This window comes from Quercus suber, unplaced genomic scaffold, assembly GCF_002906115.3.
Source record: "Quercus suber isolate HL8 unplaced genomic scaffold, Cork oak 2.0 scaffold_895, whole genome shotgun sequence".
Lineage (NCBI taxonomy): Eukaryota > Viridiplantae > Streptophyta > Magnoliopsida > Fagales > Fagaceae > Quercus > Quercus suber.
Genome location: NW_027070321.1, coordinates 116,835 through 188,923, shown reverse-complemented (window position 1 = coordinate 188,923; position 72,089 = coordinate 116,835). Strand labels below are relative to the sequence as shown.

Sequence of the window (72,089 nt, the reverse complement as noted above, 5' to 3'; positions counted from 1 at the left end):
AGGTAATTATTGCACAAACCCTTTGGCAAAGGCCATAATATAGTTGTATGGATTTTTCTTTTTTCTTTTTTTAAATTTATTCAGGCCCTCCTATTCTTATTGTAAGCAACTATTTGCAAATTGATGGAGGTGTTAACTACTCTATAGCATTCGCAGCAAATGAGGTATAATTGCTACAATGCTATTTTAACAACTAAAACACTAAAATACAAGCTACAACAAAAGTGCTATACTTAAAATAATAATAATAATAATAATAATAATAATAATGGCAATGGAGCTACAGTTACAAACTTATAATGAAAACTAATATTTTATTTTTCTCTCTCTTGCTTTTCTTAAAAACATATTTTTCTTTTCTCTCTCTCTCTCTCTCTCTCTCTTTTTTTTTCTTTCTTCTTCTCCTCTCTTGTGAGCTCTCTCTCTCTCTCTTTTCTGAGCCGTTTCTTTCTCTCTTTTTTTTTTAATTATTTTTACTCTCTCTCTCTCTCTCTCTCTCTCTCTCTCTCTCTCTCTCTCTCTCTCTCTCTCTCTCTCTCTCTCTCTCTCTCTCTCTCTCTCTCTCTCTCTCTCTCTCTCTCTCTCTCTCTCTGAGGTGGGTGGGTTTTAGTTTCTGTTGTGTGTGGTGGCTTGTGTTTTGGCATGTGCAGTTGGTGGGTTTCAGTTTGTGCCATGTGTGGTGGCTATGGTGGGTGGTGGCAGAGTTTGATAGGTGGTTGTGATGTAGGAGTTGTGGCTTGTGGGTGGTAGTGGTAGTATGGTGATGGTGGTTGGCAGTGGCCTTGAGTGGTGAGTAGTGGGTTTGTTCGTTGTTTTTGCTTTTGCTTTTGCTTGGGAGAAGAGAGACATAAAGCAAGAGAGAATAAAATAATTTAAAAAAAAAAAAGAATGAAAAAGAATATTTTAATGAAGTGGTAAAAAAATAAAAATAAAAATAAAAATCTTTAATGCTAGGTGTATTGTGGAGTAAGGTATTAAAATAGATAAAGTAGTTTTTTGAGTTGTTAAAAACTAAAAATTTAAAACCTTTGATGTGAATGCTCTATGGTAAAAACTAAAAAGCACTTCCCTTGGTGAAAGTTGACAAAACAAAGTATAATTGTACCTATAAAAAAGTGAGATTAAGCTGTATTTTTTTTTTAGTGAATTAGTTTTAAACCACACTTTTTAAAATACAGCTTTTTTAAACTTTAATTTTTTAAGTATATTTTTTTTCAAACCATATTTTCATAAAGTTGAAAAATTAGTTAAACTAAATGTGCACATTATTTCTAAAAAAATTGGGCACATTAATAAGCTAAAATATTGTTTTTAAAATCTCAAATAAATAATCAAAAATTAAACCAATCCAAATACACCAACATTTTTCAGTAAAACATAAAACCAAATATAGAATGCTTTGTTAATTAGTAATTGTAATTAGAAGATTGCCTTTTGTGGTAAGGCTGATTGTAGTTAATAAAAATTTGGATCCTCAATATTTTATTAAGTTGTATTTAGTTTAGCTAACCTATAAATCCATTTTTAAACTAAAACCAAGGTTGAAAGATAGGATCTACTTGTAGAGTGGGCTTACTTGAAATATTATTTTAAGCATGTTTGCAATTTTGGGATTTTGTTCCCTGATCTGCGCTGTGACTTTGCTCTAATGAGATTAAGCTCACTCGGGAAAGCTACTAAACTCTATTGTTTAATTTAATTTCCTCTTCATTATTTTATTTATCAAAGTAAAATCACTTATATCTATATGTACAACAACTTTAATAACAATGAAAGGATTAAGAATTATTTATTGTGTAGTGTAATTGCAGTTTTTGGATCCTAAGCCCAAAAGGTAAAATGATTAAAGCCCAAAGAGCCCAATATAAAGAATTTGTAAAGAGATGACTAAAAGCTAGGTTTAAATGAATTGGACAATACTCACAATGGATTAAATATGGAATTAAAACAAAGAAAAACAGGTTTTATGTGAAGAAATCTTTCCTCGGCAAAGTCCCAGGGGAGTAGTTCTTGAATATATTTCTCTTAGACTTGATTACAATTACAGTTCTTAGTGCTATAGTGTTTTTTCTACAGATTTTCAGATGATCCCCCTATAATGGTGTGTGTCTTTCTTATATCCCCTTCTTTTGCTTCATCTCCACCCTCCACATGTAGGTCAAGTTACTCGCTTTGATCCATGTCCCATCAGTACCTTCCTCAAGTCTTTGGAGGTAGCTATAAGACTGTATATTACTGTTTAGGTATCACCTCCACATTAATGCGGCCAGAGAGTTAACTACAGAGCATTTAATGTGGTGGTAGCAGCTTTCCCTTAGATATTTCTTAGATTCCCCATGTCCTACTCCCTCCTAATAAACAATAGGACTGCCCTGAGTGTTGCTCTTGGGGGCAGGTTAACGCCTCTGACCCCTACTTCGCTAAGCCGAGGTGGCATTTCTCCTTGGACGTCCTTCCCAACCCTTCATGACCTCCTTCCATAACTCACTGATTTGTACTTCACCGCTAACATCTACCTATCCTCAGGCTTCTAAATGTCCTCGGATAGGGCCTACGGCCTTTTATACATTTCTGGGCGTGTCATCCCTGCATGTAGTAATGTTATTTTTGTAATCCCTCGTGTGGTTTTTTTTTATACAATAAAATTTATGATAATAGTTTTTTATCATTAAATCAAAACACTAGTTTTTTTTTTTTTTTTTTTTGGTACAGTCAGGATTCGAATTCATGCCACTTACCTGATAACTAAAAATTTCATCAATTACTAATTTGGTATATATGTACAATTGTGAGAGTTTGTTTTAATTATATATTTTAGATTGAGAAAACATATAGGAAACACCAAAATTTTTATTTTTCACATTTGAATAATTTTGTGTTTTTGTTTTTGATAATTACAAAAAGAAAGAAAATATTTAAATTCTAGATGTCTCATTTGAATAAACTAAAAGATGTTAATGAGTTGAGTTACAAAGTTCTTAATTGGACTCGATCAATCTCATCATGCTAAGGTCGTTGTGTTCAAGTAGGAAGACTATCTACTGGGAAGGATTAGGAAGACTATCTAGTAGGAAGGATTGGTGCGGCGCGGCGCAGAGCGTATGTGGAGGGGAGTGGGTAAGACTAATAACAAGAGTTTTAGCTACACCAGAATTTGCTACTGGTGGGAGATATACCATACCATCTGCAAAACAAGAGCATACATAACATCATTAAAGTCGCAGAGATGTTTTCATGCAACTCATTTATGGATTAACCCAACTCAAACCTTTTGGTTAAAGTTGCTAATGTGCTTGAATTTATATGTTGACCATTAGAAAAAAGAGAGAGATTGAGGATAATATCATGTCATAAGCAGGCTCTAGTGAATGAGTGCAAGTACATCTTCCCAATTAAAAAACTACTATCATGGAAGTACAGCTAATTAACCAAAAAACTGTACAAGAGCAATGGAATTACCCCCAAAGAGATTATTACTCTAGTAAAGAGAGTCATTAAGATTGTGGTGGCCAAACCCAATTGAATTGAGCTTTTTGGGCTTTGGCCCCCAATTTACTTGTATGTTGGGTTGGGATTATCTCACAGTGGGAGGTCCAAAAGTTAGCCTTATTCGCTATAGATCAAGTTTTGGATATTGCTCAAGGCCCCAACTCTCCCACTCTCCCCTGGAATCAGAGCAAGACTCCTTAGTCCCCGAGATCTACTTTTTCTTACTCCTCTCGTGTCTCATTCTCCCAATTTTTTTTCCAACCCCTGATTCGTGTTTGTCTTCTCTTATTTATCAAGGTATTATTCCATGTTCACTTGTGTGTGTGTGTGTGCGTGTGTGTGTGTGGTTGGGGGGGGGGGTGGGGGGTGTGGTACGCCATCCAAATGTTCAAGGTATTATTCCATGTTCACTTGTGTGTGTGTGTGTGCGTGTGTGTGTGTGGTTGGGGGGGGGGGTGGGGGGTGTGGTACGCCATCCAAATGTTTGGGCGAGCATAACTGGGCTCGACTTAGTATCAAAATAGACCGAGGGTACCTGGTGAGTGGGCCACCAGATCAGTAACGGGCCGGTACTCTTGGTCTGTACAAAGATTATTAACTAGATCGCAGCCATAGAGTGTTAAGAATATCACTCAGCTAAATAATAGATTGACAAGTATCAAGAGACGACTTCAATCTTCATTATACAACATCGGCTAACCTCCATGTTAAAATCTGTAAGAACTATGAACATGACTAAGAACGAGAGAGAAGGGTAGGGAGGGCACCTGAATAATCAAAAACTAAAGCTCTCTGACTGTCCTTTCTTTTTTTTTTTTGCTTAATAATACAAAGTTTTAAAATTGTTTGGCAAAATAGCACTATTTAAAACTTATTTGATAAATAACTTTTTTTTCCTCGAGATGTCATACAAAATAAGTTTGTGAACAAACAGGTTATGCATCCATAATTAGACAATTATCGAAGAGCTTAGTGGAGGAGTTACAAAGCACTCCAATGGAGTTGGAGGAAAAAGGACCCCTTAGAGACTATCTGCAGAAGAATTCTCACCAGCTTTTGCAAGTTACATACTGGTGAATCTCCTCCCATCAAACAATACTATTTTGCCAAAATAAATTAAAAACAGTATTATTGAGCAAAAAATCCCACCATGACTCAAATCAACTTCCCTGAAACTCCAGAGTCAAAAGCTGCATCCAGATGCAAAAGCCAGTGTGAGAATATGAAAGTAAATGGTTGAAAGAAAATGAAAAGTAATTGTGAGAGAAAGACAATATGATGAAAAATAAAAATAAAAGGGGAAGAGTGAGACACTGCCATTAAACAAATGAAGCTTTTTTAATAAAGACACAACCATCATTCCCACAACCATAAACCTGAGCCAAAAGCCATGGCTACCACATCGAGAAGCTCTCTAAAGCCTAAAAGAGCCAAGCTGCAAACTTTATTTGGGATTGTGATAGATAGAGATGGTTTGCCGAGTGATTGGTATTTATATAGAGAGGACAAAGACAATAAAATAAGCCATGCATCTTCGATTTCAAGAGTTACAAACCCGAAAGACTTGTTCCATGCATATCAGTGGGGATTATGTTGGAATTTTGATGCGTCTCTGAACACTCGGTGCTTGGATTGATTGTCTTGCAATATTAATGGGTATTTGGAAAACTTGATGGACACAACATTCGTCACGTTTCACAAAGTGGTTGACATTGAGTGATGGACAATTACATTCTTATAAATCCATTACTTTAATTTTACCACTCAAAAAGTTAACCGTTTCAAAATTGTGACAAAAATTTGTAATACAAAAGTTATCCGAAATTTCTCTTAATTGGACCAATGATTTGACAATTTGATTAAATATTCACGCCACTTGTTTAGATAAACACGAATAGTTTAGATAATCATTTGAACCAAACATAACTCAATTTTTTTTTCTTTTTTTTTTTTTGAGAGTCAAACATAACTCAATTTGAAGGAAAGTTGTCTTTTAACGTATGTAGTTGTACTACTATTAGGATTAGCACAAAAAAAAAAAAAAAAAACTACTATTAGGAAATTGTTGCTGCCACTCTTTCATATGGCTAAAGCTTATCACCTTTTTCTAAAATTTTTTATTTATAAAGATTAGAAATAAATCTTATCAATTAATACAACAATGTAATACAAATGAAAAAATTCATTTGATCAATTTTTTTTTTTTTTTGCTAAGTATTGAGACTCGAGATCATGGAACTAGCTCAAATAAAGAGATGGAGATATATCACAATTATCTAGAATAAAATTTAGGGACAATTTTTTAAGTAAAATATAAATTTTCCTATAAAAAAATTTTTGAATAAATTTTAACCCATTAAAATTACCTGAACATATAAGCAACAATAACCCCGTTTAAAATGGAGCGGATCTCAAAATAAATATAGAATTCTGATGGGCCCTGGTTTGACAGAAATTTGGGAGTGCAAGTAGAACTTGAGAACATGTTTCTGTGTACCGCGTATCATAAGGCCTATGTACTAAAACTCTGATGGGCCCTAGTTTAATAGAATTTGTTGCAGGCCCTTTAATACATGGGGTGAGAGTTTGTGAAGAAATGGGAAAGAACAGTTCCCAAAAAAATTAAAAGAAGTAATAAATGGAAAAGAATTAAAAAGAATATAGAATAAAAATATAGGAAAATAACTGGGGGTAGAAAATGATTTTAAGCAAATAAAAACTTCATTTGTTGTAGGTAATTATTGCACAAACCCTTTGGCACAAACAATACAATTAGAATACTTTGTCAGGTGATTCATTCTCTACCACTGGTTATATTTTTACTTTAGGTAGTGGTGCTATTTGTTGAAAATCTAAAAAGTAAACAATAATTGCTAATTCAACAATGGAAGTTGAATTAATAGCATTAGCTTCAGCTAGTGAAGAGGCAAATTAGTTTAGAGATTTGTTCTATGAAATTCCACTTTGGGAAAAGCCAATTCCACTTATATTAATTCATTGTGATAGCACTGTCGCAATTGGTAGAGTTAAAAACCATTACTACAACGATAAATCCAGACATATAAAAAGAAAGTACAGTACCATGCGATCTTATTTGAGTAGTGGCATTACAACTGTGGATTATATTAAATCTAATAATAATCTTGCAAATCCATTTACCAAGGCCTTGGCAAAATATAGGATATAGAATACGTCGAGGGGGATGGGACTAAGGTCCATAGAATCATGAGCCATGTATGAGGATACCCTACCCAAGGACCAGAGATCCTGAGAATTGGGTTCAATGGGAAAAACGAATCATACGATAGCCGTAAGAAATGCACTATTTATTTTTTTAATTATTTATTTTGTAAATAATTTTTTAATTGTTCATCCCTATGATGTAAGTGCATTTATCCTATAATGTGGAGAGGTTGAATAAAAAAAACTCTTAATAAAATTTGTAGCTCATATGAGTGGGTGTCAGAATTAGAGGAGCACATGAGTGTGGGGGTGGGGCCGCTTCCTGTGAGATTTGGACTTAATCTTAAATGCACTCATGAAACCGGATCAGCATACGGCCGTAAAGTGCTAGCTATAAAAGCTCATGTCAACACCTGGGTTGTTATGCGTAAGCAGTGATGCTTAATTTCTCTAAAGCAGTTCTAGTTCAAGTCAAAGACCACTACGACTTTGAAGTTGAGATCGCTACTTTACTAAGTGAAGGTTCAATGCAGAGTACACCTTCATGATGCATAGTGACCCGTCTTTGTGTGGTAATCTCTCTTTAACTAAAAAATTTAATATTAAAATGAGTGGGGGATTGTTGGAGCATTTTAATATTAAATAATTAAAATGAATAAATGTTGCAACATAAATGTAAAGATATAAGAGTGAATATAGAATATGAAGAGTTAGTAAAAATGTTTAATCCCATATTGAAAAGGAGAGTGACTATTTTGTTATTTTTAATTATGGTGATTAATAGGCTAACATGAATTGTCTCAAATATTGGGCTAGATACGTGCACAAGGGGGAGGTGAAGGGTGGATTAATATCCAGCAATTAATCTTATAACACCCACTACATCAGAATAATTGACCTAATTAATCAGATTAATTTAGGTAGTAATTTCATGAGGCCCATTGAGCATATAAATAGACTCATTCAAACCCAATCCAAGTCACTGCAAAAAATACTGCAATATACACTAAAAAAATAGAGAGATTCTTGGCAAGGAAATGTGTTCTTTCTGGTGGGAGCTTTGGGCTTGAACACTTGGTGCAGAGGTTGTTCTAGCCATACGACACTTGTTGGACTGTAGTATTCTGGGGGAGACAAGTCAGAGAAAGTCTGCATCGGTTACAAAGTTTAGCCAACCAAAGGCTTGAATCTCCTTAAAGAGAGCGAGTGTCGCGCCTCAGTCTAAATAATGTTGTGTAATTTTTCTCATTGAATTAATAATATTCAAAAGTACTATTCAATTTCTCGTTGTATTATTTCCATTATTATTGTGTTTGAACCAATAGACTTGATAAGATATTACAATGTCATGGAATTTGACAATGCACAACCTAACAATACAAAAACAATAATTTGGAGATAAATTATTTGGTATCCCAAGATATTAAAAAAACCAATAGATCTCACTTTAAAAAATGGTCTTCAAAAATAATTTTGGTATATTTAGCCCAAAAAATACCAAAAGATTTGATATTGCCCCTAGAGATAACTCTAGATTTAATGGCAATATTTAGCACTACTCCTATCATCCCAGCAGTGACCACTATGACCATTGATGTTGCCGAAACCACCACAAGCAGGTCATTCTAGATTTTGAGCTCCTTCTTGTCCATGCTGCAGTCATCATTTATAAATGTAAATGATCCAAATTGGAATACAAAGCCTTCATAGCAGGGGGCGGAGAGTCCTCTAAGCAAAATACATCGGAAGAGACATGTCTAACGTAACGGGCCAAAACATGTGTCACCGAGTTAGCATCATGTCTAACATTATGAATTGAGAACCAATGCAATATGAGACAAATGATATAATTTTTGATAACTTTTATGTTAAATGTGTGAAAAAAAAAAAAACCCACTAAAATTTAGTTCTTTTTTTAAAAGCTAGTGTTTTGATAATTATTTTTTATGAAAAAAAAACTGAGACAAAAGGGAAAGATTAAAAACTTTTTGCCAAACAAATATCTTGTAATTAATGATTATTACAAAAAATCATCGGATTTCCAATGCACATATGCCTTACTACCCCTTTGTTTTTTTGGAGAAATTGTAGTGGTATACAACCATCAACACACAAGAGTGGGCGTGAATTTGAGATGGGGAGGTAGAGGAGATTTTATTTTTTTAGGTGTTTCTATTTTAGGGCAGTAGTACTTTAGTATGTGTAACTATGGTAATCCTGAAATATTTTGTGAGTATAACAATATGTTTTCTCTCCTCTCACATAATAGTAAGTCTCACTAATTTATTATGATTTTATTTGAAATCGTATTGTCTATTATTTGGAAGAAAATATAATATACCAAGATTCTAAGGAAGGGTCTAAATATATATAGAATAAAATTCAAATTCAATTTTAAAATATTTATTAGAATAATAACATGTAAATTTGTGAGGCATAAAAAACTTATGTGGTATAATATTTTGAAGTTAACAAAAAGTCAAATGACTTCGGTTTATATATATTATAAATAATCTTAAATTGACACCAATGTTCTAATTAAAGAATTAATTATTACTAATGGTCAGAGTTAACAATTTAATAAACAGCAAAACCACAATACCACAGTAAAAAGTAATACAAAAAAATATAACAATTTTGGTTGATGATGCCGAAAACTTTAGAAGAACTCTATAGAAGAAAAATGGTTGTAGGAGTATACAGCTCCACACAAAATCTTTACAATAGAAAAAACAACTACGACAAGTCTATATTCACAAAATGTATATGGACTAGATGTGTGTCCCTAAACTTTGGAATTGTTCTATAGAACTTCCTCCACAAATTCTTCGATCAAGTGAGGGTTGAGTGAAGTCTCTCTTTGATTTTAATGATCGCTTGAGCGAGTCTTAAAAGTGCTTAAGCAACTCTTCATGAACTGGCAACCGTCAAATAGCAACCTGACTCACTATATAACTTACTTAATTTGCAATTATTAAATTAAAACCCTCATTAAAGAACGTTTTTGCATAGGAATTAGCCAACTTGGATCTAAATCCTAACAAATGTTGAGTTCAAGTATACTTCGTATATTTGTCAATGCTAGACAACTGAATAACTTCTCATTGAATGTGATTTTTGAAAAATTACCATTAGAATATCTTGACCTTCAATGAGTTAATGGATAGGATTATCAAAGATCAATAGAAATTCCAACTATAATATATTTAAATTTCAAGTTTTTTTTGTATTTTAAAATTATATTCAAGATACTAAGATCCTTGCAAATCAATTGACAACTTCTTGTGTTTCCAAAAGAGTCCTCCAAAATTCAAATCAGTAATTTTTTTCTCCATTGTAATTATCAAATATTGTAAAATAATTATAAACAATTATATGTTTATGAATCAAATAATAAATAACATTTAATTAATATGAAAGGGAACATATTTCTTAGAAACAAAGAGAGTGTGTAACATTAACAAAGAATTCTAATTAAACATATAAAATGATAATCTCAAAACGACACATTATCACCGTAATTCGTTTTAATATACAGACCAAAAGGGTCATCAATATATCATGGCTTTTGAGTTCAGTTGTAGTGTGTCTTTATGTTAGAACCTCTTTCAACCTCTTTCCCTCTCCTTTATGTATGTGTGTGTGTTTGTTTCTAAAAAAAAAAAAAGGGTAATTGTTCCACATTGCTTAAGAGAGTGTGTTGTGTGTAGTATAACTTGTCTTACCCTCTTTTCAAAGTTACTATTACTTTTAAGTGGAGTTGTGATGTGCCTTTGTGTTAGAATTTTTTTTTTTCTTTCTTTCTCAAAAAAAAAAAAAAAAAAAAAAAGGTTCAGCATTATTGCTTGTATTACTCTTAGGGACAAGGAGAGTGTGTAACATACGTTGTTGGCATTTCGTGTAACACTGTAGTTTATTTATTTTTTATTTTTGAAAACTAAGGTTGTGTTTGGTATGTAAAATATTTTCTAGAAAATAAATATTTTCCGAAAATGCTATTTTTAGGAAAAGAAAATATTTTCAAGTGTTTGATTGCATTTCAAGAAATGCTTTGGGAAATATTTTCTGGTGTTTGATTGTGTTCTGAAAATTCTAATTTTTCACATTTTCTCATCTATTTTCTCAGCTTCCAAACAAATTTTATACCATAAAAAACCACCACCACCACCACCACAAACTCACCTCAACAACCCACCCACATCAACAAACCACCACCTGCCACCTGCCACCACCATAACTCTAATTTAAAAAAAAAAAAAAAAAAAAAAAAACCACCACCACAAACCCACCTCAACAACCCACCCACATCAACAATGGCTATCAACAAACCCACCACAACCCAATAAAAACCCACACAACCGGCCACATCCCACAACCCAAGGACCCACACCACTGATCCCTACCACCACCAACTCATAGGCCACAACCCAACGATCCATTCTCTTCAAATCGGAGTGATCGGAGCCATCCATTTCGTTGAAAGAGAAGGTAAAGATCAAAGCTTTGGAGGAAGAGAGGAAGCCATCAATTTCTCAGCGAACTCGGCGAATGATCTCGGCGGGACGATCTTGGCTTTCCTTGTGGCGCTGAACGAAGAGTGGGTGGAGCTCGGTGATCGGACTACCGTAAGGGAGAGGATCGAGTGGCTGAGCTCGGCGTGTGTGGATTAGTGAGATGATCGGAATACCGTGTCTGGATTGATGTGAGCTTGTGGAGTGAGCTATTCTCTCTTCTTTCTCTCTTTCTATCTCTCTCTTTTGCGCATCTGACTCGGAAATGGTTTGTAGTGAAAATAAAAATGTAAAACCATTTCCAAGTCAAAGGCTTATTTTACACGGTCAACTGAATTGGTTTTATGGAAAATCTTATTTTCCATGCGCAACTAAACACGCACTGAGGTGTAAAACCAATTTTTGAAATGGTTTTACACCAAAATAAACGCAGCCTAAAAGACATTCATGCATCGAAATTTTGATGATTTAATAGACCTCATTTGGATTCTAACGATAAGTTCCAAATCATTAATAGTGACAACATAGAACATTTGAAATAAACCTACACCATATCTGGTAATCCTCCACATCCAATAAAATGGTGACACCTAACCCTTATCTAGTTATCTTATCATTATTATTACACCCAACTCCCGTATTTTCCCTTTCATGAGTTTTCATCAGGTTCCACTTTCTTAAGTTTTGTCCTTTTTCTTGTCTTTTTCATCCTAACTTTCTTCTACGTCTAATTTCTTCCTTTTCAATTATTTATCATTTCTATAGTGAAATTCTAAAAAAAAAAAAATTATGTGGTTTTTAAAATAACTCTAATGTTGAAACTTGGAATACTATCAAACAAAGTAACCATTATTTTGATGTAATTTTTTTTTTCTATTCTCTTTTATTCTTTCAAGCATTATTATATATAACGTTTGCACAATATTCATTTTTGTTAATGGCAAATCAGACAACTTTTTTTATACAATTTAGTGTTTAGGACAATGATAAATTCTCTTAATTTATATATACATATATACATATTTATATATATATATATATATTTATGACTTTCATATTAGAAAATGAAGATTTTTTTTTGCTATACACACTCATATATACTTATATATGTCTGTATATTTATTTAAATATGTGTGTTGAGTTTATCTTAAATCCCTTGATTAATATATCAATATCAAAACAGGATTCTCCAAGCAAACATTCTTGGTTTCCACTGCTCGATCTTGAGTTATAATAAAAACCCAAGAACACTAACAAATATTAAATGTCAAGAAAAAAAAAATTTCAGTAGAAAAAAGAAGAATAAATCTAACATACGTAGTGAGGATATTAAGGGCCTATTGGGTTTGATTTTTTTTCAAGTGGTTTAAATCATAAAAAAAAAAAAAAAATTTATTAAACTTGATTTATATCTTTCTTGGTTAAGCCAAAAAAAAAACAAAAAAAGATAAGAACATTTTTAACTTAAAAAGTCCATAAGATTTACAACTAAAGATACGTAGAAGGGGGAAAAACACTCCAAAAAAGCTAAATAAAACAGACCCATGCAAGTTTGTACATAAAAAAGCTATACCAGTACAACAATTTTAAAAAAAGCTAAATAAAACAGACCCATGCAAGTTTGTACATAAAAAAGCTATACCAGTACAACAATTTTATGGCATAATAATACAGAATTGGAATATGCCTGCTAGACATCTTCTGAAGCTTTTTTTTTTTTTTTTTTTTGGATCGAACGGATAGAAATTCAACCTTCGACATCTTTTGAAATTTAGGAAATCTCACTTCCACATTTTACGCACAAATTATCTTCAGAAATCTTCCTTCTACAATTGCTACACAGATTCTTCTGTTTAATTTCTTCCTCAACCACACAATCACAGCAAAGCTGGACTAAATAAATCAAGCCTCGTACCACAAATGGCAAAGCAGCCCCTATCAGGATGTACCGAAATTTAAAAGAATTACCAGGAGTGACTGCAAATATGGCGGATCCATAAGTTACAAGCATTGAAGCTGTGGCAACCAATATTTCTATATAGAAAGGGAAGGCATAAGTAAGACACATTATAACAAGAACCGAGGAGGAGAGTGCCAGAGTGTTAAGGAACAAGAAAACATAGAAGTCTTCTTTTCGAGACGCGTAAATGGCCCTCCCTGGTTCATGTCCAAAATCATCATCTTGCCAAACTCCGCCGGGAGGGTTAACCCCAGATTGAAAAGTGACTGCAGCAAATAGGGTGGCAACTATCAAGAGAATGTTTCGAACATCGCCTGCCTTGTCCTTCTTTGGGTTATATTGGAAGTGTTTGAACCAGCTCTTGCTTTTCTTAGGTTGAAAGCAGCTAGCCATTAATTTTTCTCGAGCAATAACAATGTATCAGTGCTTCATGCTTTTGAAGCTAGGTCTTATCTATAAATATAGAATGGAAGTTATATGCTTGTCTCTCGCACTCTCTGATGGTCCATATGCACCATAACTTTTCTTGCTAATTGGGCCAAAATTTTTGTCCATTACCAACAGGGATTTGTCCATATATATTCCAATGTTTGAGTAATTATAGACAAATTTGAAAATTTTCCCTTTATTTTACAAGCAAACCTGCAATACATCATTGATATATTTATCAACTGCCTAGTAAGAACTTTGAAAAAGAGGGTTTTAAGTTTATTAATCAGGGCAAGCTTTTTTTTTTTTTTTTGTTTAAATATAATTTTCTTATAAGATTTAAATAAATTATTTCTCAAGAAATTAAAAAATATAACTTTAAGGAAAAAAATTAAAAAACATGTCAAACTAAAAAAATATAATTTATACTTTTACCTAAATCAATTAGACATATGTGATCAATTACACTTTACAATCACAAAATTTGGTAACTGGCTTTTAATTTTAAATATAACTTTCACCTTTGTCTATCAAGTAAAGCCCCCCAATTTTGTATGAAGCGGATATTTGAGAAACGTGTTGCGCTAAACGAGGCTTGGAGCAGAAATTTTTTGTCCACAGTTTACAACCTTGCATGGTAAAACAAAGTAACTTGTGCATGTGACCAATTAACCAAAAGAGGTTAATTAGAAAAGTTTCAAATTTTAATTTTGATTAATAATTGAATCTGTTTTAGCCTTGTCTTCTCTCCCACCTTCATAATAACATATATACCAGCTGAAGTCTTTTCACTATTATTTATTGTTTTATGAAATATCACTATCTCAGTTTCGTATTCAAATTTATATAGATATAGAATCTTTGAAATAATAGAAAAAAACAAAAACACTAAGGTCTGTTTGGATTGAACTTATTAGTACTGAAACTGAAAATTTAAAACTTAAAACACTATAGCAAATTTTTTTTTAAAATGTATGAATAGTACTGTGGGATTCATTTTTAATATTTTTTAGTGCGTGAATAGTGCTATGAACAGTAATAAATAGTACATGTGCAGTGATTTTTATTCTCTGCACAGTAAACTCATGTGAGGTTACTATTCACACGCAAAAGGGGAAAAAAAAAAAATCTGAAAACACAAACGCCCAATCCAAACGGCATGATTCTTCAGCGTTAGAAGTTTGAACAAGCAAGTGGGCTATTAAATTATAGCTGGCCTGGTGGACCATTACATATAGTATAGTTGTAGGGATTCTTTTTTTTTTTTTTTTTTGAGAAACTAGTGTGTTGTAGTAGGGATTTCTCTTTCTTGTTGAAGGATTTCTCTTTCTTGTTTTTGTTTTTTTTTTTTGTTTTTTTTTTTTTAAATTGTATTCAGGCCCTCCTATTCTTATTGTAATTTGTAAGCAACTATTTGCAAATTTATGGAGGTGTTAACTACCCTATAATGTGGTAAAAACTAAAAAGCACTTCACTTGGTGAAAGTTGACAAAACAAAAGTATAATTGTATCAAAAAAAAAAAAAAGAGATTGAGCTATATCACACTTTTAAAAATACAACTTTTTTAAACTTTTTTTTTTTGAAGTACGTTTTTTTTTTTTTTTTCAAACAACCACAATTTCAAAAGTTGAAAAATTAGTTATACTAAATGTGCACATTATTTCTTAAAAAAAGGGCACATTAATAAGCTAAAATATTGTTTTTAAAAGCTCAAATAAGTAATAAAAAATTAAGCCAATCCAAATACACCAACATTTTTCAGTAAAAAAATAAAACCAAATATAGAATGCTTTGTTAATTAGCAATTGTAATTTTTCCCTCAAAAGAAAAATAGCAATTGTAATTAGAAGATTGCCTTTTGTGGTAAAACTGATATAAACAAATTGTAGTTGTGGGGGGTAAAAACCCAGAGCTACTTAATGGGCCTAGGGCACCGTGTTAAGGAGTATTATATTTCCGAGGAGCAATAGTTGGGTGGGGACGGTCCATCTGAAGGCAGGAAGCCCAGAAGTAGAGGGGGAGTACCGTCCGAAGAGGTCATTACTGGTCCGAAGATGTCTTACTCCTCGGCCACAAATAGCCTTGATCAAACAAACGTGTGGAAGTCCGAATAATCTCCCTAACAATCCCAATGATAAGGATAAGTTCTGGGTAGGTTTGGAGATGATCAGAACGAAGAAATATCTAAAGGAAAAGCTGCTACCACCGTATTTAATGCACTGCAACAGTTTTTCTGGCCGTATTTATGTGGAGAAGACCCTTGAACAGTGTAACCTCAACTACCGCCACTCACAAAGAACTAAAGTGGACACATGACGTGACATGTACTTAAGTAGATACGCAGATGAAGAACAGGTGGACGATGAAGATGATGGGAAAGGGTGCTATATAAAGAAGAAGGGTCCCTGATAAGAAGAGGACGAGAGAAAAAGAAATAGAAGTTTTACTGTAACTCTGAATGTTGTAATCAATGTTCATTTAATAAAACATCTCTTCAAACATTCATTTATGGAGTTGTTCAAGCATTATTTCATGTTATCCTCACTGCAAGTAACCTAGCCAACCATTGTTTACCTCATAACCAGCCCAGCTCTTTCGCCTACTCTCTACAAATTCATTGTCCTAAGTTCGTTGGGTCTTTAACCCATATCTTTTGGGCTTGGGCTACAAAAACTGACCCTACAGTAGTCAATAAAAAGAGTGCATTACGTTTTTGGTTTCTATTCTATATACTATATTTCAATTTGATCTCTAACATTTCAATTATATCAATTTGGTCTCTAACTTTTGAGTACCGTGTCAATTTAGTCTCTATCATTATTTTTTTGGATGAAAATTAATAACGTATCTAACGGTTAAAATAAAAAATTAGTTTCCGTTGATGTGAAAATAAGCTAAAATTTTATTTTCGCCATTTGCCATGTCACTGATTTTCATTCAAGATATAACGGCAGAAACTAAATTGACACGATACTGAAAGATTAAAAACTAAATTGACACAATTGAAAGGTTAGGGATCAAATTAAAATATTGAGTAAAAAATAGGGACCAAATATGTAGTTTACCCTAATAAAAATTTGGATCATCAAAATTTTATTAACTTGTATTTAGCTAACCAATAAATCCATTTTTAAACCAAGGTTGAAAGATAGGATATACTTGCTGGAGTGGGCTTACTTGAAATGTTATTTTAAGCATGTTTGCAATTTTGAAATTTTGTTCATTGATCGGCACTATGACTTTGCTCTAACGAGATTAAGCTCACTCAGGCAAGCTACTAAAACTCTAATGTTTAATTTAATTTCCTCTTCATTATTTTATTTATCAAAGTAAAATCACTTATATCTAATATATACAACTTTAATAACAATGAAAAAAATTAAGAGTTATTTATTGTGTAGTAATGTTATATTTTTGTAATCTCTCGTGTTTATTTGTTTGTTTGTTTTTTTTTATACAATAAAATTTAAATTTATTGTGTCTACTCTATGATAGATAGTTTTTTTTCATTAAGTCAAGACATTGTTTTTTTTTTTTTTTTTTTTGGGTGTGTACAGTTAGGATTCAAATTCATGCCACTTACTCGATAACAAAATTTTTTTATCAATTACTAATTTGATATAGATGTATAATTGTAAGAGTTTGTTTTAATTATATATTTTAGATAGAGAAAACATATAAGGAAGACCAACATTTTTATTTTTCACATTTGAATAATTTTGTGTTTTTGTTTTCGATAATTTGATACATGATATCTGAACTCTAGATGTCTTATTTAAAAAAAAATTGAAAAATGCCAACAAGTCAAGTTACAAAGCTCTTTATTAGACACTTTTGTTTAGTTAAAATAAGCAAGAGTCCAAATCTTCTGTCCCACTTTTCCTGCTCTACTTTATACTCCACCAATAAATACTTGCCACGTGTTTATCTAATTAATTAAATACTATCATTATTGACTTATTAATACTACAATTATTAATTAATAGTAGTATTTAATTAATTAGGTGAACACATGACAAGTATTTATTGGTAGAGTATAGAATGAAGCAGGAAAAGTATGATAGAAGATTTGAACTCAATAAGGAAGCTAAATATATTTTATCTTAGAGTATCACCATTGGTGGTGCAAAAAATTTAACATTTTGACATCACAAAACATTACTTTATCTATTTTACTACCTCATTTTACAAAACACTCAATATAAGTAGTTTTATTTTAATGTTCAACACAATAAAATAATATAAACGACACAATAAAATATAATATATATATATATATATTATAATAAACAATTCTCACCACCACAGCACAATAAAATAATATATCTTTCAATAAATTTTTTTTTTTTACCATCTTAGCTACCGTGCACAACCATCTTTGGGTGTGCACGGTAGCTCAACAGTAAAAAATTTTGGCTTTGCCTCCACTAAGAGCATCTCTAGCAGAATAGTAAAATTTTTGTACTGTTTAGCTGATAAACAGTGACATTTAGCTTTTGCCTATCCAGTTTTTCAAATACACTTTCAACAAATTCTTTATCCCATTATCTATCTCATTTAAATATTATTTTTTCATTAATTATTTATTCTTTTTTTAATAACTACACATCTTTCAACATTTTTTTATACAACACATCATTATTATAATAGAAAATATATATTTGAAGTACACATCTTTCAACATTTTTTAATAACTACACATCTTTCAACATTTTTTATACAACCCATCAGACTTGATGGGCTACTGTTGGAGTATTTACAGTGCACCTCATTCTCCAAATTTTAGCTACTAGAGCCGGATGCCCAAACTGCTGGAGATGCTCTAATGCAGTCTACTTTTATTATATTTGATTAGTAAATTTAGCATATTAGTAATTTGCTTTTACCAATATTAATGCTCTTACAAGTTACTCTAAGACTTCCAAAATTTTACCAAAAAAAAAAAAAAAGAACACTTCCAAATAAAATAATAGTCTTTTTTTTTTTTACCTTACAAAATACAGTAATATATTTTCAAAATAAAAGTAAGAAGTGAACATGGTGTGTTCACGAACTCCCTAGAATGCCTAGGTATTGTTATAGATAGTTAACGGTTCAACTAAACAAACACGCGTACATCGAGCCCACACGTGCGGTTCTAAGGCTTTTAAGAGGGTTTTGCCCTCCGAACTCAAGAGCACCACCAACATAATACAAACTGCAAAGTACAAACAGTTGAGCTGCCTCTCTCTTATCTATGGCGTCAAGTTTCCTCACAGCACCAAAACCCATTCTATTCAAAACCAATGCTCCCTCTCTCCTCAACTCCAACCAGAGACCACTACTAGGTACTAAATTCTATAGCTTATACAAATTAACTTTCAACCCCTTTTGTTTTTGTTTTTATTTTTGTTTTTACTTAAACAAACATTTTCTTTCTACAATTCTTTTTGAATGGTTTTTTGTATCTGGGTCCTGAACAGGTCTGCGGAGAAACTCTCTCAGAGTCAACGCAATTTCAAAGAAATGGGAACCCACCAAGGTTTTTTGTTTTTTTTTTTTTTTTTAGTTAATTGTTTTGCTGAATTTTTTTACATAGATAGGTTACCACTTTGTATGTAAAATTCATGGTTAGTATTTCTTTTTTTTTGGTCTTTAATCATCTAAGTATTGTTGATTGCTGTCAAATATTAAATGGGTTTTGAATTTTATGCTTAGTGTTGGTAATTTTGGTGCTGCAGGTGGTTCCACAAGCTGATAGAGTACTTGTTCGTCTTGAGGAGTTGCCTGAGGTATGCCTGCCTTCTCTGCTTATGTTATGTAGTGTGGCTTCTTCTTCTTCTTCTTCTTCTTCTTCGTATTATTGCATTAGAATGAAAGATTCTTGAAGTAAGAGCCAATTTGGGCTGAGTTGATTGTTTGATTAAATTGAATTTATTTCCCATTGAAGCCATGCTTTGGGTGGTCATACCAATCTTGTTCAGTAATATTTGTGGGTACTGGGTACCATGTTGTAATTATATATATATTAATCCTTGGCAGCTATGTCTATATAGTTTAATCCTGATTGTGAAACATTTGAGACCTTGTGTATTGGTCTTTGAATTTTAGAGCTCAGAGATGGCAACAATATGAAGTCATCCTGCCTTTATTTATGTTAAAATGTAAGCTGTGTTATGATCCTAGTGTCTCACATGGATTGAGTCTAAGCTTAACCATATGCATATAAGCTTTTGGACACCCTCCTCTTGTGAGCTGGTTTTTACACTCAACCATATGCATATAAGCTTTTGGACACCCTCCTCTTGCGAGCTGGTTTTTAAGGGTGTGTTGTTCAACTCGGTTTAGGGTGCCAAGTTGGGGTATTCATCTTTGAGTCTAACTCGTCTATTGCCTGAAAGGCTGAAACTTTGAATGCAGGGACTCAGCCAAAACCCTCAGTTTTGATACATAGATACACCAAAGTAGTATATATATGTAGAAAAGGAGATGTGCAACCCACCTTTGATTAATGTCCAACCTCTAAAGTGTCTAGTAAAGGAGGCCCTTGTGAATTTAATATGTAGCCAAGATTTTGGGCAAAACCTCTTTGTCTCTTTCATCCACCCACAAAACTGGCATAAGAAAATCATCTCTTTAGGTGGGGACTAGTGATCACACAAGAAAAGTGTCCATAATTTAAGGCAAGTCCAGACAAAATGTTGTGTCGGCGATAATGATAGTAATTGAGACAGTTTGATTGTGCCTCTTTGTGTTGCCAAATGCAAGGGGAGACAGAGTAGGATCTAATTTCCAGCAGGAGGATCCTTATTTCGTTTTGCATTTGTTATCGGACAAATCAAGTCAACAGAAACAATCTGATTCCAATGCTGCCAGAAACTGCTTGAAATTGGCTCTAGTTCTTTATATTTGAATTCATTGATGTAACTCAAAAGTAGCGCACATTCCCCTGAGAAATTGGGTTGAAGAGAATCAAGACTCACTGGGTGTGTAACTTACCTTTAAAAAAGAAAAGAAAAGAATAACTGAATTCTCTACAATGGCCTGTGCTACCCATGCATATACAGAAGAATTCCAAGATACGAGCATCTCTTGAAAAGAAGATCTTGGCCTGATGATCTCTTGGGAATTAGCCCAGTATGAGCTGGCATTATTTCTCTAGGGGAAAGGAAGAATGGACAAACAAGAGATTTTGGGTGTTAATCATTCTACACATGACTTAAATTCACATTGTGACCAGGGTACCTGTTAGGGTTGCATGTTAACTGGTTGTCATTTTGTGCTTTCTACATAGTGGTTGCCAAGAATTCTGCATTGTATAAATACACAGTTCATGTATGATCTGTTGTTAGTTGGCATGCTGATGGATGAAATGTCTTATGCCACAGAAATCAGCTGGGGGAGTATTGTTGCCCAAAGCAGCTGTTAAATTTGAGAGGTATCTTATGGGAGAGGTATGTGAAATGCTAACCCTTTGTGTCTTTTGAGAACTTTTTTTTTTTTTTTTATCGTTTTTAGATTAAAAAATCTCTCTGGATAATTTAACCAGCAGTTTTAATATATCTGAATATGCTTCAGATTCTCTCTGTTGGTGCCGATGTTGGGGAAGTGGAGGCTGGAAAGAAGGTAAGCAACCAAATTGTATTCAGCTTTGGTTATGCTTTTTCAGTCAGTGGCTGAAGCCTGAAACAATTTTGATGCTGCTGGCACTATAAACTTCCTGATGAATGAACTTTTTCCTATTCTTTATGGTTTCATTTCCAAGAAATGTTCTGTAGCTTGATGTTTCATCTAAATTGATTAAATGCTTATTTTGTTGCAGGTTCTTTTCTCAGACATAAATGCCTATGAGGTGAGTATTATTTTACTGTAAAGTTATCACTTATCATATAGCCCTCGGTACCATTAAGTGCCTTCACAAATGATATTCTTGTGAAATGACCTTCATCAGATATGTTATTTCTCATGATTGTGCTGTGACAAAAAATTGGCGTCCTTATATTCACCATAAATTATCAATTGAAGTTTTTGTGCTGCTGCAGTATCAGTGTTATAGAAATGGGTTATATTGTGCTGAATCTGCTTTAGAAAATGTTGCTTGCATTGAATTTGTCATGACATTTCCTGATAAAATATTTATCTGTATTAAGCACTTAAATCCTTCTACACATGGCTTGAAGATCAAAGACTCAGACTAATAATGTATGGATTTTGGGAGTGAGGGGAATGATATATATTAATATAAATTTTGGCAAAGTTTAATTAACTGTATTTGACCCCTGGATCTAAACTCACAGAAAGATGCAGATGCTACTAGGCCATATGGCCATTGTTGTATGAGTGGAAAGAAGTTGTGATTATTAGATATTTTTAGATCATCCTTTTTTAGACAGTAAATATTTTTATTCATGATCCAGGAAGTCTTTTTGCTAGCTTTTGGTGAAGTTATCTGCTTTATCCTTTTCTCCATAATCTGGAGTAAATTTGAGTTTGTATATCACATTTGTTATATTTGACTGTGTATTAATGCCTTGATTTTGAAATTAGGTGATATGTCTAATTTTGATTGCCCATGATCATATTCACGTTAGTTTTTTTTTTTTTTTTTTTTGTCTGATGAAACCTGCTCTATGTTATTTCATTAATAGTAGTGTAATAGGGCCATGAATATTCTTGTACTGAAATGATGATGTTACATAATTGCACTCATTCATTCAATATTTGCAGCTTATCTGCTAATAGTGTCATTCTTAGGCACAGGCAAGCACCTACATAAATATTAATTAACTTTAAATTGTCCTTGTTGTTACCATTATTTGATATTATTGTTGTTATCAGCTTATGTTCTTTGGGCTAAATGGCGTGTTCACCACCTATGAGCATGTGTTGGTGGTTGTCACTGTTTGAACTCCTGTCAGATGTGTGTTTATTTACCACACATGAATCTTCTTCTTGTTGTTGATGTTATTAGTTAACGAAAAAAAATTTTGGGTGGTATTTCAGGTGGATTTGGGAACAGATGCTAAGCACTGCTTCTGTAAATCAGGTGACTTGTTGGCTGTGGTTGAATAGCGGTCAACAATTAACTAAGATTTATGGTTGAGTAGTGGCCAACAATTTACTATGATTTTTGGCCTTTCTTGTGTACTTAATAAATTAGAAAGGTGATTTCTTCACTGCGTGGAGAAATATCCTATCCATGTTGAATTTTATGCACTACTGTTCATGCACAATGGCATAAGATTTTGGAAAATGATATGAAATTAAATCATTGTCGACGAGGTTTGTTAATGTTATCCATCATGTTAATTGAATATAAATTCTCTATCCCAATTTTGAGTGTAATAATAACTTAAAAGATAACAATCTTCCTCTATATAGATTCGCATTTAGCAAATCAATGGTAAATCATTTGCATGAAATTACTTACTATGTATGTAGTTAGAACATGTGAACTGGTTCAAGTGCCCTATCATCCTTTTCCCCTCTCTCCCTAACATTTGCATTCTCCAGAATCCACATAATCATTCGAAATTACCTGGAGAAGTTCACACTATTACATAAAATAGTTAATTTCCTGAGATGGAAGATGCCCCATATATAAGCTGAAAATAAGCAGATACTGTGTTCACTTTTCAAGAAACTATTATGGTTTCCTAAAGCCATTCTTAAACATAGCTTCATTGGCTGGCTGACTCTTAAAATTAGTATGAAAACCCAGCTATGGTTAATGAATTATGTTGAGGGGTTCATTTCATCTGCCAAAGAAAGATGGAATAATGGAAGAAACAGTGAATGATAAGCCAGTTATGTATAAAAATAAGAATAGTCAGGAATAAATTCTGTTCCTTTTAGCCATCACCATTTCAGGTCATTCTTCAAGTACCATAATGGCACTGGAAAATTAACTTTACCTATTAGAACAGAAGCTCCAGTTGTATAATACACAAGCACAAAGACAGAGTAAGTGGAGATGCTACACTTCCTGGTTTCATAAAACACAGCAAGAGAAAATGCACATAATGAAATGAATAGTTAAATTGAGAAAAACAAAAACACAATGCCAAAACAAGGTTCGAAGGCAGATCGATGCTTTGACATCATAGTTCCAAAACAAAAAAACAAAATAAAGAAGAACGTACGCTTGGTTACAGTACCATGGTTCTTGGAGGCCACAACAGCTGCTAGCAGTAGATGACCAAGAACAAGCCACTAACGGTAACAGAGCTTCATCACCACCATTATCACCAAATGTGAACTAATGTGGGTTTTGCTTTAGAAAGAGTAATCTGAGAGAAAACGAAAGGGAAAGTAAAAGGAAAGCTTGTTTTAAGAAAAGGGGTTGGTTCTTTGTGGGAATGGAAAAATCATGGGAGTGAAAATCCTGCTTTGACATAAATTTGGGAGTGCACTGTGCAAGTAGAGCTTGACAGCATCGGTGAATGATAATTGATAAGGCCTCCTAACAAAATAAAAATAAAAATAAAAATAATTGATAAGGTAAGGCCAGTGTCATCGACTTACAGCTGCAGGCCCTCTAATACTGTAATACATGAGACGTGAGTTTGTGAAGAAATGGGAAATAGTTCAAAAAAGTAACTAGGAAAAAATAGAAAATTAAATAAAGGTTTGGAAGTGTTTGGATTTTACACTCTAAAATGTATTTGGAATGTTCGCCTCCGTTCATTTGTTGCTAATGTGTTCGTTAAGTGAAATATTAGCTAGTCACGTGTGTTTCATTTGTCCAGTGAAAACATAACACGTCATTTTCATTAATGCATATAAATTTAATAGATTTTAAAATGTATGAAAAAATTTAATGAAATGCTCTAAAATTTTAAAAACTCATAAACACAAAATATATATATATATATATATACACACACATATAAAATAAAATTTTGAAACTTCAGGGTGTAAAATCCACATACCCCAAATTTCAAGGGTGTGTTTTGCAATTTACCCTATATAAATATATATATATATATATACTGTGGGGTACAAAAATTTAAGTAAGGTAATAGTGCCACATGTCATACCTATGGCCGAGGGGGACATTACCATGTCGAGGAGATCACACCCTCAGACAGTAAGGCCACATCACTGACACGTTACTAGAGGAGGTCATACTGTAGAAAAAGAGTTTCGAAAAAGGGGTTAGTTTTGACATAACTGAAGGGACGGTGGTTGCCACCACATTTAATGTACCCTATCAAACCTCCTATCTGTATTTATGTGAAGAAGACCCCTGGACGGTGGTTGCCTTGTTTGTCGCAACTCGTAAAGGGTTTGAGAGAGTGTCTAACGGGACAAACACTCAAGTAGTGGCCTGCACGATCAACAAATGACGGCCCAAGATTATCTAAAGGGAGCTATATAATATGAGAGATTCTCTAGGGAGAGGGGATCAAAGAACCTGCAAAAAAAAGCACTGTAGCATAAAGAACTGAAACTGTAATCAAGTCCTACAGTGATATATTCAATAATTACCCTCCTCGGACTTTGCCCAAGAGGAATTTCTTTGCAAAAGACTTGTTTTTCCTTGTTTTTCCTTGCTTTCTTACCATTCTTGGTCCATTGCGAGTGTTGTCCAATCCATTGGAGCCTAGTTTTCAGTCCACTCTCTAAAAATTCATTGTGTTGGGCCCTTTGGGCCTGATTCCTTCTACCTTTTGGGCTCAGGAACCAAAACCTGCCCTTATATATATATATCTTGTATTCATACCCTACTATTCTTATTGTAAGCAAATTTTGGCAAATGTATGGAGGTGTTAACTATCCTATTATTTTGTACTTAATTTCTATTCAATTTAAATATCTATTTTCATAAATAAAGGGAAAAAAAAAGCACTTCACTTGGTAATATTTTAAAATTACAATCTATATAATATTTTAAAATTAAAGTGTAGTATTTATTATTACTATATTCTAATTAAGCCACATTCTCGTAGTATTTCGGTCCGTTCTATTCAATTTGATTCATTTCGTACCACTTTAGTCTATTTTAATCTACTTAGGTCCATTTTAGTCAACTTTAGTTTATTTCAATCCATTTGATCCACTTCAATCCAATTCGGCTCTCTCTCTCTCTCTCTCTCTCTCTCTCTCATTATTTCTTGCAACTCTACTACTTAGGTTGATGAATTTTTATATCTCCACTTTGGGTTGTTTTGGTGTAATGTTTTTCGAGTTCATTATCACAAGTTCTCTCTCTCTCCCTCTCATACTTTTGATTTGATTTTTATTTGAGTTAATCCTTAGTTTTGAGGTAAGAATTTGAGTTAACATCAAAACACAATCTACAAAGCTATATATTTGAATGTGTCTATCAATTATTTGAGTGATATTAATTGTAATTATATGAAAAGTCTTGATTATCATAATAATCTCCTTAAGAGAATGAGAAATTTGAAACTTAAAAATTTTAGTTGTATAAAAAAGAAATTAGGAAAATATAATAGTAGTACATAATAACAATATTTAAAAGAATATGGACCATTTCAAAAAATAATAATATCAATTAAAAATAATAAAATTATATATTTGCAAAAATAAAGAGATAAAAAATTAAAGGTAAAATTTTATTTTGGTTCCTAAACTTTACCAAAAGTTTGTTTTTCATCCCAAAACTTCAAAAAGTTCATTTTTTGTCTCTAAACTATTGAAAAGTTCATATTTTGTCCCTAAATTATTGAAAATGTTTTATTTATGTCCTTAAATTTTACTAAAAGTTTGTTTTTCATCTCTGAACTATTTAAAAAGTTTTTTTTTTTCCATCCTTACTTTTGTCTCTATACTATTCAAAAAACTATTCACAAAGTTTACGAATGAAGAAATAACTTTTTAAAGTTTAGAGACAAAAAATTAACTTTTAGTAAAGTTTAGGGACCAAAATAGTATTTTACCCAAAAATTAAAATTTATTTTTAAAAATTGTTTAATTTTTAGAGTAAAAAATTATCTACAATAAAATTTAGAGAGAGTAAATTTCACATTATACTACATCTTAAAGTAATTACATATTCCTATATATATATATATATATATTAGAATCATATTCCCGTGTATGACTTGAGTTTGCGACTAGTTGTGCCTAAAAAAAAGGAGAGGCATTAAGCTATATATTTATTTACTAAAATAGTTTTAATTGCACTTTTAAAAAAAAAAAAAAACTTATTTTTCAAACTTTATTTTAGTTAGTAGAAATTTGGGTCATCAGAATTTGATTAAGTTGTATTAGCTAATCAATAATAAAAATAATAATAAATAAATAAACTCAAAGCAAGGTTGGGAGATAGGACATACATTCACTGGAGTGAGCTTCCTTGAAATGTTATTTTAAGTTTGTTTGCAATTTTGGGAGTTTTATTCCCCGATTGTGACTTTGCTTCAACGGGATTACACTCACTCGAGCAAGCTACTAGAACTCTTTTATACAATTTAATTCCCTCTTCATTATTTTGAATCTATTACATTACTTCATAATGATAATTTTTTATTATTTGGCTGAGATACTAATTAATTTTTTATATTGTAGGATTCAAATTCATGTCCCGTTTCCTTGATAACAAAATATTTTATCAAATACTAATTTGATGTAGATGTGCAATTGGGGGGTTTGTTTTAACTATATATTTTAGATTGAGAAATCATACAATAATTGAATTTTTGTATCTGAAACAGAAAGCAGTGAACAAATTCATCATTAAAATAATAATAATAATAATAATTGAATCATAAAACCCTCATGTTCAGAATTGCTTAAAATATGTTGTAAATTGCATCACTATAGCAATGATAGCCAAGAATTCCAAAATACCTCAACACTCTTTTTATATTGAGGTACATGCTTTCACATTAGGTTGTATGGGACTCAAAGACACTTACATGTTTGTCGTTACCCTTGAATCACGTTATATGTAGAGTCAATTTGAGTGTGATGATCTATGACCATTGAGTGAAACCAAAATTTAATAAAGACAGAAAAAGAAATGTGAGCATTATTGTATACAATAACTATGGTGTAACGTTATATTGATTTTTTATATTTGCAAATGTTTAAATATTTGTGAACTGTTAAATGTTTATTATGAAATAGACTTTCTTCATTTTATAAACAAATGGAGAGAATCTTTATTCATATTGAAAGGGGTTTCTTGGTAAAGACCTTTCTTGCTTTCCTAATTCGGTGTTTGCTATGTAGTACTAATATAAGAACTCTTTTTTAAGAAACAGACCCACGCGGAAAGAAGGGATCGGATGCCTTTGTGTAATATAAAAACTTCTAGTAAAAAGTTAATAATTATTGTCTAAACGTTGGATGACAAAATCTTACTGTACATATTCACAAATATGAAATTGAGTAGGATGCTAAAGTTGTTGCTGACTTGGTGAACAATTCTAGAAATACTAATGCTGTAAATTATGCTACTGTGGCTAATTGCAGGTTCCTAATTTCCCAAGTTCCTCAAGTTAAAGTGCCGCACTACTTTTGGGAAACCAACCGCTGTGTGGATGCCCTTACCAGATTAGGAATCCAACGAGCTTCTGATGTTTTGTATTATAATTCCTCCCCCCTTGTCCGTTGGATGCTTTTCTCTTTGATTTGTATGGTGTTTATCATGTCAGACTCTGCCCTGACTTTGATGTATCTGCTTATTTTTCTTAGTTGAGTGATATCTTTGGTTTAACCCCAAAAAAAAAATTAATAATAATAATAAGAAAAGGGTTACATTTACAATATTTTCACAACAAAACTTCTAAATTGAACACACTACTGAAATGTTTAATCCATCAAATTTTTCTTATAAATTTTATAAGAGAGTTTGAAATATAAAATCATAAACGAAAAGAAAAAAAAGAGTTAACTAATTTTCTAGATTTTTTTTATAATTTCTTTTTTTATTTTCAGGTGTTTGTTGTAGGTAAAATGTGGTCAAATTTATAAAATAAAAAAAAATCGTTGACCATAAAACTCTTCATAAAAATTTGTAAAATGTTTTATATCTAAAAATTTGATAAAATATTTTACAAAAACACACAGTGGCTTCCTTTACCCCATCTAGTGATTAGGTCACTAGTCTGGCGGACGGAGCTGCCATTACAATGACTGGTGTTGGTAGTCTTGTGGATGGAGTCACCACTCCAATGGCTGGTTCTAGGGTTCAATGGTTGTAGCCACCACTCTAAGGCAAGGGAGTCAATACCGTACCGAAGGCTGTACCAGTTTGGCCAGTGGTACAATATATTTCGGATACTGGTCAATACCGGTGTACCGTTTCGGGTTTACCGCTATTTTTTATATTTATAAATATATATATATATATGTATGTATGTGTGTGTGTGTGTGTGTGTGTGTGTGTGTTTGTATATTATAATAAATATAAAAGTTTACCATAAAACATTTCCTCAATTCAGAACTAATTATTCATAGTTTTAGACTTTAGTATCAATTAAAAGAAATAAAAAAAAAACACAATATAAAAAATAGAAAGCTTAAGAGTTACCATTGCATACTAAGAAAATAAATAATACTAATAAGTTAATGCAAATAAATTACCATTCTGCCCTAACAAGAATTCAAAAATTACAAAACTTAAGAAAAAAAAAAAAAACTTTTTCCTGTATCGGTCGGTATGCCCGGTACCGACTGGTATTGCCCGAAATTGGCCGGTATGACCGGTACGGCTGGTATTTAAACCGGTACGAAACGTTGATGTTTCAATATCGGTATGCAACTGGTACGGTATTGACTACCTTGCTCTAAGGACCGATTCAAGTGGACCAGTGATTGATGTTGGTGGTCCTGTGAATGGAGCTACCGCTTTGGCAACTGGGTCCAGCAGTCTAGTTATCAGAGACACCAATCCTGCTGTTTCAGTCATTAGTGACACGCTCCGGCAGCGGGTCACAAAGCCACCGTTCCTGCTGCTGGTTTCGACAGTCCGATCTTATGAACTTTAACACTAACGACTTTGGTAGTTGAACAATCAATTTTGGTAATTTACTTGAAAATTTTAATTTATTATATCAAATATCTAAAAATATTTTATACGTAAAATTTTGTACTTGTAAAATATTTTATTTCTAAACAGATAGGATTAGAAAAAGCCAAAAGGGTCATAATGAGAAGGATGATTATTTTTAAATTAAAGAAAAAAGATTAGTTAGGCATAAAGTAGAGGAGACATAGGAGTCTGTTCTTTCTCGCCTCGCATGAGTGTCTTCTTCTCACTTCGCACGAGTCTTCTCTCCCTACTGGTAAGGGTCTTCGCCAGGTTTCCTAAGCCCAGGAGGCTTGTTTAACTCCATAGATATGGATCAATCAATCATCAACGGTATGTAGCACCTCCAGCTTACCAAAGAAGAAGAAGAAAGCATCTCCATCTCTACCACTTGCAGATCAGATCTATTAGAGGAGTGTGCTCTGAGTTTGTTTGGTCGGCTTCTTGCTGATCGCACCAAAATATGAGAGCTTTAAATAGTACTTTGAGATCAACTTGGAAGATGGGTTCAGATTTAAGGATTGTTGATGTTGGAAAAAATATTCTTCAGTTCAAATTTAATTCCAAATACCAAATGGAGTGGGTTGAGCGCAATGGCCCATGGAATTTCGACAATAATCTTTTGCTTCTGTGCAGGTGGACAAAAGAATTATCAGTCAATAATATTTCGTTTACCCATTCCCCATTCTGGATTCAAGTATGGGGTCTACCCTTTGAAAGTATGTCTAAGGAGGTTGGTAGAGACCTTGGCAGCAAAATTGGGGAATACATAGAGACGGATAAGCGATCTTGGCTATCGGAGCAAGCTAAGTTTATGAGAATACGTGTGGATCTACCCATTAATAAACCGCTACGAAGGGGTGGAAATATTATCAACTCAGATGGAGAGAAGTATTGGGTTTCCTTTAAGTATGAAAGGCTCCCTTGTTTTTGTTTTCAATGTGGCATTCTTGGTCATGATGAATAACGATACCACATACAAGCTCATCTCCAAAATATTAGCCAATAGATTCAAAGCCATCCTACCAAGCATTATCTCTGAAAATCAGAGTACTTTTATTCCTGACCATCTAATCACAGATAATGTCCTTGTGGCTTTTGAATTTATGCATTATCTAAATCATAAAAATGATAGGAATGAAAATTATATGTCAATTAAGCTAGATATGAGTAAAGCTTTTGATAGAGTTGAATGGAATTTCATTAAAGGAGTGATGAAGAAATTGGGCTTTGCTAATTTATGGGTTGATCTTATTATGCAATGTGTCTCTTCAGTGTCTTATTAAGTGATCATAAATGGTGAGGCTTGTGGAAACATCATCCCTTCTAGGGGCATCAGGCAAGGCGATCCCCTCTCTCCTTACTTATTTCTCATATGTGCCGAAGGTCTCTCAGCCCTTATTCATGATGCAGCCCAAAACCAAAAGATTAATGGAATATCTATTTGCAGAGGATGCCCAAGAATCACTCATCTCTTCTTCGCTGACGATAGCATTCTTTTTTGCAAGGCTTGTGATCAAGAATGCCAAAATCTTGTCAGTATTCTTAGTAAATATAAAGCGGCTTCGGGGCAGAAAGTTAATACTGATAAATCATCCGTTTTATTTAGTCCAAATACCTCTCAAGATTTGAAGGAGAGTATTCTAAATATTCTTGGTCCAATGCAAGATTCCAGGCACAACAAATACTTGGGGCTCCCATCCATTATTGGAAAATCAAAATCTCAGGTTTTTGCTGAAATTAAGGACTAAGTTGCTAAAAAACTTACTGGTTGGAAAGGAAAGCTCCTTTCAATTGGTGGGAGAGAGATTCTTATCAAAGCAGTTGCCCAAGTGGTGCCCACATACACCATGAGCTGCTTCCAGCTTCCTAAGAATTTATGCCAAGACTTAGAGAATATGATGAGAAACTTTTGGTGGGGGCAAAAGGATGAGGAGAAAAAAATTGCGTGGGTTAGTTGGAAGAGCATGTGCAAATCAAAGTTTCTTGGAGGAATGGGCTTCGAAACCTCCAAGCATTCAATCTAGCCATGTTGGCCAAGCAAGGCTGGAGAATTCTTACAATTCCAAATTCTCTAATAGCTCGGGTTTTAAAAGCCAAGTATTTCCCTCATGACGACGTTCTTAACTCAAAGAAAGGCAGCAACCCTTCATACGCATGGCATAGCGTTCACAACAGCCTTGAAATAAAAGGGCACAAGATGGAGGGTAGGTAATGGTCGAAGAATCCATATTTGGGAACGATAAGTGGCTGCCAACTCCAACAACTCACAAAGTGATCTCACCACAAACAGATTTTAGAGATTTTCCTATGGTGTCTTCTCTTATTGATCATGACACTAAAGGATGGAAAGTTGATGTGGTAAGATCCATTTTCTTGCCTTTTGAAGCCAACACAATTTTGAAGATTCCATTGAGTTACAATCTCCCTGAGGACTGCCTTATTTGGGTTGGTACTAAAAAAGGTTCATTTACAGTCAAAAGTGCGTACCATATTGCTTCAAGTACGGTGGACGCAGATGAGGATGGAGAGAGCTCATCTAGTAATGAAAAGACTTCCCTGTGGAAGAGGATTTGGCACCAAAAATTCCACTAAAGCTAAATTTTTTTGCTTGGAGGGTATGTGTTAACGGCCTTCCTACCATGTATAATTCAAGTCATAGAGGAATTCACTGCTCTAGTTTCTGCCCTCTTTGTGACAAGGCCGTTGAAACCACAGCCCACGCGCTCCTCCATTGTGATCACGCTAAGCTGACTTGGGCTCATTGGCATGATTGCCCTATTGTTTTAACTCTTGGTTCCCGTGATCCCGTGGATATTGCATTGGACATTGTTAAGAATGACTCTTTTTCTGCTTTGGAGCTATTCTTTGCAGTTGCTTGGTCTATTTGGTGGAATCGCAATCAAGCTCTTCATGAAGATTCTGGTGCTCCTCCAAGTCAGATACGGGACATGGCTAATAGAATTCTAGGTGAGTATAAGGAAGCTTGCTCATATTCTAACCTGCCCTTGGTTTCTTCCTTGAACAATTGGAGGGCTCCTCCTGTGGGTTTCACCAAAATTAATGTTGATGCGGCTGCCTCGGATGATGGCAGGCCATCTAATATTGGTGTGATAATCAGAGACAGCCAAGGCTGCCCTATAGCAGCTGCTTGCAAGGTCCTCTCATCACCTTTCCTAGCTGATATCTCTAAAGCTATGGCTTTACAAGATGGTGTACTGTTAGCCTTAGAGATGGGTCTCTCAAAAGTTATCTTTGAATCAGATGCTCTCTCCATTATTCAAGCAATTAACGAGGGCAATGTGGGTGGTGAGTCCGGGCACATCATACAGAACATCAAGGACCTTGCTTCTTCTTTCTCTTGGTGTTCTTTCCATCATCTGAAACGAGATGGCAACAGGGTTGCCCATAATCTTGCAAAAGCAGCTAGGATGTTAGGTATTTCTCAAATTTGAAAAGGTGTCACTCCAAGCTTTGTAGAGCATGTTATTTGTGAGGAGTGTGGATTGTAACTGCTCTTGCAGCTACTCTCCCTGTTGTAATTCTGTTTCAGTTGAATGTTATGCATTTTCCCATAAAAAAAAAAAAAAAAAAAAAAGTAGAGGAGACGTATAAAAATCATGACGGGTGTATCTAAAGTAGGGTGCCAATCACTTATAACTAATACTGATAAATGCCGTAATATTGTTTTTTACTTTTTTATCCAAACACACGACAGGAAAATAGGAAACTTTAGACATCTAGAAAATTTATTAACTAGGTTTATTAGATATTACCAAGGGGAATAAATACAGAAGAATACGTGGCGCATTGGTAGTGCGTTTGATTCTATATTAAAAGGCAGCGTGTTCGATTCCCTACCTTATACTTTTTTGTAACACTGTTCGGCTGTATCACACAGAAAATTGAGAATGTATTGCATATAACAAATGAGAGAAAATTTTATGGGGAGAAGTTTTGAAGGTAAAATGGTTAATGGTGTTTTCTAGCTCTCTAGTTTTAGTTTTCTGCAAAAACTGCCACTTGGAGGGCCTTTTATAGCCAATTGCACACCAGTTTGGTACAATGTGTTATGTACATTCACTCACATGCATGATGCACTTGGAACCACTTGAAATCTTTTTCAAGATCATTTTTTTTTTAATAAACAAAATCACTTGGAACCTTTGCAGAGCCCTTGGAAAAACACTAGGAATAATGCACTTACTATTGGAGGCACTTGCTTACCATTGGATATTTTAGCATTTAGTCAGCTTAAAAGATGATTAGGGCTGCGGGATTGTTCTTGTCGGGCTACTCTCTCTCTCTCTCTCTCTCAAAAATAATTTTTTAGGGTATAATTCATTATGCTTTCTTTCCTGCTTGACTATAGTTGACAAAGCATGTTTCTTTCCTTATACATCCATTTTAGGAATTTGAATATTAAAAACCAATATGGAAAATAAATATAGGGTTTTAATGAGTTGTCTGAAAAATGATATTGAATTTGCATTAGGAAAATTTACCATCTCCTTAATTTAATTTCTTTCAAATGAATAATCAAATTTCAAATTCAAAGACACCCATTAGGAAGCATGCTAATTAGATCATTTTGTCAACTTCCTAATCTAGCACATTTCATTTAGACTTTGCCTTTTTGAATTTGCAAATTCACGTGCGGTGGAATCCCTTAATTGAAAAAGTACACTATGAAATTAGGCTCTTGTAAGTTTTCGTTCTCTATGTCTCTGCGATTTTCTTAATTAATTAGTACAGTATTTTTTTGTGTGTACATTTTATATGAGGTTTGCTATGATTTTTGTTGGGAATTAATTAGTTATTTTCAATTCAATTGGTATATTCATATTGCATTTCCAAATATAATTTGGTTAGTCAATGCTGAATTTTAAATTTGAATCTTAAAATTCAATTTGGAAATTGCAGAAGCTTTAATGAGGTGATTATAGATAAAATCTTCCCATTAGAATTAAGCTTTTAAATTCAAATTTAAGTTGACATTTATTCTCAAATAAGTTGGGTCATTACTGTCAAGAAATTTCCTTTTAAGGTTTATTTAAAATTTGAATTGAAAATAAAATATGGAAAGTATAAAAGATGATAGAGTTTTAAATGAGGAGATTAGGTTGGGTTTTAAATTGAAAAAGGAAATAGGAGGGAAATTTAAAATAGGAATTGATTTTTTTTAATTATTTATAATAGGAAATAAAAATATATAATTTTCAAAAGTAGAGTTTCAAGGGTGTTTAAAAGAAAAAGAAAAGATTAGGCGGGTTGGGTTAAACCCGAGTCCAACCTGAAAACTAAAAATATATGAGAGCAAGACCTAAACCTGACTTGAAATTCCAACTGACCCGCCCAAAGCCCTTCAAGTCAGGTTGGGTTTGGCAGGTTTTCAGGTTGGGCGGGTTCCATGCTCAGCCCTAAAGATGATAAGGTGTCTCTAGTTGGTGGTCTCTAACTCTCAGTAGTTTTGAGAAATAAATCACTCATTGTGAGATTAAGGAGTATATAATATAGTAATATGGCATCGTTTTTTAGGCTCTTGTTTGACTTCAATCTAATGTGAAAAATGATGAATTTAGTATAATGAATATAAAGAATGATTTGAACAATTAGAATATCCCACAAAGTGCCAATTGAGATGTACATATAAGTTTGTCAAAATTTTCTTTGTCGTGTGATCGCACAATTTAACTGTACAACAAATAGTTTCTCTACAAAATGAATGGGAAAGATTACAACTATATTGAAAAGAAAGATTAAAAGATACTAACAAGAATGAAAATTTTTATGTATTGGATCAGTACAAGTGACAATTAAACCACTAACAAGATAATGATTAAAAACAAATACTTCCCCAATTAGGCAAGTTAGACTCATTTGAAATGCACAACTCAATTACCACCCATTGTTTTGTCTTTGATTGATTCTTTAATAACCTTCGTCTTACCCAAGTTACAATAAAGTACTTGTTTTTTTTTTCCTTACAAAATCTTAAAAAAAAAAAAAATGGTTAAAAACCTAAGGGGAAATAAAAAGTAAGAGAAGGACATGGTGGTGTGGCCAGGGCCAGGAACTCTGTAAAAGTCCTACTCCTAGGTCATAGTATTTTCGTATTTAGATTGAATTAATTGTAAAAGTCACGCGTGAGACAGCTCTTTGAATTCCAAAATAAAAAAGAAGAAGAGGAAGATAGACTCTTATCAGCTTATCTTATCATATTTATTACTCGGCGTTGGTGTACATGCAGATGCAATGCTGAGGTGTAGGGATGGCCATACTCATTGGGTAATGGATATCCAACCCTACTCGATCTAATTATTCTGGGTAATACCCAATTTTTAATGGGTAAAAGGTAATTGGGTAGAGTTTGGATATTATCCAAATATTTTGGGTAGGATTTGGATATTACCCATTATTACCCATTTAACTAATTAGATCTAACTCAAACCCAACTCAACCAAATTATTATGGGTAAACCTCAATTCACCCAATTACCTAATAATCAAAATTACCAAATTGTCCCTAAAACTTGAAAATGACCAAATTATTCTTAAACTCCTCTAAAATTACTGAAATGCACTCTAAACCTAAAAAATGACCAAAATACCCCCGAAAACTAAAAATTACCAAAATACCCCATAAACCTAAAAAATGACCAAAAGACCACCAAAACCTAAAAATTACCAAAACAACCCCTAAACCTAAAAAATGACCGAAAGACCAATAAAACCTAAAAAATGACCAAAATACCCTCGAAACTTAAAAATTACTAAAATACCCTCAAAACCTAAAAAATGACTGAAATACCACCGAAACATAAAAAATGATCGAAATACTTCCGAAACCTGAAAATTACCAAAATACCCTTAAAACCTAAAAAATGACCGAATTGCCCCCGAAACATAAAAAATGACCAAAATACCCCCAAAACCTAAAAATTACCAAAAAAAAAACCCTGAAACATTAAAAAAATGATCGAAACACCCACGAAATCTAAAAAATGACCAAAATACCCCCGAAAACTAAAATTTACCAAAATAATCCCTAAACCTAAAAAATGACCGAAAGATCACTGAAACCTAAAAAATGACCAAAATACCCTCGAAACCTAAAAATTACCAAAATACCCTCAAAACCAAAAAAATGACAGAAATATCCCCAAAACATAAAAATTTATCGAAATAACCCCTAAAACCTAAAAATGACCAAAATACCCCTCCATAAACTTAAAATTACCAAAATACCCTCTAAACCTAAAAAATGTTTGAAATACCCCCAAAACCTTAAAATTACCAAAATACCCCCTAAACATATAAAATGACAAGAATACCCCTGAAACCTATAAAATAACCAAAATACCCCCCTAAACCTAAAAAATGACCGAAATACTCCTGAAACCTACAAAATTACTAAAATACCCCGAAACCTATAAAATGACAAAAATGCCCCTAAAACCTATAAGATGATAAAAATACACCCAACCCTAAAAAATGACTGAAACAATCTCAAAATCTAAAAAATGACCAAAAGATCCCAAAACCTAAAAAATGACCGAAATATTCCCAAAGCTTAAAAAATAACCGAAATATCCCCAAAACATAAAAATGACCAAAATACCCCTGAAACATAAAACATTACCCCTGAAATCTTGAAATTACCAAAATAACCCCAAAACCTAAAAAATTACCAAAATTCCCTCAAAACCTACAAAATGACTGAAATATTCTTAGAACCTTTAATCTTGACAAAAATACCCTTGAAACATCCAAAATACCCCAAACCTTTATTTCGGTAATTTAAGAGCATTCCCATCAGTACATGGAAACTCATGTATAATAGAAAAAACTACCATTTTTACACATTTTATATCAAAATTGCTCCACATCAGTGCTTCCAAAGTCTGGTATAATCATCTATATTTATCCATGAGCTACAGTAACCGTGTATATATACACGGTTACTGTAGTTCATGTATTTATTATTTTATTAATATAAATTCGCACCAATTTTTCTCTCTCTTCTCTCCGTGCACAACTACCTCACCTCCTCATCTTCTTCTCCTCATCAGATGCACACAAACACAAACACAGCCACACACAAAGAACACAGACAAACCCACACACAAAGAACACAGACAAACCCACGCTGGAGATTGGTGCTTGCTGGAGATCGGTGCTCGTTGATCTGACCGGTGCTTGCTCGGACATCAGATCGGTGCTTGTTGGAGATTGGGTTTTGTTGGAGATCGGGTATAGAGTTGGGTTTTGTTTGAGAAGTGAAGCTGTCCGATCGGTGCTTGTCTGACCGTGGGTCGTCGGAGCTCGGTTTATGGGTCGCCGTGAAGCTCGGTTCGTGGGTCGCCGTGAAGCTCAGCTCGGTTCGTGGGTCGCCGTGAACTTCATGGGTCGCCGTGAACCAATAAGTCACTGGGTTTTCTTCATGGGTCGCTGGGTTTTTGTTTTTGAGAAATAATGAGAAAAGGCAGAAGAGAGATAGAGAGAGAGAGAGAGAGAGAGAGAGAGAGAGAGAGAGAGAGAGAGAGAGAGAGAGAAAGAGAGAGAGCTGTTCAGAAAAATGAAAAGAGAGAGAGAGATACGCGCGTATATTAAGAGGGAGTTGAGGGAAATAATAAAAAAATGAGAGGAATGAATATTTTATTAAAATAACTGGTAAAATAAATGAGCTGATGTGAGTGTTTTGTAAAAGTGGTAGTGTAAAATAGAAAAAGTAGGCTTTTGTGTAAAAATGGACGTGTAAGATACAAATACTGATGCGAATACTCTAAGAGGTTACATATGTATTTTAGTCATCTTACAGGTTTAGGGGTATTTTAGTCACTTTAAAGGTTTCAAGGGTGTTTTGGTCATTTTAGATATTTTCTGAGGGTATTTGGTTGTTTTAGAGGTTTAGGGCTATTTTGGTTGATTTATAGGTTTTGGGGGTATTTTTGGTAATTTTAGAGGTTTGGGGTTATTTTTTGTCATTTCAGAGGTTTTGGGTGTATTTGGTTATTTTACAAGTTTAGGGTGTATTTTGATCATTTTATAGGTTTGAGGGTATTTTAGACATTTTTTAGGTTTATGGTGTATTTTTACCATCATATAGGTTTTAGGGGCATTTTTATTATTTTATAGATTTCAGAGGTATTTTGGTCATTTTGTAGGTTTTGGGGGTATTTTGGTAATTTCCAAGGTTTACGGGCTATTTCGGTAAATTTTTAGGTTTCGGAGGTATTTTGGTAATTTTTAAGTATTAGGGGTGTTTTAGTAAGTTTTTAGTTTTCGAGGATATTTTGGTCATTTTTAAGGTTTAGGGGTTATTTCAATTATTTTTTAGGTTTCGAGGGTATTTTGGTAATTTTTAAGTTTCAAGGGTATTTCAGTCAGTTTTTAGGTTTTGGAGGTATTTTTGTCATTTTTTAGGTTTAGGGGGGTATTTTTGGTAATTTTATGTTTCGGGGGGTATTTCAGTCAAATTTTAGGTTTCGGAGGTATTTTGGTCATTTTTTAGGTATAGGGAGATTTTGGTAATTTTTCGGTTTCAAGGGCATTTTGGACATTTTTTAGGTTTCGCGGGTATTTAGTCATTTTTTAGGTTTCGGGAGTATTTTGGTCATTTTTTAGGTTTAGGGGGTAGTTTGGTAATTTTAAGTGGTTTTTGAGCATATTTAGTGATTTTTGGGGTATTTTGGTCATTTTAGAGATTTCATGGGTATTTTGCTTATTTTAGAGATTTTGAGATATTTTGGTCATTTTAGTGGTTTTTTAGCGTAATTAGTGATTTTAGAGGTTTTATGGGCATTTTGCTCATTTTAGGGATTTTGAGGATATTTTGGTTTTTTTTAATGGTTTTTGAGCATATTTGGTGATTTTATAAAAATTGGGTTTGGATATCCATGGGTAAACAAACTGGGTAACAATTAGATATGAATACTAATTAGGTAAGATAATTAGGTATCTATGGATAAATTAATTAGGTTGGGTATACCCATACCCTATCCATGACCATCCCCTGGTGGTGGAATTGTTTCTTGTAAATTGAAGAGTAATTAAAACCCCACACGCGTGAAATCCAAAAAAGAAAAGATTCTCTCTCACACGCGTGATGCACAAAAACCGCGATTAATTACTGCGTTTACACGTATGTGGCCCTAGTTACATGTGATGCGAGATAAAAATAATAATTAATAAGGGTCAGATTTCGGGCACGCCCCAAGTTCGCTCGTGTGAACACTTTGCCTATATAAAGGGCGGCCGTACCCGGTTTCACTTTCAGTTTCAGATCCAGATCTTAGGGTTAGTTTGAGTTTACTCCTCTCATCTAAGATATGTGAAAGTACCACTAAACTTTCGTTGTACTTTTACATATTTGAGATGAGATGAGATGAGATGAGAGTAGTGCAGCCACTCCTTTCGCTCAGCCCATAGCACCGAACTCAGCCCATATTATCATCAATGCTACGGGCTGGGCGAGCGGTACTTTAACATCATACGTGGATCTGTTTTTTTTTTTTTCCCTTTTCTTTTGTTGAAATTGACATCTAATTCTAGATTTTTTATTTTTTTATTTTTGTATGCATATATAATATTTATTTTGATTACAATTGATCTAAACCATTAGCTATTTCGTTTTATTCTTTTTCTTTCTTTGATTTATTCATGTCTATGGCATATCTATATTATGGGTTGATCTTTATAGATCTACATAATTGTTGATTCATTGTAGTAATCTAATTATGGTTTTATAGATCTATGTAATTGTTGATTCATATAATGGAAGATTGTAATAATAATTTAATTATTGTTTTATAGTTCTGGGGTTGATTTTTATCTAAGTATTGTTCTATAGATCTGTATAATGGTTAACTGTTATTTAATGGTTGTTTTATGAATATATATATAAATATAATTTGATATATTATAATAATTTAATTATTGTTTTATAGATCTCTTTATTCATATATATAATTCTTGATTGTAATGTAATGGTTGTTTTATAGATCTGCATAATGGTTGATTTAAATTTATATAAAAATTTATTTTTTATTTGTAGAAAATTAAATAAAAATTTGTTACTCATATAATTGTTGATTGTAATCATTGAATTATTGTTTTATAGATCTATAATGGTTGATTGAAATTTAAATTCAAAGAATTTGTTTTTTTTTTTTGGTTATTTTTTATAATTTTTTTTTAAAATCCTTAGTTATTACTTATTTACTTTTACATTTTTCAGCCCATTTCAGCTAGGGCTGTGCAAACCTTCACCGAAGCGCACAAGACCTACCGGCACCGACACTCCCGCACTGCCACTGCCACCGACCGATAGAGCCGATGCCGGTGCGGTGAAGAGATCGGAGAAGGAAATCCAGCACCGTTGAGAGCCGAACCGAACCGATGAATGCTTCTGCGTAGTGCTTACGGCGTCGTTTACCCAAACAAGTAATGATTATCCTTTTTAGTTTTTTTTTTTTTTTTAAAAACTAAAACCGGCGTTTTATTGGTATTATTATAAAAGACAATAATAATAAAAGCACAAAACGACACCGTTTCATGCTAGGTTTTCAGATTTCCATAGATATAAATTCACTCTATTCTCTCATATATAACCCTTAACACGCTTTGACTGATATTAATGTATGTACAGCCTCTAGATCATGATGGAATGGAAGTAATGAATTCTATGTATATACGAAAGAAAGGTTGTATAATTTCTGTTATGGAATTGGAGGGAAATGTTAACCCAGCGGAGCACAAAAGTTAATGAAATCAGATTTTTCTTTTCTTTTTAATGTGAACAGAACAGATTTGTTGAATAGATTTTTTGATAATGTTTCAAATCCTTCCAGGGTAGAAGATCTTGTGCTCTTAATTCACTACAACAAACTTGACTCGTTTCAACCCACTTTTTTCAAGGGTTGACTAAAAAGTGTCGAAACCATCACTAAAAATTGGGGCAGGTGGTTAAGTTTGATTAGCTTTATTTTGAGGGTCAAAATAAGTTAAAAAAAATTGAAATAAATGTGAAAAAAAAAACGCACCAATTTTTTCAGCCCACAACCCTTGATAAAATCTTACAAATTTTTTAGCCCCTTAAAAAATCCCGCAACAAAATTTTCATCCCTTGAAAAAAGCCCGAAAAAATTTAAAAATAAAGCCCAAACGTAACCAACAAACACAGCTCTTATCACTCTTTCGCTGAAAGCAAACGGAGAGCATAGAAATCTCATAGAAACTAGGTCATTCAGCTGAGGCAGTTACTTCTGCTTTTGGCATTTGCTCCAGAGTCTTCTAGAAAGAAAAACCCACACTCCTCTCTTTCTCTCTCTCTGTGCTCTTCTGCTTCTCTCTCATGGAGTTTTGGGGTAATCTCTCTCTCTCTCTCTCTCTTTCTCTCTCTCTCATTTCGATCTTCTTATTTTTAGGGTTTTGTAGTCTCTGCACGTCGTCGTTTACCATTTCTTATTTTTTTATGCAATGTTATGCTTATGGATTGCGGAACTTTCTTTCGCCGTTTGGTTGCCGAGAAAATACGGGAAAATTGGTTCGGAAAACTCAGAGTTTGTTTCAATTTGGTGCTTAAGAAAAGAAAAATGGCCACTTGACCGAGCCAGTTTGCCTTTATTTCATTTTTTTGTTTTTACTGAATTTTCTCGGAATCCAAACAGATGGTTAGGTTTTATAGGCTTCTACTGTTCCCTTCCCTATCATGGCTTTGATTTCTCATAAATTGTAGACTATATGTGTTCTACGTGAGTATTTTGGTCTTCTATGGTTATTTCCCCTTTTTTGCTTGGCTAGAATTTGAAGGAAAATAAAATTTGAACCTGCTTTTAGAAATAATCTCATATCAATAATTTTATTTGCTTAGTGATTGAGCGCATGGAAATTTCATAGAGCTCGACAATCGTGGAGATCTCATAGTGCTCGACGATCATCGATTAGGTATGTAATCGCACAGCTCCGATTGGCATTGTGTTTCTCAGCTCCGGTTAGGTACGAATCACAAACCCTAATTTCTCAGCTCTTAATAACTTTTAATCGATTTCCCCATGATTTTTATTTCAGATTTCTCAGAAAACTGAGCTGAAATCACTGTAACATAATCGTTTTCCTCAAGTTGTAGAAGCTGAAATCACTGAGCAGGACTCGCTTCTTCTGGTAATCATCATCATTATTCCGATTTTCTGTCTTTCAACTTCAATTACGGACAATCGCATTTGAATTTCTTTAGCAGAAATTTACATCTGAGCATATTTTCCTTGTTTATGTGATCAGATTCAATTTTCTTTTAGAAAATCCATAGAATTATTTTTCGTTACTTCATACTCTATTTTGAGTACTCCATGTAAAATTTGGTTCAAACAAATGGAAATTATTTCTCATTCAATTTTTTGCTAGATCGTAGAGATTTAAGATTGAAAAATTTAATGGTTGTGTTATGCTAATTGAAATTTGAAGCAGACGAGGAATCTGCTCCAAATTGCTATATTCAATATTAGTTACATCAGAGGCAGTGTATATCAGAGAAATTTAGTAAGCTTCTTGTATTTTTCAGTTGTCATGTCTATATGTGTGCAGTTTTTGTGTTTAATGTGTGGTGTGTGTGATTGTTGCAGTCGGTTGACTGAGGTATTTTGGTGTGTTCATTTTGATACTGCATTTTGGGAGTTCAAAGTTCAAAATGGGAGTTTATGTAACTAAAATACCTCTCCTAAATCACTACGAGTGTGTTTGGAATTTTGGCGTGTTCATTTTGATTGTGTGTTCATTTTGGTGTGTTTATATAATTATTTGATATTGTCAAAAATTGAGTGCAAGCATTGGTCTGTAGGAGACTATATGATGCTTCATGCTTTATTTAATTTATGAATTATCTATTGCTTTATATTTATAAGCACTCTACGATGGTCTAAACCTCCTTACTTGTAGTTTCCACTTGAAGCGTTGCAATATGCTTTTGGGATGTCTTGTTTTCCTTGCCTATTTTCAGATTTTCTTGGGATCACTTTTCCAATTTTTGTTACTGTTTGGTTGGTTCATTCCTCTCTCGGGGTTGAGATTTTCAGTTGCTTTCTTAACAATATTTTTTGATGATTTGTCATCTGGCCCATGGAGTTAATTGGGATTCCATATTTTTTTCACACCAATCATGATGATGCATTATTATTAGAGCTAGTTCCTCTTGATCTTTTTTATGAGGTTTCTTTGATAATGCCTTTGTATCTTTTGCAGTAAATGTCATTTGTCATATGAGTTTCTTACTTTCTTTGTAATGTCCATTTAGATCACCCCTGAAAATTTTCTCCTACTAAGCTCATCTAGCATTATATGGTTGCCTTGTCTTGGATTGTCAACATAATGACATCTAATGCATGTGGCATGCTTGGAAAGAGAAGAAATTATAAGGAGAGTTCTTGTGATTATTGTTAAAAAAGCTATTGACTCAGCACATCAACTCTTACTGTATTCGTTGGTCTATTTCTGATGCTATATCATCTTTCTTCAAAATGGGAGTTCAAAGTTTTGATGGTCATGGGGTTAACTGAGTAAATGAAATGAGATCTTACGAATGTGTTTGGAATTTTGGTGTGTTCATCTTGATTGTGCTGTACGTCATTTTGATTGTGTGTATCCCATTTTAGTTGCATCATCATGGTGCACTATATACACCATGATGATGCATATAGGGCACACTGCATGTGCATTTCATGACAATGTCTAACAAGGGAGGCACCTATTAATCTTTTCTACAAGAACACATTAGTATTGGAGTCTAAGTCAAAAGGGTGGCAATTTTCTTTTCTAGATGCGAAAACAGACACCTTTTTTCTGTCTGAAATTAAGGAGGGGACCCATGAGGCCATGCCATGCCCTTGTCCTAATTACTAGCATTTAGCGGTTGAGTTAGTTACTACATAGTACATAATTACTTTGGTGTAGGCATGTTACCCTGCTTCTATTGCAAGCTTTTTTGCAGATTCTTTTACTTTTTCCCTTTTCTCAAAGTTATGAGAAAAATCTAACTGCTGCCCGAAATGCTACTCAATTTTGTCATTGTCAACAACAGGACAAGGTTTTTAGTAACTGAGGATTAAAAATTCAATAGGAGAGCTTGTGGGTTTTTTTAGTATCACAGTGACCAAACCGCAAACAAGAAAGTTGGGTTTCTATTGGGTGTGGGATTGGAATATCATTTTCCATGGAGTATTAGTATTCTTCTCTTTCAAGTTCTCTTCTTTTTGGTGAATGACGTTACTTTAATCAGCATTCTTGAAATTGTGGGTATCTTGAATTTGATATTGTGGAAAGGTGTGTAGATATATTTGTTGGGAAATTAACAAACTTTTGGTATCATTCTCTCTTTTTAAGAAACTTGAGGGCACTTATAATGGCTGAAATGTTCAATTGTACTAGTTGATAACTTCTTGCTTTGGAGATGATGATGAAGAATAAAATGTATCAAAACTTTTAGCTTTTGGACGGATTTGGTCTTTTGTACAAAGTGTGGTTGTTGATATATTTTCTCTTAAATAATAATTGACATATCGGCAGTTTATATTTTCTCAAACAATATTGTTTGAGATACCTTTTGTTTGTTGGAGTTAGTAAAATCTCTAGGCTTTGTTGTCGATTACCTGGATTGAGTGTTGGATGATACTGTTTGTTGTTTGAAAACAATGCCTATTAGTTATGGATTTTTTCAATCAATTTTGCCATATTGTATGTGTATAATGTTGAACTGCTTTGGCTTTCTGCTGTAGTGAAACCAATGCCTTTGTTTTGATTGTTTTTGATTTCTTGGGTTAATGCGGGTTAATGTCTGTTTGTTTCTTGGATTCATCACAGTGTTCAATGGAGGTCAGCATGGGGTCGGATATGTTTGATACGCTTACTGCATGTTTTGATCCTAAATATTTGGCGTTTGAATTGAGGCAGGCTTCTGAGGTTGAAGAGTATGGAGTAGTAAATTTTTTAAAAGAGAGGGCTATTGCTTATCACAAGGATGTTTTGGAAAAGTCATTGAAGAAAGTACTGAGAGGGATAGAATATGAAATGATAGAAGATTTCCGGAATGTGGAGACAGAAGTGCAATGCAAGGAAGTGTTGGCATATTGGGATCTTACACTGGAGCAGTGTAAGCGGACCCATCCTCACCCCTTGCCCACCTCCGCTTACACTGCTCCAGTGTAAGATCCCAATATGCCAACACTTCCTTGCATTGCACTTCTGTCTCCACATTCCGGAAATCTTCTATCATTTCATATTCTATCCCTCTCAGTACTTTCTTCAATGACTTTTCCAAAACATCCTTGTGATAAGCAATAGCCCTCTCTTTTAAAAAATTTACTACTCCATACTCTTCAACCTCAGAAGCCTGCCTCAATTCAAACGCCAAATATTTAGGATCAAAACATGCAGTAAGCGTATCAAACATATCCGACCCCATGCTGACCTCCATTGAACACTGTGATGAATCCAAGAAACAAACAGACATTAACCCGCATTAACCCAAGAAATCAAAAACAATCAAAACAAAGGCATTGGTTTCACTACAGCAGAAAGCCAAAGCAGTTCAACATTATACACATACAATATGGCAAAATTGATTGAAAAATTCCATAACTAATAGGCATTGTTTTCAAGCAACAAACAGTATCATCCAACACTCAATCCAGGTAATCGACAACAAAGCCTAGAGATTTTACTAACTCTAACAAACAAAAGGTATCTCAAACAATATTGTTTGAGAAAATATAAACTGCCGATATGTCAATTATTATTTAGGAGAAAATATATCAACAACCACACTTTGTACAAAAGACCAAATCCGTCCAAAAGCTAAAAGTTTTGATACATTTTATTCTTCATCATCATCTCCAAAGCAAGAAGTTATCAACTAGTACAATTGAACATTTCAGCCATTATAAGTGCCCTCAAGTTTCTTCAAATATACCAAAAGTTTGTTAATTTCCCAACAAATATATCTACACACCTTTCCACAATATCAAATTCAAGAAACTTNAAAAAAAAAAAAAAAAACCATATAATAATATCCAAACAGGAAAAAATCATCAGAGTCAAGCTAAACCAGCATATGGGTAAGCATAATAACATCATATAAACAACAAACAAACAAAAAAAAATCTCCTTTATTATTTTCTCAGCAACCAAACAACAGGGAAAAATGAAAGCAAACACGATTTCAAGCTAAAAGCTAACAGTTTTGTCAATACCCAAATAACAAAAACATAAATCAGATCCATTTTCCAGTTCAAACTTGAACATCAAAAAGCTGAGAGAGTACCATTTTGGTTGGGGCTTAGGAGGAGCTGGAAACCCTAGACGATGAACTCTCTCTGATCACGAGCTGCCAAGCTAAGCGTATCATTTCGTTAATTACTTTATATATATATATATATGTATTTATATATAGAGACAGACAGAGAGAGAGAGAGAGAGAGAGAGAGAGTACCATTTTGCTTTTTTTCTTCTTTTAAAGGTAAGAACATGTTTTATCAACACTTTACCATAGAGAAATAACTGTGGCAAATTTTGTTTAACTTCATACTCAAAATGGAATAATGAGTCATTATAAAAATACCATTAGCAAGTAATAACACTGTTGGTGACATTAACCTTACATCCATAGTTCATAACAATAGGATGGAACAATCAAACTATATCTCAACATCATATTTAGTAAGGCTTGAATTTCTAATTCTTTATCAGGTCAGATTTAGTCTTCTTTTTACAACTACATTGATTAAAAGCTTCTACCTATCCTCCACAAATTTGCTCCCTTGTTTCATAGAAAATTAGCATTAGATGCTCCAGTAACCATCTTCAATCCAACTAAAGTCAATGCAACTTCATTTTCTTCATTTCTTCCTCTTCAGCTTCATCTGCAGCTCCCTCTTGACCATCTTCAGCTCCCTCTTCATCTGCAGCTCCCTCTTGACCATCTTCAGCTCCCTCTTCATCCTCTTCAGCTAAAGCCAAGGCAATCCTCTGATTTGCCAAGGCAGAGGCATTTCGCCTGCTTCGTCGTCCATAATGTCTAGGACGATGCCTATCGGCCATTCTCCGTCCATGCGACCCCCAATCCACAGCCACAACAAAATGCGACCCCCAACCCACTGCCACAACAAAATCATTGCGAGTAACATCACCAACCCCAGCATTATCTATACAGGTAAAATGATAGCAAAAATGATGACAAATTGAGAGGACAAACCAGGTGCAGCAAGTGGTGGAGGCCTGGAAGGAAGCTTAGCAGCAGGCTGAGCCACCACCGCAGCCGGCTTCGACTGGCCCTGTGCCGGCTTCTTCACTTGAGACCCAGCAGCGGTGGAGGCGGCTGGCTTAGCAGGTGAGCTGTGATCAGCTGCAACGGGTCCTCGCTGTCTTCGCCACCGACTGGCACCTCCTGCCCCACCACCCCAACCACCTCACCCCACTGCCACATCACCCACGCCCCACCCATGGTCCACCACCCTCATTTTTTTTTTTTTTTTTTAAATTTTTTTTTATTTTTTTATTTTATTTTTATAAATTTTAAATATTTGATTTGAAATCAGCTTAAGCAAACCAATTGAAATAGATGGTTTAAGTAGCTTAGAGGCTTTGAATCTATTAAAGATTTTCTGGGTTGTTTATATTTTGTTGGAATTTTTAATTGCTGAAGTAATATTAAAAGAAAATAGCTCAATCCTGTTTGAACAATAGTATTATAGATGATTGTCTTCTTTTTACCCAGAAGACAATGGTTTTAAGGTTTATATGTTTCGATGTGCTGTGATAGTGTGTATTGGAGTTAGGGTGGTTCTGTTTGTAAGGGTATGGAGATCCGATAATTTTGGACATGCTATGTTGGGTGGTAACTAAAGTTGTGATTCCAATTGGGTTGATATGAATAGGTTTAACCGATTTTTGGGGATGTCTACATTTTGCTTCTGAAAATGTCGATGCAATTTAAGAGTGGTAGTACTTGTGCACTGCTTTATGGGTCTACTTTGTAGTTTGATATCATAGGCTGCTGTTTTATTGTCCTATTTTGGTGAAAGCATGTGTTGTAATCTGATCTATGTGATTTCTTACTGATTTTGTGTGTAATGAGATGACTTATTTCATAATTTTTTTAAAGTCTTTCTTTTATTATATGAGTAATAGCAGTGTGATATTTTTTTTTCCCTTGAGCTTTTGATTCTAGTGTTGTTTCTTTGTTCCTGTTTACCAGTAATGGATGTGTTTATTGTTGGTTGATATTAATCATAGATATGAAAATGACTATTTCTGGGTTGCCTTTTGATTTTTTTTTTTCATGGTTTGTGCCATACCTTCTGTCTTGATCATTCTGATGGTATGCAGACTAAGAGAACCAAGAAGGCCGGTATCGTTGGGAAGTATGGTAAGTTCTTCAAACAAATTTGCCTCTTTGATATACATCTCTTGAAATGTATAGATCAATGGGAAGATGTGCTACTCTTTTTTGCATTCACACTACTGGGCTAGAATAATTGTAGGTGATAGGAAAAAAAAGGTTAATGTTGTGTGGTTAGCATTGTAGGTTGGCTATTCCCTTTTCTGAGTGGCTGCTTTGTGGTAAATAATCTGACTTATTTATAATTGAAGTATAAGAATACTCCAGCTCAATCTGGTCCAACCTTTTTTCGTTTATTATTTAGTTCAGGGCTGGCTTTAAAGCTGCAGTTCTGGAATTATTACATTATTCAATATGTCGTCCTATGTAAATGTGAGGAATTTGTCTAGTGCTTTATATTATTTAAAGGATTAGTAGCCTAGTAGGTCTAGTCTCTATAATACTGCATGGTGTTAAATTGATGGTGATCTTCTTTTGGTTCCTTTGCAAAAGTGCATTTCCCATGCTCTTATGTTACTTTCTTCCTAAGGTTTGCTTGTAAGCAAATGGTTTGTAGTAAGTGTTACAGGGAAGCGCAAAGAAATATATATTTTGATTTAGTCTTATTTAATTGGATTAATTTGCATTTTATTTTAGGTATTTAATTTATCAGTCAATGCTATTTTTGTAATTCAATAATAGGATCTCCTAAATCATCAATGAGAATTTGTGTTTCCTATGTCAATTAGAATTAGGATTTGTCTTAGTAGTCTACATAACCACAGTATTATACTCCTATGGAAACAAATTACAAGTTGATTGGTTAATAAAATTTCTCTTGGATTTCCAATGGTTTGATGCTGACTCCAACCAACCCTAGGTCCTTACTCCTAGAGTTTTCTGTCTTGCTTGGTGTTGACTTGAACCAAGCCTAGGTGGTAACTCCTAGGTATCCTATCCTTTATTTTCTAGACTTTAATTTTTGAGTTGCATGATTGCATCGTTTTGGTAAGCTAAGCTAATTTTTTTTTTTTTTTAATTTAGTCTCTAAAAAAAAAAAACTAATTCAGTTGTATTTAGAGTCAAATTTATGTTTTGTATTTCAATGTTTGGGATCTCCCAAATCAATTAGAATTAGGGTTTCCTCTGTCAATTAGAATTAGGTTTAATCCTAGTATTGTATTGTACTCCTATGGAGACTGATCACATATCACAGTTTGATTGATTAATAAAATTTCCCACAAAATGTTGACTCCTATTGGTGCTGACTCCAACCAACCCTAGATGTTGAAATCTCGAGGTTTTCTCTCTTGCTTGGTTCTGACTCCAAGCAATAATGGGTGTTGACTTTTAGGTTTCCTATCCTTTATTTTTCTGTTCTTTAATTTTCGCGTTGCATCGTTTTTGTTTTGTCCCTTTGTACTGTGTCAATTGTAACAAATTGGAACAAAGAGCTATTTTATATGAAGTTGTTTTCCAGTTCTTTTGGAAGAGTGATGCAATGAGTGCATGATGTCTTTGTTTTTGCGTAAATATTTGCCTTTTCCCCCTCTTTTATATCCCCTGTTGTTCGCTTTCCTTCAGTTCGGTGTATGGATTTTTTCTGCTTTCACCTGCAGCCGCTATATTTTTCCTTAATTCATGTGCATTTTCTATTCTTGCAGAGTTCAGGAGGAGTCCATAGTGACCTGGATGATGAAGATAGGCATATGTCTTTCTGTGCATCAGGACTCCGCCCTAATAGTAGATGCACTTGTGGGACGTTCTTTCTAGCTGAAGAGCCTAGTATTCATGCGAGTATCTTTCAAATACTCATGCTTGCTGATGCACTATTTGAGGTAGATTTCCCACGTCGGATATTGTTTTATTTTATTTGGCTTATATATAAAGTTTTATTACATTCTTTTATGGGAAACTTTTAGCTTCAAAAGTTAATGGAATGCTACATTTAGTGTCCGTTTGGCATTGAATTATAAGCTAACTTTTCTTACTTTTAGCTTTTACGTATTATAAAATATCAGCTTTTTGTTGAATCTTCTGTTGGTTGTTTAAGCACTGAGTTTTTTGGGTGTACTCAATCAAATAAATTTTTCTTTTGCTGCCAGTGAGCTCTAGCCTTCCTCATAAGAAAGGGTGAAGGGTAAGGTCATGGGTTCAAAATCTACTGGGTCTGTGTAAAAGTTACGAATAAAACAGATTTTTTTTAAAACAGATTTTTTTTCTTTCTCAGGTTAATAAGTTGAGATTTATAGAAGTTATCTGAATGTAATTCTGCGCTTATTAGTGATTAAATTTCTGTTTACAAATTGATTGGCAGCATTGGCTGTTGTTCTGAACTGCTCCTTGATGCTTAGTGCATTTGCTGTTCTTACAGTATAAAGTTTGGTTGCACATATTAATTGGATTTCATTGTTAGTTCCAGGTATTGTTATGCTTAAATTATTTTCCTGCTAATGTATATTTATATATCAAATTGTACATTTAGTTTTTAGATGAATTTTGATGAGTTGGAGTAGGAAATAATAGCTTTTTGGGGATTAAATAATTGATCTGCCTGATGGTAATTTGATCAAAGAGGATGGACAATGTAATTTGCTTGTCCAAAGAATAATGGTAACTGGTGAACTAAAACCTCAATCAAACAGCCAAATGATTTTGTCCTGAGTTCCATAGGAACAATGTGGACCCTGTAGTTTCATTAGTTTTTTAATGTGACCGAACCATTATGTTGCATCAACTGAAATAAACAGAAATTGAACATGTTACTGTCATTTGACCTTTTTTTTTTTTTTGGCACATTGTCCAAACATCATTTTAAATTTATAAAGGTAAGCCATTGTGACAAAACCCTCAATTTAGAGAGGCAGTGGAGCAATCTTTCGTCCCTTTTAAATATACTACAGCTGGGATAAACTTTGATAGGGTAAATGCAGTGGACCCTTAGATTTAGTTGGAATAAAGCTTGAAAAATAATTTTATGGTATTTAGGGATTAGGAATTTTTGGATATTTTGGAATCTTGGTTTCTTTTAGGATTTGTAGGTTGTTGAATAAAAGGATGAGGATGATGCAATGGAGGTGATAGTGATACAGCACAAATTTGACACCTAGGAATCAATCCATAGGGTTGTACGGAATCAACACCAAACTTTTGTAGGAAAAAAAATACTCCAGCAATAAATTTTATCATTCAAGTATACTTTGAAACAATTCTAAACTCTAGGTTCTTTATATATATTTTCCAAACTTACCGATAACATATATATATATATACACACACACACCAAACTTGTTACCCAATTAAGAGAAAGAAACAATTCTAACCAATAAAATTAATTCTACCACCTCGTAGAAAAGGAATTAAATTCCTAAAGCAAGTAGGAAAAGAAAAGAAAATAAAAGAAAGTTTAACTGATTACATAAAAAATTCAATAAATCCTAGATCTTATGCCCAGACTGTTACTGTTAGCAGGCTCCATCCTTAAGATCACTGATTGGGCTGTCTCCTTGCATATACGTCCATAAACATGCGTAATTGGGGACTTGTATATTGTATTTTCCCAGGAAGTTGTTGAAGAGTGGAATAGTCTGCCCCTAAAAATTAATAACAAAAAAAAAAGGGTTGAAATATGCTTTAAAAAAAAATGATGGATGGATTTTGAACCTGGACCAAGTTGGGATGAATAGTTTATTTTAGCTTTAAAAGGAAAAAGAAAACTTAACAGAATCAAGTGTGAGAATAATATATACATGAGTTCCCCTGAAGACTAAGGAAAGCATGTTAACTAAGACATGAAGTAGACCTTAAAATTTCAATATCACTGAATATTAGTTTTTTAAGTCATTTCCTCTCCCTCCATCCTCCTCCCGTGATCTTGACTTAACCATGTGTAAAACAAAATCTAAGAGAGCATGGGCATTTGGTAATAATGTGAAGGGGGTTAGACTATCTAATGCCCATAATTCTTAGTCTAATTTAATGATTACCATTTAGTGCGCTGACATACTTTGCTTATATAGAATTGTAGAACTGTCACATGCAATTTGCAAAAAACTGAATTATAAGAGGATGGCTGGCAGGCTCTCTCTATCTCGCTCTCTCCCTATCCTTTTTAGTTCACACTTTTAATTAAACAATTTAGTATTATCATAAATTTCAAAATGCAGGTCTTGGATGAAATCCATCACCACCCAGTGTCTGATTTGCCGTCTGTGCTTTCACTGCCAGCTCCAGTGGATGTTGTAGACTCATTTCCTCAAGAATCGCAAGAAGGCCGAGGCAACTGTAAATGGAGCCCAGTAAGTTTATTTGGTATATGTCAATTTGGCGAAAAACAAAACCACGTGGAAAAAGAAAAAGAAAAAAAGAAAGAAAAAAGGAAGTATGCATCATATAGGTTTGGTTTGTTTATATGGAAGTGGTGTTGCTTACATGAAGGTATATGAGGGAAATTCAGTAGTTTCTTTTTTCTTGTTTCTTCTCTGAAACCAAACAAGCTTAGATCTTAAAGAGCCTAATTGTACATGAATTTTAGAATATATTTAACTGAAATTTGCTTCACATAGATAATTTATTCTTTGCATTGTTAACGGATTTCTATGCATTTTCCAAAGTTGAGTGATCTAATAGTTATAGATCGACTACGTGTACAATTTTTCTTTGGAAGTTTGGCAGATGTTGCTGTTCCTCTTCTTGTGGTTATTCTTTAAGTATACATTTGAATGATTCCCACTATTTCTTCAACAGTTTACAGTGAAAATTGCATAATCTTTGTTCATCTTCGGAACTTATTCAAGGTCTTGTATATGTTGCCATCAATAACAGGTGTTACATTTGCCTGGCTGAGTACGAGGAAGGGGAAAGAATTAGAGTTCTCCCGTGTTGTCATGAATATCATATGTCATGCATTGATAAATGGCTCAAGGAAATACACGGGTATCTTTAATTCTGTCATGCTTTTATTTTATCATTTTACTGGGGTCTACTTTATGAATTAAGTTCAATTATTTTCTAGTGTAACGTTGCCCCTACTGTTCCTTTGCTGGTGCTGTGGTGTATGCCCAATTTGCAGAGATGTTTGTGAGGGCATTGCCGAGGCTTCCGCCTGAAATCCAGAAATTTCATCTTTTTGATGGATATGTAAATACGTATATAAATAGGTAAAGGTTTTTTCTTTAAATATTTTATGCCCATATATTTGTTGTAAAACGGTAAAAGTTGTGCTTCGGTAATATGATATTCCATACGTTGGCTCCAGAGAATTAAGAAAACGGGCATATGCATCTTGTAGTTTCCCTGTTGAAATTCCAGCACGTAAAATTTTGTAATAAAAACTAGAAAGGATTATCATCAATATTATTGCCACACCATCAATATGCAAAAAGGCATTGTCACGATGAGCGAGGTACTGAAATTGGGTAATTGCTGTCCATCATTTGGATGGAATATGCTAGTTGTGATGTAGTTTATGAAAGTGATTTGATTGTTGATTCCAAACTAGATTACTTAAAAGAATTTAAATCATTAAGGAGTAAATTTTGTCGGATTCTAAAGCTTGGAAGTAGGATTTTTAGCCGGGTTTGTAAGAGTTTGACATAGCTTTTAGGTACCCCTGTTCAGTGGAACCATTCCATCACAATGTGATTAAAGGCATAGCGTTACCATTATAATGACCAATTTTAAGATGCACTTGTATGTAGCAGATCCTATTTAACGTTCAACCTTGACCATGTTATGACCATCAGATACCTACCTAGAGCATGTACTGAAAAAGTAATCCCTGAAACTACCCATTGAAAGCAACTAGGGAACATAAGCTAGGCCAGGGTAAGTATTATTAGTATAAAACTTTTAAGATTTACCAAGAAAATGTTAGGTAAAAAAAAAAAAGGGGAAATCTATGCTATTTATCCAGGACTTCTGGACAAAGTTTTCTAGTTCCTGTGACTGAGGAGCATTTTCCTTTTGTCTTGGATTGAAAATCCTACGGCATGGAGGACTGCAGTGCCATTATTTAAGTTTTTAAGTCCACTTTCAACTGAGTTCTATTGGGCCAAGATCTTATATACTTCATTGGGAAGATTTGGTACTTCACGGATCCAAAAGTTATTATTGTGGACACCGCGTCGTTTTGAAGTAGTTATCATTCTTTGTTCAATGGAATGGAAATTAAATGACATGAACTTGTGAACCTATTTACACGTTTTTTGAAAATTAGATTTTCATTATGAAAGAAACTCTATTTTGAAGCAAAAATAGAAAGGACAATTTTCCTTTGAAGATGAAAAAAAAATTCAATTACAATAGGGTAGAGGGTAATTGGAAACACCATGGGGGTGTTAGTTGAGTTATAAAGCTTTTGACAAAATGTGTACCATTGAGTTGGTCTTTCTTTCGTAATGAAGTTTGCAATATGCATTTGTTGATGATGCATTCTTGCTTTTAGATTTATATATATATATATATATATATGCTTTTAGATTTATATATATATATATATATATGCTGCGTTCCTTTTTTTCTCTCCCAAAACATTAAGGAAAAAAAAAAAAAAAGAGTTTATGAACTTGAAGGATAGTACACTCACCTGGAAAAAATCTCATGAAGCAGATGTGACTAACCTGCATTCTTTTCTTTGGCCAAAATTTATACTTTAAAATTTATACTTTAAAAAGCCATACAAGTACTTTTTTATTAAACCAAAAAAAAAAAGTAATACTATTCTTTGGCCGAAATTTACTCCTAAAAAGTCATAGAAGAAGTCATACAAGTACTTTTAAGTACTTTTTTATTTTTTTTTTAAAAAAAGGTAACATTATGGATGCATTTGGCATGCCCTTTTAATATTCGTGCAAAATGTATTATTATAATTCTTTAAAAAATAAAATAAAATAAGATAGTAACCATGATTGTGGGGAAGAGAAACAAAAGGCATAAAAAAGAGTGCTGGTCTTACCACTAGTTTATTGGGATATTTGTCCTACCTGAGTAAATGCCTTTAGAGACAGGAGTAGCATGAGAGCTATTGGTTCAGAGTAAACAATACCAACATTATAGTTTTGGAAGGCATGCCAAGAGTCCAAAGGAAGCAACACAGAGGGACAGATATGCAGCTATTTTTTAAATTACTAGGCGTTGTTTATATATTCTATTGGGTTCAGTTTTTTACTACTATAATTTTACTAATCATGCCTTTTTTTAGTACTAATTTCAAGAAATATATAAGAATAGATGAGAATCCTTTTTAGTATAAAATTCCAAACTCACTTTGGAAAGAAAGAATACTCAATAGTCAATACTCTTTTTTTATAATAATTATGTCATCATCATCATCAGGTGGCCCAATCTCCACCTTAAATGAGGTATGTTGCAGGTTTCTAATCCAAAGTTTTAATGTTTTGTTGGCCTACAGGGTGCAGCTCCCCTGATAAAATTAATCTCTCTCTCTCTCTCAAAGCAATACATGTAATTATGGCATTGGTTTTTTTATTTTTATTTTTTGTTAGAATAATTTTATAGTTGGTGCCTTGCAGGATTAGAACTCTCTATATCTCTACTAAAAATACCAAGAGATACAAAGCTTTTGACATGGCATTGGAGATACTAATAGTATTCATATAAAGAAAAACTAAAACTATTATCAATTTTATTATAAAAGACTTACAAAATAGCAAGATAATAAATGTGATCCATGATACATCAATAATTAAGTAAATAATTTATTTTGATTACTTTTTAATTAAGGAAAATTTAACAGATGCTCTGAAAGTATTGGTTTAGAAAATAGTTTTTTTTTTTTTTTTGAAAAAGGAAAAAAATAAAAAACTTTTTGTCACAACTTTTATATATCTTAGGAAAGTAATATTAAAACTTTCCTAAAAGGATCTTGTAGTTGAATTGATATCTCCTCATGCACAAAGTATTTAGAGTTTAGAGGAGAAATGGTTAGTATCATATTGTAACTATCTCAACAAAGGTTTTTTTTTTTTTTCCTCCTAAAATGATCTATTAACAAATGCTCTAGTGCACTCGTTAAGAATACCCTTTTAATTTTATATATATATATATATATATTAAAAGTTTGACACATTTGTAGTGACCATAATATTATTCATTCAAGGTATAAAATGCATATTACTAGGCATAGGACTTTCATTATTGAAGTTACTAGGAAAGTTATTGAGTCAACTCAGCCAATGACGTCTCCATTCAATATTGGTAGGTATAGTAGATCCAAGACCAAGAGGGCGTGATCAAAATTGCAGCTCTAAATGGATTCAGTGAATATGATCATATTTTATATATATATATATATATATAGTACTACTAGATAACAGTAACACTCATTTGATCATTACCTTCTAAATCAATAATTAAAGGATATATAGTTTTGGGCTCAAAAACCTTAGGTAAACTTTTTAGTTCTTACTTCTTAGGGTCACATTGAGTACCTCTAGTGCCTTTCTATTATGACAGGCAACAATCAACCATCCCACCACTTCGAAATATTTTCTAATCCAACACAGCCTTTTTAGGTTGAAAATTTTTCAACCCAACCCAATTAATAGCAACTCCAAAAACCAACCCACCTCCGGATTGAGTTGGATCATCAGGGTTTTTTTTTTTTTTTTTTTGAGAATCCAGTTGGATCATCAGGTTGGGATTGTTTTATCATACTTAATAGAAGTTCAGGTATAATTCGAATATTTAAGCCATTATACAATTAATTATTACAATTTAGATAATTGAACACAATGTTCTAATTTTATCAAAATTAAGTTTTAGAATACCAAAATAAATCAAACTAATAAATTTATGTAATATATATTTTCTAAACCATTAATAACATGGGTTGGGTTGGGTTGGGTTGGGTTTGGTTACTTTGACTGAAAATTTTGTCAATTCAAACCCAATGGGCAATCCAAACTCCAGAGGAAAAAAAGAAAAAAGAAAAAAAGAAAAAAAAGAAAGAAACTAGCTCAACCAGTCAGGTTGGGTTTCTTATGTTGGTGATTTGGATGCACACCTCTAATATAAACATATGACAAAATATATTATATACTTTGGAATAATCATCATAACTGATTTTTTTTTTCAAGATGTAAGAACTACTGATTATTTAGACATGTAAGAATTTTTTAATCTCTAAATTGAAATTGTGTTTGGTTGTAATATAATTGCAATTCATAATATTTTATGAATTGTATAAAAATAATATAACATCAACCTGCATACAATGTCCAACTAATTTTACAAAAAAATTTGGCTTAAGAGAATTACTTTTTACTTTTTTTTTTTTTTTTTTTACATTATACCAAACATTACTTCTTGGTATAATAAATTTTCAGGAAAAAATTATTTTAAGTATAACATAAAATTAAATTGAATAAGGTATCCAAATTAACAAATAAAAGATTATTATTTATTCTATGCCTTGATTATTCTCTGGGTGATTTAGAAGACTTATCAATTGACTTGCCGTGAGAGTGGCCTTCCTGATTGCTCTCTTAATTAGGCAACTTGTCCTTATTTGTGCAACTTGTACTTCTTAATTTACAAAATAGTTTGTGAGGACCCCAAAGATAACTAGAAGTTTAGAAGACTAGAACCTAACGTTTGCTCAAACACATGACAGGCAAAAATTCCACGACTTTAATGTAATACTTAATGAAAAAAAAATTCTACTAAGTCATCCCTCAAGGAATATGGGGAATAAATTAGGAAACTCCTTGGGTCAAGTCGGCTTAAATTTGGAATATTTTCTAATTCAACCCAATTTTTTTTTAGGTTGAAAATTTTTTAATCCAACCCAACTAATAGTAACTCTAAAAACCAACCCAACTCAACTCATAGGAATCGGGTTGAATTATCAAGTTTGGATGATATTCCAATTTCGCCAAAATGGAGCTTTAAAATACCAAAATAAATTAAACTAAACAAATTTAAGAAATATATATTTTCTAAACTATTAATAGCATGGGTTGGATTGGGTTGGGTTAGTTTGATTGAAAATTCTGAATCCAACCCAACACTATCAACCCATAAGAAAACCAACATGAGATGTCAGATTGGGTTCCTCTCTTTGATGGGTTAAATGCACACCTCTAAATTATGAACAAATTTATTGATAAAGGTTAGTAACAAAATGGTGTACAAACATATGTAATATGAGATTATATGCTTTGAAATACTCATCATAAGTTCATTATAGATTTTTTCAAGATGTAAGAACTACTCATTATTTAAACATGTAAGATTTTATTTTATTTAAAAAAAAAAATTAGTTGGACAATGTATGCAGGCTGATGCTATATTATTTTTAAACAATTCATAAAATATTATGAGTTGCAATTATTACAACCAAACGCAACTTCAATTTAGAGATTAATTTTTTGGGAATTGCATTTAAAAAAAAACATTATACAAAGTGTAGGGTTCAAATTCTTTACGTAAACCCAAAGACAATTAATTTGTAGAGTATGGGTCAAAGAACTAGAATTAGCAAGGGATTAATAACAATGGATCATAACCATTTTAACTGTGCATTGATCAGTTTGTATACATTGATAGTTTGAAACACTCTCCTCTTTTTCTTCTCTTTCTTTTTTCTCTTCTTTTCTCCCGGGGCTCAATTGACAGGTGCTCCCCTCTATTATATAGTCACTCTTACCCTCATCTCCATCGTCCACGTGCTCCCCATCCATGAACTTGCTCAAGTACCTGTCACGTCAATGATAAAGAGGATGTTAGTTATAAACGAAGGTCAAGAACCCCACCCAATGAGTCTTTCTCCTATGATGAGGAGCACCATCACGAACAAAGGTATAAGAGACCACCTCGCATAGGCCTAGGAAACGACACTATGAGCAAGGCGTTGAACCAAATTTTCAGGTCACCTTTCACGCGCAAGATCGAAAGGGCAAGACTTCCTCGGTGCTTCAACCAGCCAACATTCACCATTTACAATGGTCGAACGAACCCTGTGGAAAATGTAAGCCACTTCAACCAAAGAATGACTGTCAATTCCAAGAACGAGACCTTGATGTGCAAGGTGTTTCCATCCAGCCTGAGGCCTGTGACGATGAGATGGTTTGATGGCCTGAGAGCAGGTTCCATAGATTCCTTTAAGGAGCTCACCCAGGCATTTGGCTCTCGTTTTATTAATTGTAGTGGGATTCCTCGGCCCGTGGATTCCCTATTGTCCTTAACTATGCAAGAGGAGGAGACCCTGAAAACGTACTCGGACAGATACTGGGAGATGTTCAATGAGATAGGTGGTGACTTTGACGATGTAACTATCAGAACTTTCAAGGTCGGCCTACCTACCGAGCACGGTTTAATGAAGTCTTTGACTGGGAAACCTACCACCAGTGTACCCCAACTCATGGACCGAATTGATAAGTATAAGAGGGTCGAGGAAGACCAGCCCCAGGGGAAGGAGAAGGCCAAGGTTATCCCTCAAGAGAGAAGGGATTTCAGGTCAGACTGATACAACAACAACCGACCTCAGAGAGATTTTGCTGGGCAATCAGGGCCTACCAATGCTCAGGCAGTTAATACGATGTTTCGAGAACCAGTGCACCAAGTTCTGGAGAAGATTATGAATGAGCTATTCTTTAAACCCTAGCCTTTTGATTCGTGTTATGTTATATTTTGGTGATAAAATTTGTTTTTTAATAGAAAAGTCAGAGGTGGGTAACAAACACCAAACGGAGCTAAACACAGGTGGACAAAGTGTTAATTTTTAATCCAAAGGTAGGCAAGGTGAAAACAGGCCAAACTACAGGTGAGTTTACTGTAATTTGCCCATAATCTTTTATTTGGAATTTTGGATACCTTATTCAATTTGATTTTACATTATACTAGAAACAATTTTTTTTAATAATTATTTTTGTTCTGAAAGTTTATTATACCAAGAAGTAATGCTTGGTCAATCTCATAAAAAAAAAAAAAAATGGTAATGCTTTGTGTGGGGAAAGGGGGTCAGGCCCAAGTTAATGGGCCGAACGCCCACGAGAGGACTGTTTCACATCCGAAAAGAGGGATGCGGAGAAGACAAGGCCCAGAGTGGAGTGGAATCCTCTTGGTGAAGGATCATCGCTGTCCGAGGAGGATATCTCCAGTCCGAGGAGGACATCTCTTGTCCGAGGAAGATGTTTTGCTCTGATATGATATCGGAGACTAATTGAGTAAGGGAAAAGCCTGAATGACTGTCCGAGGACTCCACCTGATCAAGATAAGCTCAAAGCATATTCAGGAACGATAAGGATGGGAAATATCTGAGGGAAAGGCTGCTGCCACCGTATTCAATGCATTGCAACAGCTTTTCTGGCCGCATTTATGTGGAGAAGACCTCTGAACAGTGCATCCTAACCTACCGCCACTCACACAGAGATGAAAAGAAGCTGCCTNTTATTATTATTATTATTATTATTATTATTATTATTATGGGACCCACTAATTTAAGCATTGAAGAGTTTTTTTTTTTTTTTTTTTTTCCTTCTTCCTATGCCTTGAAATTGAAGTGTCATGAGAAAGTTTAAATAAAAATGTGATGTGCGAATTGGGATAAGGAACACGTGGGACAGAATGGGTGTTTTTTTTTTTTTTTTTTTTTTTTTTTGAGGAATAAACACGCACATAAGGAAGAAATTGAAATAAGGTAGAAAATGTGGAATAAGATTGGAGTGCTACATTAGGGGAGTAACTTTTCTCCTTCTTTTTGGTGTTTAATGGCCATGCTTTCTTTTTTTTTAAGCAGGAATGTTGCTTTGTTTTCATTCTTAGAGGAGGCAAAGTATTTCACAGTCAACATATATAAGTAGAGATTAAAACTTTATGGAGGAGGAGGGGTAATTGGTCCTTCTCGCCTCCCTTAACTCCACTCCTGATACACAATATGTAATTATCATCACTCTTTAAAAAATATCAAACATCTTGAGGGTTATGACCCAAGAGGAATAAAACAAACACAACTTTGCAAGGACCTTAATATTTAGGGCCAACACCTTAAAAGAGTTAAGTCTTAGTTATGACTTGTGACGTCTTATGTACTTAGTATAAATCATATCAGCATATTCCCACTTTGGTACGACATAAGAACAGCCATATGAGAATGCCAGATTGTGACATATTTCTTTGCTTATCTCTTGTCACTAAGAAATGCCACAAACCATTAAAACTTTACCCTACTCACAGGATAGGTTCCAACTTCCAATGAACTTAGTAGAAATATTCTTGTATTTCTTAACACTAGCTTCTGTCTAATACTAATTTTTATGGTTTCCCTCCCACCCATACTATTGTAGTCATGAAAAAATGCAAGGTACTACAAATTATGCTACAAAAATTTTAGAATCTAACCTGACAATGAATATGAGTTGTGTTACTGCAACAACTAATAAATAAATATCTAAATTATCTTTATATGATTAATGATACATTAATTTGTAATTGTCCATAAATGTAGGGACAAAGTTTGCTCTTAGGCCATTGCCTAAGGCCCTTAAATTTTAGGTCAATAATTAGTTTGATTGAAAGAAGGGAAAAAAAAAAAGTGTGCTCTCACCCTACCACAAGAAGGCCCCCAAAATTGAGGGTCAATAGAAATCGAACCCAATTGTTATGAGTATAGCAAATCATTATTAGTGATCAATTTCTTTTCACAATCGGAGGTTTCAATTTTTGTAAGTCAATCTATCTTATGGTAGATTATCAACATTAGCCACCCAATCTCCCACATAGCCACGCTCTAAACAACCTCTCTCTCTCTCTCTCCTTCTCTCTCTCTCTCTCTCTCTCTCTCTCTCTCTCTCTCTCTCTCCACCAAAATCAAATTAGAAATTAGATTTAAGCTTTTTTTCACCATATGCATCACCTTGCTCAAGTTAAATTAAAATTCCTTTTTTTTTAAATTAAAAAAAAAAAAAAAACATCTATTTTTCTTAAATGTTTCATCTGAAACATGATAATATTTCTCTATATAAAATTAATATTAGTTTGGCTAGCGTTAATTTATTGAATTATGTGTTAAATTTGTCTTTATTTGGGCAGGTTAATTGTTAATTTAGACTGTTTTGTGATTATATTATTAAGTGAATTTTTTTTTTTTTGATAAATTAGATTCTATTATTATATGCTTTAAAATTTATTTTTATTCTTGTCATTTCATAATTATTATTATATATTATGAAAAAAATGTGAAAATAATAGAAAAATAAATTGAATCTCAAATAGGAATATCTCTTAATAAATCTATTATTGGAAATATAAAATATATAACAAGAAACTTATATGAAATTTCACAAATCAATGAGAATTCATCAAAAAGAGTTAAAAAATAGTGAAAAATTATATATGTGTGTGTGTGTGTGTGTGTAGGGATAAGGGCCCAAAATTTTATATGGGCCTTAGGCCTAGGCCGAGGATGTTGGGTGGTCCGAGGACAAGTAAACAGTAAGGACGTGGAGGAATATCTCCTCAAATAGACAAGGCACAAATCAAATGTATATCCTACCATTCAAGGTGACCTTCCAGGAAGTTTCACTAATAAGGACGTGCATTGTGAACGTACAAGAGGGATGGGAGCCCAAAAAGATCTAAGAGAAAGCTGCTACCACCGCAATGAATGCTCTGTAGGTAACTCTCTAGCATCATTAATCAAGAAGTGATCTCTGAATAATATTTTTCAGCCTTACAGCTACCCCCAAAGATTTCAGGAGGATGCTAATGGGACAAGGATCAACTTAAGCAGTCTACTGTCCACGTGTAGGGTAAAGATGAGAAGAAAGAAATAGTATAAAGTAGAGGGAAGACCTTGAGAGGAAGGGTCGGGAATTGAGAGAGAAAGCGCTATAGCAATTAAAACTGTGTCTGTAATCATTTTTAACTGATATATACAAGAATTGGCCTCCTTGGATTATGCCAAGGACAAATTTACTTAAATGAATCCAGTCTATTTTTATTTGATTGTCTTCTAAGTCTATTCTACTTGCTATCCAACTCATTAAAGTTTAGTTTTTCAACCCACTCTCTACAAATCCATTGTATTGGGCTCATTGGGCCTAGATCCATTTACAATTTGGGCTTGGGCTCCAAATCGAGTTCTTACAATTGGCGCCGTCTGTGGGAAATTACTTGTGTGATAGTGAGTATAACGATTGATCATGGTAGGATTAGGTCCACACCAGGAAGAATCCATAGGGTCCCAACGTCAAGATGATTTCCTCAATCTTGAACGCAGGAAGGACCGGGAGGTTAATGTGCATACCATGCATACTAGTAGAAGCCACTCTCGAGGTGGGAGTCATGTCTCTCAAGAGTAGAACGCTAGGGCCATACAGCTAGAGATTGACCATTTAAAGAAGAAGTTGCGCCATGCACGGCGAAAACAAACTCCCTCCAATTCTAATGTTTCCTCTGATGATAAAGAGGATGTTAGTTATAAACGAAGGTCAAGAACCCCACCCAATGAGTCTTTCTCCTATGATGAGGAGCACCATCACGAACAAAGGTATAAGAGACCACCTCGCATAGGCCTAGGAAACGACACTATGAGCAAGGCGTTGAACCAAATTTTCAGGTCACCTTTCACGCGCAAGATCGAAAGGGCAAGACTTCCTCGGTGCTTCAACCAGCCAACATTCACCATTTACAATGGTCGAACGAACCCTGTGGAAAATGTAAGCCACTTCAACCAAAGAATGACTGTCAATTCCAAGAACGAGACCTTGATGTGCAAGGTGTTTCCATCCAGCCTGAGGCCTGTGACGATGAGATGGTTTGATGGCCTGAGAGCAGGTTCCATAGATTCCTTTAAGGAGCTCACCCAGGCATTTGGCTCTCGTTTTATTAATTGTAGTGGGATTCCTCGGCCCGTGGATTCCCTATTGTCCTTAACTATGCAAGAGGAGGAGACCCTGAAAACGTACTCGGACAGATACTGGGAGATGTTCAATGAGATAGGTGGTGACTTTGACGATGTAACTATCAGAACTTTCAAGGTCGGCCTACCTACCGAGCACGGTTTAATGAAGTCTTTGACTGGGAAACCTACCACCAGTGTACCCCAACTCATGGACCGAATTGATAAGTATAAGAGGGTCGAGGAAGACCAGCCCCAGGGGAAGGAGAAGGCCAAGGTTATCCCTCAAGAGAGAAGGGATTTCAGGTCAGACTGATACAACAACAACCGACCTCAGAGAGATTTTGCTGGGCAATCAGGGCCTACCAATGCTCAGGCAGTTAATACGATGTTTCGAGAACCAGTGCACCAAGTTCTGGAGAAGATTATGAATGAGCTATTCTTTAAACCCTAGCCTTTTGATTCGTGTTATGTTATATTTTGGTGATAAAATTTGTTTTTTAATAGAAAAGTCAGAGGTGGGTAACAAACACCAAACGGAGCTAAACACAGGTGGACAAAGTGTTAATTTTTAATCCAAAGGTAGGCAAGGTGAAAACAGGCCAAACTACAGGTGAGTTTACTGTAATTTGCCCATAATCTTTTTTTGGAATTTTGGATACCTTATTCAATTTGATTTTACATTATACTAGAAACAATTTTTTTTAATAATTATTTTTGTTCTGAAAGTTTATTATACCAAGAAGTAATGCTTGGTCAATCTCATAAAAAAAAAAAAAAATGGTAATGCTTTGTGTGGGGGAAAAGGGGGTCAGGCCCAAGTTAATGGGCCGAACGCCCACGAGAGGACTGTTTCACATCCGAAAAGAGGGATGCGGAGAAGACAAGGCCCAGAGTGGAGTGGAATCCTCTTGGTGAAGGAATAATAATAATAATAATAATAATAATAATAATAAAACTACTCGTGTCCTATTCAACACAAAAACCATAAAACCTTCTCTACCTGCTTTCTTCATTTCTTATCTTTTTCATTGTTTCAAAATTTTGGGTTTATGTTATAACTCAAAAATGTAACCATTTAGAAGAATAGAGAAAGAAATTTTGCATTTTACTATACTCTTAACATTTTTACATTTTATTTATTTTATTTTATAAAATCATATATGAATATGACGTTTGAACTTTATATATTTAAATTAACCTCTTACTTTAATTATTATTATTAATTATAATTGATTATTGTTCTTTATTTATTTTAATAATATAAATTAATAGTTTATTACTTTTGTAAGGACGCTTTTTGGATCCCAAGCTCAAATGATAAAATTAGTTAGGTCCAAAGAGCCCAATACAATGAATTTGTAGAGTCTGAGTTAGAAAATTAGGTTCTAATGAGTTGTATAACAGTTAGAATGGATCTAGAAGACAACAAAATAAAAGTAGACTGAATTTATCTAAAGAAATTCGTTCTTGGCACAGTTCGAGGATATCAATTCTTGTATATATTACTTGAAGTTAGTTACAGATACATTTTTGATTCCTACTGTATTTCTCTCTCAATTCTTCAATCCCTTTCTCTTAGGATATCCCTCCTATTTTATACTATCTCCCCCTTCCATCTCTACCCTCCACGTGTAGATCAGATTGCTGGTGTTGGTTCTTGTCCTATTAGCACATTCTTGAAGTTTTTGGGTAGTAGCTGGAAGGCTGAAAACTACTACTTATGTATCATTTCCTCATTAATGTGGCCAGAGAGTTAACTGCAGAGCATTCAATATGGTGGTAGCAGCTTTTCCTTAGATATTTCATAACTTTCCTCTGTTATGTTCCTTCCTGATACTTATCTTTATCCATGGAATGGTTTGGAATGTTACTTTTGATGGCAAACCACATCTTCCGACCTCGGCTTTGCTCAGTCGAGGTAAGATTCCTCCTCGGACCCCCACTTGGGCGATCATGACCAGACCTTACCCTTTTACCTAGTAACACGGATCCTTATGATAGTGCTTGTTCGTCCTCGGACTAATTAATGTCTTTGGATTGGGCCCCTAACCCAATACATATGTAGATACATACTCTTGGGCCTTTCACCCCTACAACTTTGATTATTTATTTTATTATAGATTAATAATTAATTTCAGGGTTTTTTTTTTTTTTTTAAATTTTAATTTTTGTCTTTTAATCTTGCCCCTTCTGAATTGAAATATTGAATCTGTCAATGTTGTGTATATGAGATACATGATTTTAACTAGAGCATGTAAAACCATGTATCACTCAACGTGTGCTAATTAATGTGCGCAATAATAATTAGCGTTCCTTGAAAGGTGTTTTGGCTGCCAAGCTCAATTGCTCTATTGAGCATGTGAATCATACTCTCAACCAGGTACCAAAGAATTACTTCAATAAGGACTCTTTCAAAGAGTACAAAAATTGATCCACATAAAGTGCTTTTGCCAAGATACATTCACACTTGGACTTTACAAACTTGTGTTCAAAGCCAAGATGAGTTGTGATCACATGTCTCAACTCTTAATAAAAAATTGAATCCATTGGTCTTTTTATGTAATCGTTATTTGACCCCAGCTGTTATGATAGTTTAATCCTTATGAACATATCAACATTATAAAAAAAAAAAAAAGAAAAAAGAAAAAAAGAAGAAGAAGAAACTTAAGTACAATACCTTGAGTATTGATTCTTAGGTTTCCCTCTTAAAACTCTGTTATGGTGTTTTTTTATTTTATTTTTTATTTTATTTTTTTTTTTAATTTCATGGGATGGAAGTATATTTTTAGTTAAGTAACCACATGACTGAATTTTAAAAGAGAAAATTAAGAAACAACATCTCATTATTGTACCTAAGTTTAGCTCATAAAAAAAAAGTTTAAAAAGTTGGACAAATGCAATTTTAAACTACCCTCATTTTTTTTTAGAAAGTTTCAACTTATGACGTCCGTTGATGTTAGTTCTTTATCATCAAACCAAGACATTAATTAGTTTTTGGTATAAACAGGGAATGAAGCTCAGATCTCTTATTCAACTATAAAAATTTTTACCAATTGAGTTAACTAGAACTCACAAACTACCCTCTTAAATGGGCACAAAATGTATCTTTGATTTACCTCTCAAGCAAGTTTGAGCTTTGGCTTTCAAACCTTAATCAACATTTGTAGGGCACTATAAATGTATAATCAAGCATAAATTAATGTGTTACAAATATATGAGTCTTGTTAGCGGGTGCTTTTAGGACATTTATGAGTGGACCATTTTAGGAATATTTTAATATCATTTTCATGGAAAATATAAAAAATTATATTAAAAAAAAGTTAGTTTTTTTTCATAAAAAATTTTACAAAAATAGTTCTAAACTAATGCTCTGGCATCTTTTTTTTTTGGAGAAAGTGAAATATTTGAATTTGAATCTTCAATCATGTATTGATTATTGCTATAATCATCATTAACAAGTTCTTTAGTAGTCTCAAGAACTCATAGAAACTTCAAAACTTGATTAATCCCCCCAACCCCCAAAAAAAAAAAAAAATCCCATTTTTTTATAGCATTAATCATGCTTTTCATCATGAGGAGATGAGAACCTAGGAAGCAGGATACTGACATAACATAAATTCAAAAGACAAGATCGAAAGGGCCAACATAAAACATACACATATCAAAGGAAAAATGAATTGATTGGATTTCTTAAAAAATTAATTAATTGGCCTTCAATGTTATTCTATAGCAAAAATCTTATTATACTATCCAACTCTCTGCTCAATGGCAACACGAACAGTACCTGCAAATACAAAAAACAATGCTATTTTCACGGACAAAAGAATTCTTTGCCTTCTGAACATACCAAGATTGTTAAGAAAGCAATCTCAGGCTCAAATGCCAACACACTAACACACACAAAAGCCACAGAGATCATGTGATATGAGTATAATAATAAGAAAATTAACAACATCATCAATAATTAATTATAATAATAGTAATAATATTTTATAAATGGAAGAGGATAATGATACAATAAATTTAAAAATCAATAACAGATATTATACCTTTTTTTTTTTTTTTTTTTTTTTGTTTATGGTGCATCCCTTTCGAATCAGATAGACTCATTGGTACCTTTAGTATATAATCTGTTATGACATTGGTCTCCTGCCCTTCTAGTGATGCAGCCTGCAAATTGATAATAAAAGTGTACTTTTAGCAGCAATTTTGCACCATTGCAGATATAAAATTCAAACAGAAATTTAACATGAGTTTTTTCCCCAAGTTTTCTTTACTCCAAATGCAGCCTCACCTTCATATAGATATCAAGATCAGGATCTGGCTTGATATTTGCAGTCTTCTCTCTCCTTGATAATTCTGCCAACATCTCTGCAAATTTTACATGCGAAAGTTTAATTAAACATCAAAATTTTCAGAATGAGTTTAACCTGTCAACTTCATTGTTTTTTTAACTGACCATAACGTGGTCCAACCCCTTGACATCTTGCTGAAAAAGCCAGTGTTTCTCTCACTGTCATTTCTCCTATATGGACATCATGCTGACTTATATAAGCTGATGTTCTCTGCGGTACAAACTCTTCCATTCCATGTCCATTGTATGTGACTCTCCCTGAGGACTGGAATTCAAAAGCTCTTGTATGAATTCATAACATAGTGAAACAATTTCCTCAACTAAGCAGTGTGAACAGATTGGAATATAATTTCCTTACTTTCAGCTCTTTACCAAGTTTTCCAGCCAAAGCCAATAGTAGTGTGGTCTTTCCGGAGCTTGGAGGGCCTAAAAGCAATGTCATTCTGCAGACCAGATCAAATAATTGAGAATGGATCATTTAAGAGTCTCTGATTATTATTTTAACAAGTTGTGTCTACTAACCTTCTAGGCTTGATGATTCCACTAACATCATGAAGAATTGGCAATGGTTTCTTTCTACTTGGAAGAATGTGAAGATAATTCAGGAACCCCTATAGGAAGATGGTGAGTGAGTGGTTATGCCTCTGAACGTATACAAGGCTAATTAGATTCACAGATAAAATCTAAAAGATGAACTATATACCTCTAACATATTAACAGAAAAGTTGAATATTGTGGGTAATGCCCTGCCACCAACATAAGCTTCTGCTTCAACATCTAAATGCTCGAACCGGACTTCAATTGTTGGCATATCAAGTCCAACACTGCGTTTCATATTTGAAATACAGATAAAAACCAGCACAAACACACCATATGCAACATATATATATCATTATGGCCCATTTCAGTTTATAAGCTTAAGTTTGAGGTTATATATTTCAAATATAAACACACACACACACACACACACACACATGCTTAAAAGCAAAAGATGTGAATCTATTTGATCAAGTTTACCGTTCAATGCGCTCCTTGAGCTTCAACAAGAATTTCTCATTATCTTCTTCTGCAATTTTCACTAGCCTCTCCAATAAGTTCTTCCTCTCTAGCAGTCCAAGACTCTCTATATCAATCTCTCTAGCTTGACCTTCTGCTTCAGTGAGTATACCTCTCCTTATACGCAAATAAGTTGGCAGTTTCTCAATAGCAGCCCATTTTAAAGCTTCTTCATCATCTTCCTCCAGTGAAGACTTGGAAAAAACTTCCAAGCCAGTGTTCCTCCAGATGTTAGAGCTGCTTAGACGTGCACTACTCACTCTAAATATTTCACCACCACCACCACCCTCCATTTTGCACCACCTAGTACAGTTTGTTCAATACAATAAGTAACCAAAACCCAGAGAGTCTTGCTTTTTTGACTTTCATGCAAGAAAACACCAGTGCACGTGCATGGATTTTAGACAAATGGAACTGAAGCAACTGTATCTCTACTCTTTCTGAAATGGGTCTCTTCTAGTTCAGAAAAATGAACGGAAAGATACAACAATGTATGTGTCCTCTTCTTTCCTCTTCTGTTTAGGATTTATGGGAATTTGGTTTGGGCAGTTTGTTTGATACCCTAAAGAATATTGGAAGAATATATAATATATAGCTTTAGGGGTACACAAAGTCACAAACCACTAAGGGTCAACTTCTTAAGACGTTTATTATAGAAGGGTGGTTGTACGTAATGGCATATGTCACATGGGGGAAACAGCTTGGCCAAAAAAATTAAATCCTCATTCTATTGTTATTCATATCCCCAAACAAAATCAAATCTCCATCCTCATCATCATCTTCATCATCATCATACCGTTATATTCTAGAATTCCTAACCCATGATTTTATGATATTTTACTCAACCTTTCAAATTTTAACTACTCAACTTTCCCAAATTGGACAAGTTTTTTCTCACTATTTTCAAATGTGAAAAATACTTAGTGTATTCAATTTTACTATAATAAATTTATATTGGAATTAATTTGGTATGAATAATGCTACAGCCACAAACTATTTTACAATATTTTTACGAACTGCTGATGTGGCAAATTCTTATTAGTTCTAATATGGGTCCACTGCTAACATCACATTCTTACTTACCAATAATTATTTGAAAAATACTAAAATTATATCAGCAGTTTGTAAAAATGTGGTAAAAGAGTTTGTGTTTGTAGCATTACTAATAATAAATATATTTCTGGAGCCGTTGACTCTAATTAATATGTAATTAATTTGTATAATTTAAATTTCTTAATGACCTCATTGGAAAAAATTCTTGGAGCTGCTGTGATTGACTCTAGATTGGATTTCTGAACAAAGTTAAAACTTTTTAAAAATAATAATAATAATTTGATAGTCTGCATAATGATATTTGAATTCCCGAAATTTTTGTTGAAAATACCACAAAGTATTAATTAAGTTATAAAACTCTCGGTAACAAAATTAAGACTTCTATTATATAATAATAGGTGAAGCAGAGAGAAACTCAAATTGCAATTCCAAATTAGAACTCTAATTTTGTGCCATGTGTCTACATCTATGTGGTGATCAGTTCATAATTATCCTTCCAATTGTTCAATTAGAATCTAAAATTGAAGTTGAATTTTGCTCCATGTGGCTAAATGTTTGTAGGCCCATTCTCATTAAAACCACTTCTATGTATCGGGTCAAGTGAGTTACTGTACTAATTAAGTTTTTTTTTGATTTTGCAGTCAAACGTGAAAACCAAAGAGGCTATTTTTATACCTAATGAAATCACTGATTTCACAAGAGACAAGGAGGGAGAGAGTCTTAGAGATTTCTTTGAAAACTTTCATTTAATTAATTCTTTTAATAATGATTTTTTCCTCCTTTGGTTCAGACCTGCCAGGTCTAAGCATTGCAGCATTTATGATAGCTGTGTTGCTCGCTT

General features: G+C 33.6%; 5 protein-coding genes across 9 annotated transcripts; 3 read left to right on the top strand and 2 right to left on the bottom strand.

Annotated features, from left to right (window-relative positions):
- The first annotated feature begins 18,729 nt into the window (after positions 1 to 18,729).
- LOC112036401 (10 kDa chaperonin 1, chloroplastic) lies at positions 18,730 to 22,830 on the top strand. Its single transcript, XM_024069203.2, has 7 exons — positions 18,730 to 18,900; positions 19,036 to 19,094; positions 19,294 to 19,344; positions 20,941 to 21,006; positions 21,131 to 21,178; positions 21,375 to 21,404; positions 22,556 to 22,830. Exons 1-7 carry the CDS (start codon positions 18,810 to 18,812, stop codon positions 22,622 to 22,624), a joined length of 414 nt encoding a protein of 137 aa, XP_023924971.1. The 5' UTR covers positions 18,730 to 18,809; the 3' UTR covers positions 22,625 to 22,830.
- An 18,831-nt stretch (positions 22,831 to 41,661) lies between these two features.
- On the top strand, positions 41,662 to 54,313 carry LOC112036420 (uncharacterized). 5 transcript variants are annotated; one of them, XR_010626872.1, is made up of 8 exons: positions 41,662 to 41,922; positions 42,429 to 42,502; positions 42,626 to 42,718; positions 48,929 to 48,968; positions 50,585 to 50,758; positions 51,238 to 51,342; positions 53,087 to 53,218; positions 53,745 to 54,313. XR_010626872.1 is itself a non-coding variant. In XM_065768152.1 (7 exons), the coding sequence occupies exons 4-7, from the start codon at positions 48,966 to 48,968 to the stop codon at positions 53,763 to 53,765; spliced, it is 330 nt and encodes a 109-aa protein (XP_065624224.1). In that variant the 5' UTR covers positions 41,687 to 41,922; positions 42,429 to 42,502; positions 42,626 to 42,718; positions 48,929 to 48,965; the 3' UTR covers positions 53,766 to 54,196. The 5 variants fall into 5 exon arrangements, 1 of the variants encoding a protein (XP_065624224.1); XR_010626871.1 differs by lacking the exon at positions 51,238 to 51,342 and having other exon boundaries at positions 41,686 to 41,922; positions 53,745 to 53,855; positions 53,992 to 54,196; XR_002885656.2 differs by lacking the exon at positions 51,238 to 51,342 and having other exon boundaries at positions 41,687 to 41,922; positions 53,745 to 53,855; positions 53,935 to 54,196.
- Positions 46,824 to 48,913, bottom strand: LOC112036419 (uncharacterized). The gene is made up of 3 exons (XM_024069219.2): positions 48,898 to 48,913; positions 47,796 to 48,008; positions 46,824 to 47,697 (listed from the first exon to the last, which is right to left on the bottom strand). The coding sequence occupies exons 1-3, from the start codon at positions 48,911 to 48,913 to the stop codon at positions 47,420 to 47,422; spliced, it is 507 nt and encodes a 168-aa protein (XP_023924987.2). The 3' UTR covers positions 46,824 to 47,419.
- Positions 54,314 to 59,781: 5,468 nt separating the features above from the next.
- Positions 59,782 to 60,408, top strand: LOC112036392 (uncharacterized). The gene has a single exon (XM_024069194.2). The coding sequence runs from the start codon at positions 59,782 to 59,784 to the stop codon at positions 60,406 to 60,408; it is 627 nt and encodes a 208-aa protein (XP_023924962.2).
- Positions 60,409 to 68,531: 8,123 nt separating this feature from the next.
- On the bottom strand, positions 68,532 to 70,758 carry LOC136065239 (pleiotropic drug resistance protein 1-like). Its single transcript, XM_065768156.1, has 9 exons — positions 70,157 to 70,758; positions 69,843 to 69,963; positions 69,662 to 69,750; positions 69,498 to 69,582; positions 69,245 to 69,404; positions 69,080 to 69,156; positions 68,870 to 68,955; positions 68,620 to 68,675; positions 68,532 to 68,569 (listed from the first exon to the last, which is right to left on the bottom strand). Exons 1-9 carry the CDS (start codon positions 70,486 to 70,488, stop codon positions 68,532 to 68,534), a joined length of 1,044 nt encoding a protein of 347 aa, XP_065624228.1. The 5' UTR covers positions 70,489 to 70,758.
- Between the last annotated feature and the right edge of the window lie 1,331 nt (positions 70,759 to 72,089).

Excerpts from the sequence above, each read along its gene's own strand:
- LOC112036401 (XM_024069203.2), top strand. The coding sequence starts at position 18,810 with ATGGCGTCAAGTTTCCTCACAGCACCAAAACCCATTCTATTCAAAACC. Across the intron at positions 21,007-21,130 it reads AGAGGTATCTTATGGGAGAG|ATTCTCTCTGTTGGTGCCGA; the intron begins GTATGTGAAATG and ends AATATGCTTCAG. Across the intron at positions 21,179-21,374 it reads AAGTGGAGGCTGGAAAGAAG|GTTCTTTTCTCAGACATAAA; the intron begins GTAAGCAACCAA and ends ATTTTGTTGCAG.
- LOC112036419 (XM_024069219.2), bottom strand. Across the intron at positions 47,698-47,795 it reads TCCACCACTTGCTGCACCTG|TGGGTTGGGGGTCGCATTTT; the intron begins GTTTGTCCTCTC and ends TTGTTGTGGCAG.
- LOC112036420 (XM_065768152.1), top strand. Across the intron at positions 50,759-53,086 it reads TTGCTGATGCACTATTTGAG|GTCTTGGATGAAATCCATCA; the intron begins GTAGATTTCCCA and ends TTCAAAATGCAG. Across the intron at positions 53,219-53,744 it reads GCAACTGTAAATGGAGCCCA|GTGTTACATTTGCCTGGCTG; the intron begins GTAAGTTTATTT and ends CATCAATAACAG.
- LOC112036392 (XM_024069194.2), top strand. The coding sequence starts at position 59,782 with ATGAGCAAGGCGTTGAACCAAATTTTCAGGTCACCTTTCACGCGCAAG.
- LOC136065239 (XM_065768156.1), bottom strand. The coding sequence starts at position 70,488 with ATGGAGGGTGGTGGTGGTGGTGAAATATTTAGAGTGAGTAGTGCACGT. Across the intron at positions 69,583-69,661 it reads GGAATCATCAAGCCTAGAAG|AATGACATTGCTTTTAGGCC; the intron begins GTTAGTAGACAC and ends TCTGGTCTGCAG. Across the intron at positions 68,956-69,079 it reads ATCTTGATATCTATATGAAG|GCTGCATCACTAGAAGGGCA; the intron begins GTGAGGCTGCAT and ends ATCAATTTGCAG.